At 40.0% G+C, this 72,089-nt stretch overlaps 2 protein-coding genes, 2 long non-coding RNA genes and 1 pseudogene across 4 annotated transcripts; 1 reads left to right on the top strand and 4 right to left on the bottom strand.

Annotated features, from left to right (window-relative positions):
- Positions 1-12,938: 12,938 nt before the first annotated feature.
- Positions 12,939-13,808, top strand: LOC112166506 (annotated as a pseudogene).
- A 5,006-nt stretch (positions 13,809-18,814) lies between these two features.
- On the bottom strand, positions 18,815-20,754 carry LOC112181978. Its single transcript, XM_024320389.2, has 6 exons — positions 20,659-20,754; positions 20,229-20,358; positions 19,980-20,143; positions 19,603-19,888; positions 19,335-19,501; positions 18,815-19,157 (listed from the first exon to the last, which is right to left on the bottom strand). The coding sequence occupies exons 1-6, from the start codon at positions 20,690-20,692 to the stop codon at positions 19,000-19,002; spliced, it is 939 nt and encodes a 312-aa protein (XP_024176157.1). The 5' UTR covers positions 20,693-20,754; the 3' UTR covers positions 18,815-18,999.
- A 4,341-nt stretch (positions 20,755-25,095) lies between these two features.
- Positions 25,096-25,552, bottom strand: LOC112188872. Its single transcript, XR_002931602.2, has 2 exons — positions 25,432-25,552; positions 25,096-25,203 (listed from the first exon to the last, which is right to left on the bottom strand). It is a non-coding gene; the product is annotated as an uncharacterized LOC112188872 (long non-coding RNA).
- A 16,527-nt stretch (positions 25,553-42,079) lies between these two features.
- Positions 42,080-43,096, bottom strand: LOC121051213. Its single transcript, XR_005805346.1, has 3 exons — positions 43,003-43,096; positions 42,708-42,776; positions 42,080-42,352 (listed from the first exon to the last, which is right to left on the bottom strand). It is a non-coding gene; the product is annotated as an uncharacterized LOC121051213 (long non-coding RNA).
- A 48-nt stretch (positions 43,097-43,144) lies between these two features.
- Positions 43,145-45,258, bottom strand: LOC112166497 (cancer-related nucleoside-triphosphatase). The gene is made up of 7 exons (XM_024303365.2): positions 45,221-45,258; positions 45,087-45,108; positions 44,899-44,986; positions 44,690-44,780; positions 44,507-44,591; positions 44,221-44,377; positions 43,145-43,161 (listed from the first exon to the last, which is right to left on the bottom strand). Exons 1-7 carry the CDS (start codon positions 45,256-45,258, stop codon positions 43,157-43,159), a joined length of 486 nt encoding a protein of 161 aa, XP_024159133.1. The 3' UTR covers positions 43,145-43,156.
- Between the last annotated feature and the right edge of the window lie 26,831 nt (positions 45,259-72,089).

Below are 72,089 nucleotides of genomic sequence, written 5' to 3'. Positions count from 1 at the left end.
TATCCATTGTCTTTGGAATTTCTTGGAATAAAAATTAAAAAAATTTATAGATGTTCTGTTTCGTTCAAATAAACTATATGCTTTTAATTCGGTACAAACCAACTATATTCTCAGTTCGGTAATTTTGTGACGGAGGAAATGGCTAATCCTACAACATGATGAGATATGAACTCTTTATTATAAACTCATCTAAATCTTGTTTGGACATAATTATGGAACTTATCCTTCATTTTCTCTATGCATACCAAACATGCATGCCATTGTATTATTTGATTATGATCCAACTTTTAAGAAAGGGGAGCTAGAATCTGATTCGAAACGACACTACATTTGTTGTGTGTCATTTTCAGTGCATCAATGCTGAACACATTGGAAAGACTTTATAGTCATCATATTATTATCATACAAGAAACTAACACAAAATAAAGTATTTCAAGGGGCGCGGCACAAGGACTTCTAGCAACGGTTTGATTAGGTTCTTACTTGTTCTTTTGTCAGTTTGTGTATCTCGTCATTATAACGCGGCGGCACATTTTACAAGTTTTTGTGAGAAGTTGTATCAACTATTTGTCATATGGGGCTAACCTGATTAATGAATCAGTTAATTTTCTGAGACCAAGTTAGTCGTTGCGATAATCAGTGGCTGAAATAGAAACTTTATTCTTGAAGGGACCGAATACACATGGGGATCGAGGCAATTAATATATATTTGTTTTAGGGAAACAGGAATTGAGAGAAAATCGCGTTATATTCTTATTGATAATAAGAGTCTCTTTATATAGAGGATTATAATGCATAGAATCCGAATCGTACAAGGAAATGTAATCATACATTGAATGGATATCTCTAAGATTTTCCGAGATTATCTATAGTTAATAACCCTATTACCACTAGGTCAAGTAACCTAGAGTTTGGGCCAGACACAATTTGGATTTACGTAAACACTCCCCCTTGTGTCGCCCAAACGTGGTGTTCCTCTCGTTGCCTCATTAAAAATCTTGCCGAGTAACAAAAACCCTATGGGACAAAAATAACCTCGGTCGAAGGGGAAAAGGAGCACAACACACCCTTCACGTTTCGAGATCATACATGTAGACATCTCCCCCTGGTGTCTGCATCTCCCCCTGATGACTACGGTCATGGGAGTTCGAATAACTTCCGCAAACGATGCTACCAACATGTTCCTAGAAAGTGGAATTTAGGCAATGACTTAATGAGCAAGCCTGCCACACTGTCCTCAGATTGAACCTAGTTCACTTTGATCTTGAGGAGAGTCTGTTGTTGCTGATTATCCTTGGTGTTGTCGCTTTTGATGTAGCCTTGCTTCATTTGTTCAAAACAAGCAGCATTATCCTAAATGCTCGTAGGCACATCTGTGGTAGACTTCAAACCACAATTTTTCGAACATGCGTAATTATGGATCCAATCCATATACATGCACGAGCCACTTCGTGAAGAGCAATGATCTCTGCATTGTTCAAGGATATAGCGACTAGGGTCTGTTCTGTAGACCTCCAAGATATCACGGTCTTTACCCATGGTGAACACTTAACCAGTTTGGGAATGATCTTTGTGTGGGTCAGAAAGATAACCAATATCAGCAAACCTTCCAAAACTCTTATCATTTTGGGATGGGGATAGTGGACGCAGGCCAGTGTTGGCGGTGTTCCTGGTGTGTGATGGGTCCGAATCCATCGTCTCTCTATAGGGATAGAACAAACCCATGTCAATCGTACATCTCAAGTACCGAAAGATATCTTTTACACCAATCCAATGGCGTCGCGTGGGCGCAAAGCTATATCTAGCTAACAAGTTCACTGCAAATGAGATGTCCTGTCTTGTGCATTGAGCTAAGTACAATAATGCGCCTATTATACTCGAGTAAGGCATTTCTGCCTTTAGCACATATTCGTCGTCATCCTTCAGACGAAGAGGATCCTTTTCAAGATCAAGACTACGGACGATCATGGGGTTACTTGAAGGCTTGACTTTGTCAAAATGCCTAAGCATCTATCAACACGATGCTCAAGTTCCAATCCGAGACATAATCGTGTTCTCCCAAAATCCTTCATCTCAAACTCAAATTTCAAGTGTTCAGCGGTTTCCCTCAACTCTTTAAGGGCTTCTAATGAAGATCATATTCAACATGAACCACGATAGAATCTGAAATTTGTTATGGAAACGCGCGGGCATATCCCTTCCCAATCAAGTAGTCACTTTAGTGAGCGTTTCAATCTTATTGCAAATGCGCTCCATGGTCTAGAGCCACTTTACTTGGGTAAATGAAGTTCACCATGAACCTTCATGTGCATTCCGTATCTAGATCCTGATAGAGATACGTAGTGACCACATTTGTAAGCTGCATGATCAGTTATTCGGAAACTACCAAATTGATAGGGTAGTGGAGTGCAGTGACTTCCATTACGAGAGAATATGCCTCATTGTAGTCGATTCCAGAGCGTTTTATGAGAAGTCTTACACCATAAGGTGAGATTACCATATCTTTTTCTAACTACACTTTCTAACGAAGACCCATTAGTCAACAGGTTTTATGTTAGGAGGTGTTGGCATTATTGGCTCAAAAACCTTCCTCTTCGTTAGAGAATCCAACTTAACCTGGATCGCATCTTTCCATTTAGGCCAAATTTCTCTACGTTGGCATTCATTCATCAACAAAGCGTAGTTCAATATCATCAGACTCAACAAACTCATGTGCAACGAAATGCGCAACTACATCATCAATTATGATGGAGTTTCTATCCCACGTCTCATGTACACTAGTGTAAGTTACTAAGTTTCATAGAGCTCTATATTCTCAAGAATAGGTTCTGACGTTGAGGCGTCCCCCAACGATAACAATAACTCCAAAGATACTCATGAGATGGATTTTGAGTGTTGATGATCCAAGGATTAGGTTGTGCCAAAGCATCCTTCGAACCCACAGGCCTCCCACGCATCCTAGCTGGGGCTATGGCCTATAACGCCAGAGTGCCACTCTCTTTGACTTTGGCCCTATGCCTACCTCCGTGTAGGGTGGCACTACGTCATCTCGTAGGGATGTCCATCCTTGCAGGCATGTTTGCAGCATATTTGTGTGTGATCTCGTCACTTTAATAGGGATCGAGATGAGACATAATAGGGCCAGACCACGACAATTCTTATCTTTCCTGCTGAACATATGTGTTCTTATCTCCCCCTAACCACAGGAAGACTGTCTCATCAAAGTGACAACCCGCAAATCTAGCGGTAATGAGATCGCCTTGCAAGGGTATTAAGTGGCGGACGATTGTTGGAGTCTCAAATCCAACGTAGTTGCCCATTCGTCTATAAAGACCCATCATAGAGCACTGTGGTGGTGCAATTGGCACATAAATGGCTCACTCAAATGTGCATAAGTACTATACTTGTACACAGTCACTAGCTGTAATGCCGAGGTAGATTGAGTGGCAGTAGGTCGTAGACGAATTAGCATAGCTGCATGCGATATTGCATCACCCCAAGCGGATATAAGAACAATTGTGCACATTACCAATGTCCTGACTACCATCGTAATCGTTTTCGCGAGACCATTTGGGTGTGTTCATGAGAATATGATGTCCAACATTAGTCCCATTGCAATATCCATCGAAAGTCTTCAATGTAAACTCTTTAGCATCATCAAGTCCAATTGACGGAATAGGATGATCCGGGGAGTGAGCCCATTGTCATATGATATGTGCTAGAAGTGTAGCATAAGCAGCATTATAAGTGGATAATGGCACAACACGTGACCAGCGTGTTTGCGTGTCAACCAACATCATGAAATATTTAAACGTCCGCAAGTTGGTTGAGTTAGTCCATAGAATCCCCATGGATTCTATGTAAGAACAGAATGAGTATTTTCATATCCTTTGCATAGGACGATCTCAGTCCTAATTTCCCTAGGGAACAGGCTTTGTAAAAAGAGTGAGAGGCCTTAGAAGCAACCAATGAGGATTTTGGTTGGACCTGAGCGTCTGAAACGCTATTTGAAGCAAGGTTGGTGATTGTAGCATCACTTAGGGCGCCATCACCATGATCGGCACCATCCATGGCGTCAAGGATAGGGACTGTGTCACCCCTAGGCTGGTGGTGGACTGCGGAGGGGCCAGAGGCAATAGTGGCAGTCACACTTAGTCCAGGAATCAACTTTTGATTCATGCTTCATTTCGCTCGAGAGAATGATGTCCATGTGAAGTCTTTGGTTGATGGATCATCATATCATGACCAGGATGACTTATCCTGTCGTGACAAAGCCAATATGTGTCTAAATCCAAGAGATCTTCTCTCATGACTTTATTGGATTTTATAGCTCGAATAGTGACATAGAGTCCACTAGAGAGATACATAAACTTCTCTAAGATGCACCTTTATTCGCAATCATTAGAGGTATTGCAAAGGAACTCATTTCAATTCTCTACATGCGTTTTTGCATGAAATCCATTGGCTATTTATAGGTGCGATTGCCCTTAGGAGCGTAGAGAGTTTCTGTGACAGTAATTAAGGTGCCATTTGGCAAGTGAAACTTGGGCTATTCCATGTCCTTGAATTAATACTGATGGCCCAGCCATCGTAGTCACAAAGTCATATGCTCAAAATCAAAATGGAGTCATAATGAAAAGAACTAGAAATTTTATTCATAAGTCAACAGAGTTACATCATTGTCTCTTTGACGAAAGAAAATCTAATCTAAAATGCTAGCTAATGCAGAACAATGGTAGTTGTCTAACTTCTTTTGGTAATTCCAAAATAAATGTGACCAGGTAAGTAAAGAGATGTCGATGGAGCAAGGCCCGCTTAAATACCACTAATCTCAGAACCTTCTTAGACATCACACTTACTTTGGGTGAGCCTACTTTGAAGAAAGACTCAACCATTGGCATTTACTACAAAAATATATGGCAATTGCCTATTACATCTCTTGGTAAAATGAAGACTTAAACAGAATTGGCGATCTATTAATCCCAACCAAATTTGTAGTCTTTAACCCCTTCACTCTAGATCATCTTCTTGATCTTCTTGTTCCATATAGTGAACTTCTCTTGCTTCATTGATTACACGCATTTTTATGCATGTTATCGTATCTAAAACACTAGAATTAAGCTAATCCTCATGTCAATTATTATGTAATTAATCCACTTTTATTTATTTTGTAGAAAATAAGTGGAGTTGCGGAAACCGGACAAAATGGTGTGGAATTGTGCAAATTCGGAGTTTTTGATAAAAGGACAAAAAGCCAACACTGAATCAACTGCAGTGGATGCCGTGAAAGAAGTGGAATCCCATTGTCTCCGAAAATATATGCGAAAGTGCATAGAGAAAAAGGAAGGAAGAAAAAAATAATAAAAAAATAAAGAAGAGGAGAAAAGATAACGTTGACTTAATCATTAATCAACTTGATTAATTAATCAAGTATTCAGCCATCACCACGTGCAAGCAGCAATTAAGCATTTGCTTTGCTTAATTGATTAGAGCCAAATGCTTAATTGATTAGAGCCAAATGCTTAATTGATTAGAGCCAATTAAATGCTGCCACGTGGCAGCTTATCATTTTCTTTATCTCAGAACACACCGAGACCATTGATTTCTATCATCTCTCTTCCTTTCTCTACCCTAGACACGGGCCACCATATATATCTTCACACTCTCATTCCTCCTAGAGGGGAAGAACACCAACAACAGTAGCCACACAGCATATATATTCATTCTTCCCCTTCTGCCGCACTCCCCAAATTTTTTTCATACCCCATTACCCTCTCTCTCTCTCTTCTTCTCCAACACACCACCTCTCCACACCATTTCTTCTCCTCACCAAGATTTCTCCTCACCTAGATTCCTCCTCACCGAGATCTATTTTCCTCCTCACCAAGATTCACCTCACCAAAATTCCATCAAATCCTCATCAATTTCTCAAAGGGATTTCAAGGAGCTTCAAGTGATCTCATCTACATCAAGACTTGAGATTGGGTATAGTGGGAAGCCATAAATCAAGGCTTGTCATAATTGCTCCATAGCAATTTGTGACTTGTTCTTGTTACTTTTCACTCTTCTTCACCTTTACCTCTTTAATTTATGAATATTGTTGTTGATTTGTGGATGGGTTGTGAGTAGTCTTTAGGAAGTTAGGGTTTGAGCCCTAGCATGGATTTAATGTAATAAATATGTTTTGATTTAATGGTTTTCAATTTCGTGTTTGGCATATGTTCTATTCTATAATATTTGGCTTAGATGCATGCTTAGGAGCTTGATTAACTCTTGAATGTGTAGATGAGCATGTCTAGAACAAATTAGGGGACCTAATCACTTCTCTAATTTATGGCTAGGACACTTGTTTAGAACATGATTAGCTACAATACCAATTCTGATTGCCGTATTGGCTAGCTTGGGAACCTTGATTCTAGGACTCTTCGCCTTTTGGTGCAACTAGAGGCCCTAACAAGGCTCTAGATTGTCCCAATTAAGTTTCTACGACCCTTGATCCGGAGTAGGAATACCCTTTAAGGAATCTAATGACCCATGAGCCTTGAAAAACCTTGGGTACGGTTCTTGATTCCATTATGAATTGAGTGACCATTGTAGGAGCATATTTGTGCATTAAATTTGGCTAGGAGGATACCCTAGTGACCTAATTTCCATATCTTGATTAGTTTCTATTATCTTTATTTTTAATTTTAATTATCAATTGTCATTTTTATTTTCATCGCAATTAAAAAAAAATCAAATTTCACAAACCACTTTCATTGTCCATACCATTTGGTTGTGAGCTTCCGTTTATTTGTGGTTCTCTTGACCCATTTTAGGCTTGGTTGTTCCGAGCCGGGCATGTAAATAGCTTGGTGCTATTTTTAGGTTTTGTTTGTTAAATTGTTGGTGACTTAGTAATCAGCATAACCAAGGATTGTAGTTAGCTTTTCAATCCCCGTGGTACGATAATTTCGGGTCCAAATATTTCCCACTTCTTTGATGACCGTGCCCTTATTGCGTTTAAGTTGCATTTAAGTACTCAAATCATTCACAATATGCTTTATAGGTGGTGACGATTTCTTTACGAGCTCTAAAAATGTGTGCCCAATAACCAGATACTCCACATCGAGAACATACATCTCTTTGCTCAGACTCCATTAATTGAGGCGCTTTGAAAGCGTCATTTAGATGGCTCTTAGTGTTGGTGGTGCCACCAACATGGCCAGAGGCGTTGCCTCCCTCTCTCTTTCCACGTTTACCTCTTCGATTCCGTGTTAACCTATTTTGGCGGTTATCTTCCCAAGTAGAATGATTATATGGACCAGAACGTCCAGAAATATCCCTAAGATTAGAGTTTCACTCTTGGTGCCCTCTCTTAGAGGCGCGACTATAATTGGATTCCAAAATATGCTCTGTTTCTACGGATCTCGAATTATAGTTCTTCACAAGGATGTTGTCATGCTTTTCAGCGACATTCATAGCTCCAATAAGCTCATGAAACCTTGTGATCCATCCTGCAGTAACATCGATTCGATAGTTCTTAACAACCATCAATGCAGATACGGGGGAGGTAGAGAGAGTCTTCTCAATCAACATCGCATCTGTGATCTCTTTACCACAGAATTCCATTAAGGATTTAATGCGAAGTGCTTCTGAGTTGTGGTTAAGAACTGACTTGAAATCACAGAAGCAGAGGTTATGCCATCTCACTTCTAGGTCAGGAAGCAGGGAGTCACGGACGTTGCCAAATCTTTCTTCGAGTGAGACCCACAGCCTTCTAGGGTCTTCTTCATTGATACACTCGTACTGGAGCAAATCATCCATATGACGAGTCATTAGGATGATGGCTTTCACCTTATTTGCCTCTAAGGCTGCTCTATTTGCTTCTAAAACTTGAGCTTGCTTAACAGTTAGCACGTCCTTGCTAGGCTCGAGAATCGTATTTAGGATTCCATCGGCCTTGAGATGCTGGCGGATATCACGAACCCACCTGTGATATTCAGAGCCAGTTGTTCCCAATAGAGCAAAGTCCAATTTGTTCAGGTTACTCATCCTGAAAGAGAACAAGAAATTAGGGTTAGTTTCGGAGCGAAAAAAGACTACCACGAAAACAAATAAAATTTCTTAGCTTAGTCGCTTCCAAGAAATTCAATTCCAAGAGGGGTTGGATTAGATCGAAACAATAATGTAACTGGTCGATCATAGATTCTCTACAAACTCTAAGTTTGGAGATCTCAACAAGCTCTAAGCTTGGAGTGAGCACGAACCCCCACAGTTCGACTTAATTATGTCTCCCATATGATTAAGAAGGGGGGGGGTAGGAGAAGGGAGTTTACAAGTCCCTGAGAAAAAGAATTAAAACTTCAAAAACGGGAAATTTTAGTAAAAATTACCTCAAAATAGGGCGCCGAAAATTTGGCCGGAAAAAGTTGCAGGAAAAATCTCACCGGAAATGGCCTGAAAAGTTGCCGGCGGTGGTTGACCAGAGGTGTTGACCGGAGATGTTGACCGTTGGGCTGGTTGACTTCTTCTGGGCCTGTTGACTTCCTCTGGGCCGATCCCCCTTTTTCTTTTTTCTTTTTTTCTTCTTCTTCTTCAGTGGGCCGCACAACCCTTCGCATGTTCTTCTGGGCTTGACGAGGCTTGGGCTATGGCTAGGGCTACGGCTTGGCCTGCAGCTTGTCCTCTTCCCTTTTCTTTTTTTTTTTAGAATAGGTTCTGCCAGTTCAAGGAGTGCATCAGTTTCCGAGACCGGTTCGGTCAATTTTTGGCCTTTTCCGGGGATGAGGATTCCGATTCCAGTATTCTGGGGTCAATGAGCTACTGGTGGAAAAGTTTGGTAGCAATTGGATCTTTGAAAGTTGGTGAACCGGTAGAATATTTGTTGCGGCTGGTTTAGAGCTTCCGGTGGCCAGTTAGGTAGGTTTCTGGCAGGTTCTGGTGGTTCTGCCACCGGTTCTGGATTCCTGAGTCGAGGGCTTCAGTTTATGTGGCGGAGACAGAAAATGGATCAAGGTTTTGTATTCGGATTTAAGGTTTTAGCTTCTTGAATCAGTGTTTAGCTATTTGTTTCAGGGTTAGGCTTTAGTGCTGATAACGTGTTTTAGGGAAACAGGAATTGAGAGAAAATTGCGGCTGTATTCTCATTGATAATAGGGGTCTCTTTATATAGAGGATTACAATGTATAGAATCCGAATCGTACAATGAAATGTAATCATACATTGAATGGATATCTCTAAGATTCTCCGAGATTATCTGTAGTTAATAACCCTATTACCACTAGGTCAAGTAACCTAGAGTTTGGGCCAGACACAATTTGGATTTACTTAAACAATATTAAATTTTTTTTTTCACAATTTGTTAATATATTACATCAAAATCGCCATGGCCATCTCTGAACCCAAAGAGATACGCCAATGGCGATAGGCGTGTTATATTCTCAAACGTCATATATGGTACTCGTTTTTCCTTCATCATCGATCGGAAGCTGGAGGACTTCTATAAAAATAGAAAACAAAACAAAACAATTTAGCTGGACTTTTCTATTGGCACAGTGGTCGACATACTCCACATATGCTAGGCTTGAGCTTGACGTATCAATGTGGATTCGGTAGAGTTGGCCTGCTACCAGACTTGGACATACGTACCTTCCTCTTCTTTCGTGGCTTTTGGTCTATTTTATTCCCTTTTCTGTAATTGATAGGAGGAGACCGAAGATTGACCTATCCATAATGAAATTGAGAGGAAATTTACCCAAAAATAAACTCTTTCAGGAAGTTCATACTTAAGCTGGCAATTTGCAATCCAATAGTACGTACGTACCAACTCAGTGCCTATCCTATGTACACTACACAAAATTATAAGATACTAGTTGCAATACTATTTGATCACACAAGATGTAATTTGTGGGTACGATAGGATATGAATAAGAAGGAAAGTTCATCCAAAGGGAATGAGTTCATACTTGTGGCACGTTTACTTACTTGAAATGGAAAATAATCATGAATCGGAGACAACTGGAATGGGAGAAGAAATGAATCGGTATTGATTCCGGATGAGTTGATTCCCAAACTCATCTCCCCCCTTCGTAATCAAATTCCTGAGTATTCAGGAATCGATTCCTTATAAGAAGGTGGGACCTACACCCATTCTGATTCCTTCATGTGTTAGTAAACGCAAGAATACTTTTATCCGAAATCATTCCGATTCCTTTATGTGTTAGTAAACGTAGGAATAGTTTTACCCCGTAATCATTCTCTCCCATTCAAAATAAGTAAACGTGCCCTTTAAGTTTATCCCATATAACATCTTGGATTCCTATATATGATCATATGTTAAGTTGAAAGCTTCATGAAAATCAATGTAAATTTTGGCCATGATCATTATTGTATTCATATGAATTATTAGACAATCACCGTGCCTCAAAAGTTTAAGGAAAGTTTCAAATCCCTCATCAATAGCCCCAACTATATATGCACTTACAAACACAATTTGAGGATGAAGGTTTCCAATCCAAGACCTCCTTCGAACAAGGGTCTACCACATAGTTAGAGAACCGTTGAGAGATGAGTCTACATGTCGAGGAATGAGTAATATATGTAATCAACGTACTTTGCTTCATTTGAATGTAATGAGTTTTTTTTTTTTTTTTGATGAACTTCCATGAAATTTATTGAAGAATAAAAGAAGAGATACAAAGAGATGACCAAATCAAACCTCTTAGAAAAACAACATTTACCAAAAGCAAAAATTAAGAAGACCTAAAAAGTCTCTATTATAAAGCCTATGAATAAAAGGTTGTACCAAATCCCACCAAACTAGACTATCTAATGAACAACCAAAATTAGCAAGAGCATTTGCAAGTTGATTTACCTTCTTGATAATATATGCGACAAACGGAATTGGACTTGAGAAATTTGGTGTAAACAATTGTTCCACTAGACTTGAATTTACATATTCAAAGAAATCATGCATACTAGAGATGCCATTCTATTATTTGATTAGGTTTAACTCTTTGGTAAAGAAAAAAGCTAGCTATAATCTGATTCAAAACGACACTAGATTAGTTGTCAGTCATTTTCAATTAATGCGTCAATGGTAAACACGATATGATATTGGAAAGACTTCATACTCATTGACATATCTTCTGTCAAACTAAATGATGTGCAACTGATCTAGCTAGCTAGTACCTTCTGTACGTGAAAGTGTGAAAATAAATGGTTCAAATATTCCAAGGAGCATTACCTAAGCGAGGAGAACAAGGACTTATAGCAACATTTTGGTCTATTAAATTGGTGGGAGCAGTTGAACGTAGATTCAAAAGAATGGACCTAACCCATAATGAAATTTAAAGGAAATTTCTTGTTGAGAAAGTTCATACTTTGTTTGCATTTTGCAATCTAATGTACCAACTTCTGTTCTTATCCTACAAACAAATTTTAAGATATTTGCAATAAGAGATGATTTACGAAGCGAGTCTTTTGTAGAATACGATATGTATAAGAGGAAGTTTATCCAAAGGAAATGTGTGGAATCTTACCCCGAAATGCATGCCACTTTCTTACAGAGTTCACACTTCGTTATGTAGCAAGTATTATGCAAGGAAAATTAGTAATTCAATTTGGTATCTGAGCAAGAGTTCTCGATTTCTTGTCATTCATAATCTAAAGCAAGACAAACCGCGTATCAATCTGATTGGAAAAAGAAAAAGAAAGAAAGAAAACTGATTATTTTGCTATGGTTTCATAAAGGAATGCATGTGAACCTCGTGGTTGAGTACCTGATGATTTGAATGGCTGCGGACCTTTCTAAACTTTATAATTTTAAATTTGGTAACAATATCCTTTAATACGAAGAGGTACTTGTCAAATCCACTTTAATACTAAAACACAGCTTTCCTACTATGTTGCCGCCGGAAAATAAATCCGACGACACTTAGTTTCATTCTGCCACTATGAGGTTGCGCCCATTTAGCAATATAACGTCACCTCGCTAGGGCAGATAAGGCACTTAGAGTGCACACATAGGCATGTAGCCCGACTCTCCCTACAAAATATATGTAGGTACTTATTACCCGTCGAAGGCGAGATAAAACTAACCAACTAAAATAAATAAAGATAAAAGCAAAAGAAACCCACCTGAGAATTGTTCCATTTGTTTGCAATTTTTATATATTTATAATTAAGTTTTTTAGTAATTCAAAAATGTTTTCACATTTTCTGAATGACGTCACTTAACTCAATCTAGGCCAACTAGGGAAAAAAATACAAACAGTACCCAACCTATTGCCGACTCCAAATTTCTGTATCCAAGTTTCTAAAACTATCACAATGGTACCCAGATTATCTAGCCCGACCCAACATATGTACCTACCGCCTATGACGGTGTTAATTGTTATGCTAGGTGACATAATTTCAGGGACATTTTAGTCCTTCCATACCTTAATCTTAGTTTTTAATTTTTATTAGTATTTTTTTTAATTGAAATTTTTTTATTAGTTATGTATTTACTTATAAAGGAATATCAGCCCTTCATTTCCACCCACTCTAAGATCCTACGGCTAGAAAAATAAAACCATAATTTTTGGCTTTCTAATCCATTTTCTCTTCATATTCTCTATCCCTTCTGAAACCAGAAGCCTACCTCTCCGTCATAACCACCGCCACCGCCATCGCCACCTTCATCAAAATCTCTTTACAACCCCAGAAGAAAAGAAGATGCATCCCCACAGATCCATTCATAATTCTATTGGAATTTTTATCTTGATTGAGAGAGAGAGAGGGAGAGAACAAATCGGAGAGAGAGTGAAAGAGAGGCAGAGATGCAGAGAGAGGAAGAGAGCAAAGGGACTTGCTATTGATCCCAGTAAATTATCATCTCTTGCTTTTGCAGTCTTAACTTCATTGTGCTTATTATTAGAGACTGCAATGTGCTCAGCCCTTTCAAAGAACTTTGTTGTCTACTTGATTCACCATTCAACTCAACTAAAGATTTATCCATAACAAAATCTATCGAACCAAACTGCAATACGTTTGTTTCCACTGGCATTTCACCCTTCACAGGCGACGGCTTCCCCGGTGATTGCTTTAGAAGCAATGACTTGGTCTCATCTTCAGAGAATGACCCAAATATGAATAGCTGCAACCAAGGAATAAACACTAAAGTAAAATTCCACAATGATCCCAACGATCCGAACCACATAACCAATATCAACTGTACAAAACATCCCAACAAGATTCTGCAACAGGTCCGGAAGAGAGAGAGAGAGAGAGAGAGAGAACAAATCAGAGAGATAGAGAAAGAGAGGCAGAGATGCAGAGAGAGGAAGAGAGCAAAGGGACTCAAGAATAGGGCTGGGTAAGCCTAGTTTTCACTGTATGGCTTGCACAATCGACTTCCGCTGCCTAGACAAAGGCTTCGGTGGCAAAACCTACAAGCGCAAGCGGAACCCCGAAGCCTCCGCCGACGACCAAGATGCCGCCATGGAAATCAACGCAACCTACCCACCTCCGGCGAAGCGATCTGTGGTGTCCTTCTCGGACAATCCGGGCAAACCAGTCGTGATCGCTGGGAAGGTCTCCGAGCGAAAGTGGAAGCAGTCGAGGAAGCAGAGGTTGTCGGTGGTTCAGGTGAGTTGGAATGGGACGACGTTCGAGGAGAGGGAGAAGAACAAGTCGGTAAGAAGGCGTACAAGGAGAGAATGGCGGAGCTGAAGGGGGAGATTAAGAAGAACAAGGAGGAGAAGAGGAGGAAGAGGGAAGAAAGGGAGAAGAAGAAGAAGGAGAATATTCTTCCGGAGGAGATGATCAAGAGGAAAAATAAGTAAATGATACAAATACCCATCAAATATGCCACGTGGCACACTGGTTAACGCCGTCATGGACGGCAGGTACATATGTTGGGTCGGGCTAGATAACCTGGGTACCATTGTGATAGTTTTGGAAATTTGGGTACAGAAATTCAGAGTCAGACATAGGTTGGGTACTGTTTGTATTTTTTCCCGGCCAACTATTTCAAAGGAAAGCACTATTGCTGCATTGACATGGTCTAAAGTCTAAACCTGATGTAGGTGGTGAAGCTTAATGTTGATGGTGGTAAATCTGGTAATGGCAATATTGGTGTCGGGGGTGTACTTTGAGATCAAATGGGACTTGGATAAGGGGGTTTTCTACCTACATGGGATATGGTCAAGTTCTTGAGGATGAGTCTTGGGGGATGCTCCTTAGATTGCAGATGGCTATTCAATTAAAAGTCTCCAAATTGCAGTTGATCGAATGTGACTATGAAATTCTAGTCCAAATGCTAACCATTGGTGTGGATAACTTACATCCTTTGAAGAGCATTATTAGTAGTTATTTGCTGATGAAGGCTGGTTTTGAGGAATACACAATTTCACAGTGTCTACAAGGAAGTTATTATGGCTACAGACATTCTATCCAAGTGTAATATGGACGCTGAGATAGGCACTGTCTAAATAGAGAACCTCCTCCTCAAGTTATCAATTTCCTTCTTGATGATTGAGTGTGTTTCTGTTGGCCTCTCTGGTGTAGCCTGACAGAATGCAGTACCTGCTGGCAGATAGAAGATAGACTCCGTGACCCTGTCAAAGGAAATACACGGCGTCAAAGGTACATACTGAGATAGTCGGTATATGCCCCTCCGATGCTTAAGTAAGGTTATGTATGTAATTTGACAGAGTGACAGTACAGGATAAGAAGTTATTACCTTCATGTAAGTGATTGAGCTAGCTTGGCTTATATACTCTCAACAAAGGAAAGAGGTTTCCCATTACTTCGATGTGGGATGTGTTTCCCTAGTTTGTGGGTTTTGACCGCAAGTTCTGGTGTATAATTTAGTGAGCCCTACCGGGCTGAGCTTTGGCCTGTGTCACCTAAGGTGCCGCTCGTTGTGGACACCGTCCAGCTAGGGTCCAGTTCCTGGCCATGACTTGGCACTTGGGTGGCCCTGCAGGGTTTGGCAGTGGGTATGAAACCTGTGTCAGACCCAATTATGCGCTAGTATGTACAAGTCCCCCAAGCTCCCATTCAAAATGTTTCTTGGGTGGGGACTTGAATAGGTGTGCTGGCACATAGGTTTCATACCTACTGTGCCCGTAGAGAGTCCCCCAAGTTTGGATACGAGAAATTTCTGGATCAGGTGGGGTCCATATTTGTTTGGAGCACTGTAGGTAGCTAAGCTACAGTGTGTTGTACCCGCTGGAGTACAATGAGGGCATGGGCCTCTTTTATCAGTGGGGTAGGATGAGGGCATGGGCCTCTTATGCCCCGTGGGGTAGAATGAGGATGTGGGCCTCCTTTACCCAGTGGGGTAGAATGAAGGCATGGGCCTCCAATACCCAATGGGGTGGTGCGGGGTCCGAACACTTTGAATTATTTGGGATGTGCATGGTAGCCAAGTGTCCTCGTTTATGTTTCCGACGTAGCAATAAATGCATGTCAATATGTCTGCACGCTAGTTGCATGTTTTGGAAGTGGAATGGTTAGTGGGACATGTGTTCGAATCGGATAGTGGGGATCGTCTAATCTTCAACTATCAAGATTGTGTTAGGCTTGAATTTAAGAGGGACAGTGGCACTCCCATTCAGTTTTCTAGATTTCATCTCTTTCAACACCTTTTCACTGTTTACTTGGTGCTGCCATCGAAATTGCTAGAAAGAAAAACTCGATCAAGCTGTGGAATTTGCTACTTGTAGGATTTGTGAGGAACGAGCGTTGCTGCTATAACCAGGTATGAATATTGTGCCTCATCCAAGTTTTTCAGATTCTCTGTAGGTTTACTCATTCTGGGTTATCGTTCTTTTGCTTGCTGTGTGTATTGATTTTTTGGAATGAATTAGATGGGTATAAGAGTTTGGAGAGGAAAAGAATACCAAAGTTTTGGGTAGTGTTAGTAGGGTAGAAGTATTGTTTTGTGGCGTTGGGTTTTATCTAAGAATTTTCTGGGTTTTGGGGTTTGAAGGTTGAAGTGGTGAGTGTTCTCAAACTTTAATCGAGCCCTAGATCCAAAGACTTAGGTTGACTCCCATGTCCCTTTGTTTCTGATTCTAGATAACGGTGCGGGTTTCAGAGGGACTAGCACATTCGTAGGATTAGAATGGAATCAGAAACATTAGCTGCTGCAGGGGCTGCTGAATCCTCTCACCAGGCCTCCGCAAGGCAGGCAGAGGTGGACATAGATCGGTACCTGGAGCGGACCGGTACTCGAGAGATGACCTCGTCATCCACGGGAACCAATGTAGAGGATTCAGAGAGGTCAGAGATCAAGGGGGAGCCTGAGGGTATCGTTGCCATGCTGCAGGTTATACCGCAGCCAAGATACACCCTGGTGGGCAGGACAGTTTGTGACGAACCAATGAGGAGTATGACCGTTAAGGAAATCAGTATGCTGAGGATGAAGTGGGAAATTCTTGATGAGGTGGAGCTAAGGCCTCTGTATCCTGGTAAGCTAGCGGCAAACTCTCCCTATGGGTGGGTGGCTTTGGGCTACTATTGCTGTGACCTTTCCTCCCGGTGATAAATATTGTTGGAATACTCACTGGCCCTACTTGATTATTCTTTACCTCATTTACTCCTGGGATAAGGTGATTTGTTACTGTCTTGAGTCCACTCTCTTTTCTTGGACTCATCCCTACCACCACGGCCGAATTTTGTACAGTTTCCTTCCTTTTCTCAGTCTTTGCCTGACTGACGCTATCGTATGTTTCAAATTTCGTCTGGGCATGTCTGATCTCGGTTGCCATTAGTTCATTATAGCTTACCAGAGAATGATGATTGTTCTCGTAAAGGAAGTTTTCAGGTCTATAGCCCTGCCTGAATGCCATCTCTGCCAGCTCTTTGCTGAGGTCCCGACATTTGGTTGTGGCCGATTGCCATCTGTTGGTAAAAGATTTCAATGTTTCACTCACTTCCTGTTGTATCTTCAATAACCCCGTGGTGTGTGGAACCCATCAGTACGTAGAATGAAATGAGCTATGAATTTATCTTTCAACTTTTTGAAAGATCCCATCGAGCCGGCTGGTAGCTCGTAGAAACCAACTTAAAGCCTGCCCAGAAAGCGTTTCTTGAAACATGTTGCAGCAGACTTCATTTGAATATCCCTTCACGCTCATTTGTAAGCGAAAAGCTTGCAAGTGTTGGTACGTGTCACTGGTTCCAGTATACTCCATTTTTAGCGATTTGGTGGAATCCATACGAACCGCGTTCCACACTACTCGTGTAAAGGGTCCGGGCCTATCCTCAAAGGTGGTTAGAGGACGCCATGCCTCATAGTTCTCGCTCGCTTCTACTTTCACTTGGAGGGCTGCTAGCGAGTGGCTTATTTGTACGAAGAGTGCAGTGTTGGGGTCAGTTACCGGTGGGTCCGCCTGTGCCTCCATTATCTACAGTGGGGGAGGCATCCCCCTTAGACTCTCTGGGTGGAGCTGGATGGGCATATGTATTATGGGTCGGCCAGCTGAGTTTTTGGGTGGTGGAGCTGTACCCATGCTCGTTCCAGGCACCGATGCTATCGTAGATGTTGTTGGAGCCAGGGCCAGTCCTTCATTTTGCTGTTGCCTCCTGTTTAACGCGCAGGCCAATGCGTTATTCTCATCCTCTAGCTCTTGTAGTCATTGTTGCGATAAGAGGGTTGTCTCCCGGTTGATTCTTTGTTCTTCCCTGTCCATTAGGCTCTACTCCCAAAAGGCTTCAATCTTAGTACGCATAGCCTCCATCTCCGTTACGGGACTGAGGGGGTCTCGTGGTGGAGATGAAGTGTTACCTCCCGTTGGGTTCAAGGCGCCCCACCTGTGGGTTTCAATTCTCCTACTGGTTACTTCGCTAGTCGAGGTACTACATGAAAAGACAAGTGCCCATGCTACATTCCTAACAGTATCAGTTGCTTCTTCTTGCTCGCCATCGTGGGTTAGTGGAGTTACACGAGTTTCCACAGGCGACGCCAATGTTTCTGCTGGCCTCTCCGGTATAGTCTGACAGAATGCAGTACCCACTGGTAGATAGAAGATAGACTCCATGACCCTGTCAAAGGAAATAAAAGGGGTGAGAGGTACAGACCGAGCTGGTCGGTCTATGCCCCTCCGATGCTTAAGTAAGACTATGTATGTAATTTGACAGAGTAACAATAAAGGATAAGAAGTTATTACCTTCATTTAAGTGGTTGAGCTTGGCTTATATACTCTCAACAAGGGAAAGAGGTTTCCCATTTCTTCAATGTGGGATGTGTTTCCCCAGTTTATGGGTTTTGACAACAAGTTCTGGTGTATAATTTGGTGAGCCCTATCGGGATGAGCTTTGGCCTGTGTCACCCAAGGTGCTGCTCGTTGTGGACACTGTCCAGCTGGGTACCAGTTCCTGGCCATGACCCGACACTTGGGTGGCCCTGCGGGGTTTGGCAGTGGGTATGAAACTTGTGTCAGGCCCAATTATGCGCAGATATGTACAGAGTGAAGTTCCTAGACTTGGGAAAATCTGTAATAGTGGTTTGAATTAGTTTTTCTTTGTTTTTGGGCCTGTTTGCAAACCAGACAAACCCTTATTGATAAGTTATTTGTGCATCCCGCCCAATACTGATTGATGATGTGCTAACAACAAGTAGATAAGGAAATGAAGAAAAAATTGGGCGGTTGAAGAAAAAACCTAACTCAGAATTCATTTAGTTGGATTTCAATCCAAAAAAAAATTCATTTAGTTGGAATTCGATTAGTTACTGATAAAGTTCACTCGCTACGAAAACACTGCAATCTAGTACTGCAGGCTCTGCAGCATATTCTTGGGACTTTTATTACAATTCAATGGTTGGAACCATTCGTACATATTAAATAATAAACGTACTTCTCCAACATGAGAAAGCATACGGTTTGTTATTAAATTGAAACTTGAAAAGTGCTGATGAACTTAAACCAATATGGCACACTCCCACTATCTGATTACAGCTAACATATTCATAGGGATTCCAATACAATTCAGATATTGGACCTTTTTGGTTATTGAGGTTCTCTCTCATGAGTAAACCTTAATCACAGAGATGGTGAGGAATTCAATTTCAGCAATCAATTTATCATCCTTAATGAACCCATTCGAGTCTTGATGGAGTTTATCCAACGTCAGAAAGATTGGAAAACCCCATTCGCTGCTTGAGGAAGAGAACCAGTGAGAACCTGAAAGAGAAAATTGAAATTTAGAGAACCATATAAAACATTACAATACGTAAGTTCATATAGAAATCAGTATTGTAATCTGATACCTAAGCAAGAGAATGAACCTTGTTCAACTTATTCCAAGCGAGGCCAATTTGACGAGTAAATAAAGAATATGTAAAAAATGAGGTGAAGTACCTGTGGTTTGTTCATGTTTACCACTAACTTGATCTAATATCCGGAGCTTGTATTTTGCATATAATGTTCTCTTAGGTGGAAGGCTCTTCCAGTCATCCAAAATCACGAATATAGATAATGCTTTGCCCCTCTGAGCACCGTTCCCTTTCGGCCAAACCTTTAATTTCCTATTCAGTAAGAGCGTAATTTCATTATATTGGATCAAGCATATATGCTTGTGCATGCCATGCCAGCAGAAAGAAGTGAAAAGGATGGAAGAAGTGCATACCAATTTCGCTCACCAACTGTGAACACTTTCGAGTAATAAGAAGGCTGAGCTTTTGCTGAGAAATTTTCCATCTCATAACGGAAAGTACCATCACTAGGTTCCTTAACCATGGCAAGAGATTCCCATTCGTTATTGCGACTATAAACAAAAACCTCTGCCCCAAACTCGCAGCAGTCATCAACAAGATATCCATTAGAAGAATTTTTGAAAGCTTCAAGGGTAAGTAACTTTGCAAATCCCCACTCAGTCTTTTCCTTATGAAACCTTTTCATATCTCCATCAGCATCTGTGCAAGTAGAAATTTGAGTACATACATTTTATTGGAAATTTTTATCATTATGCACTGCGTATTTAAACTTAAGCAGAGAGTTGTTCACCTTGGACAGTTAAGTACTTCTTCTGTAAATGATCAAGCACAAACAATTTGTAGTCGGCATAAACCTCCCACCCTTCAGGATAAGTATCTGTTTCCGCTATTGCCAAGTAGAGGGAGATGTAGCCAATCCCTTCTTCTGTTTCGTTTGGGTGAAGAGACAACCTCCTGCAACATATGGTTACAAGTATGTGACAATGTCTTATGTAAGGTGCAAAAAGTACAGAACCATAGATAGATAATTGAAACCCACCATTTGTGGCCTCCAGCTTCAAAAACACCAGAATCATACTTTTCAACTTCTGTCTTTGGTAGTAAGGAGTAGGTTTGTATTTTCAAAGAAAAATGAGCCGGTGGAAGGTCTCTTTTGGATCTTGTAACCCCTGCAATATATTTACAAAAGCGATAGGGAGAATGATGCAAAAAGCTAGTGCGCATAGGCATGTGACAACTTCCTCAATTCTTCAACATGCATTCTTTTTGAACAAATGGCATGGTTTCAGTGTAGCCAAAATGACGCAAACGGATAGGAAAAACGAAATTAATGATTCAGAGTCACAAATAAAACTGCAAGCCTAAAATGCGTTAATAATTACTTGTTACTTATGGGGGATACTAAAAGAAAAATGCTCACTATATGAAATGAAACAACTTTGAGAGGATGAGGAACTAGTAAAGCATACCAATATTCTGGTTCTCCATTGCAGAAAAAGGCATGATTACAGATACTTGCTGATGGATTAGTACAGGGGTAAGGCAGACCTATATATAGGAAACAAATGCCAAAACAAGTTGATTACTATCTATTATCGGCATGACCATAAGATTATTAAAGTAGCAATAAGGCATTTAAGAAAGACTTAAATTATTTATAGCTGACTTCAAAAAATAATATTATCTAACATTCTAACGTTCTCCGTAATGCCAATAACTGAAATAAAGGAAGACTATGGAATGCAAGCTGGCTCAGTTCAAGTCTATGATAAGTAGTTGGAATAGTAATGTTCACTTGATTAGTAACAACGAAGAATAATAGAACTTCTCTTGCTGCATAAGCAAATAAAACCAACGACTTCAGAGGTTTAAAAATGTCCAAATTAAACAACTTAATTAGCTTCCCACCTTTTGCGGATCAACATACCCATATCTGGAGGAGTACTTCACATGCGCAAAGTAGCTGGATATGAATAATATAGTTATCAGTCAAGTAGGTTAATCAATTAAAATGGAAACTCAACGTGAACCAAGCATGATGCTCAAACCTAAAAGAAAATGAATTAGAAGTCAAAACTCCAATTAATCCCTAGTTCTTAATTTTAAAACGCATAGGATCAATTAATCATCAAAAAAATAATGGGACGGGGGTGCTAACGATTTGAAGCAAAACTGTACAGCATATTTACCCTTTTAGCTTTTGATAAGCAAATAGGCCCTCATCTAAAGAGATGGGCTCTGTTATTAAAGACGTCAGCGACTTCATGATCGATCATATATCATCCACAATTTGAACGATAATCCAGATTCTTTGTATTAGCCAACCGTTCTCCAACTGTGTAAAATGGAAATTAAGTTATCCGACGATGCACACACGTCAATCTTGGCTTGGCCGGCATGGCGGCGATTCAGGACGACCATCATTATTTGGTTGGTCGTCTTCTATCACAAAAAACAAATCTGATGGGTTTTCCGGGGACTATTCCCACAATCGGGAGGTTGCGAAACAGCCTGACAGTACTAGAAGTTGGAGAAAGGTATGTTTTCCAATTTGATAGAGCTTTTGATCACAACCATCTCCTCCATGGTGAACCTTGATTTTATAGAAATACCATATCCTCCAATGACAGTCAAGGGTTTGCCGCTGGGCTGAGAAATCCAGTGGCTCTTTCACTGGTTGGATCAGCAATGGGGTGTGTAATCGCGTTTGATCAGATGGCTTTAACCAGAAAGAAGGAAGAACATATATAAGATTAGGCTGGAATTGGACACTCGACGATGAGTTAGGGTTTAGAGACAATTTACCATCTCCCCTATGACATGTGGACGTTGAAATAACTTTTGTTTTTGAGAGGCTGAAAAGGTTTTGCAGAGATTGCGGTCTCTTTGATAATGCTACAGAAGACTGTGATAGGGTATTATTGAAGGAGATGGAGACTGTGAAGGCCAAACCGCCGGTGTCAGCGTTTCCCAATTTATCTCTGTTTAACCCCTCTGCTAGGGTTGGGATCCTCTTATAGGGTTTCTGAATCTCTACCAGTTGTACTGGGTGTGTGGCTGCTGGACAGACCCAGGCGACTCCGGTGACTGTATTGAAGTGTTTGTACCCACATTTGCATGGCCACTTGGACGTAGCTAATGTGCATAGTTATTGAATGATTTCTAATTACAATGAGCCGCTCAACAAGTAATTTGGGCTGGTTGCCAGAAATGGTGGCCGATGAATAATTGGACACTTCGTCTGATCCAAGTCGAGTCAGACAAAGCTAGGCCTTTAGTTATCGGCCGGCCCGTAGTCATCAATTCGGAAAAGATATTTATTATCTTAAGCCCATCGGCCGATTGTTCAAGTCATTCTAGTCAGTTTCCAACTCGAACTCAACTTGGAAGGATAATAGCTAATCGATAAAGTAAGCTGATAAACGATAAAGATGAGGTGAGATCTAGTATTTCAGTCGAATTGAAGTTCATTAGCCGATAAGGAGAGTTCAATCCAAGATAGTCTATTTCAAGATTTATTATAGCCGTTGATGATGACCATCAGAGCCGATCAAGATAGAATCCAGCGTCAAGTCAGCTGACGATAAGTATTGAAGCCAAATCAAGATAGAGTCACGGAGCCAAGAGGAGGCTGAATTCCACTCAACTTCAAAGAATCAAGAGATCAGTTCAAGTCACAAAGCAGCCAATATAAATAGAAGCATCGACAGAAGACAACACACACACAACTCTAGAAACTCAAGCCATCAAGCTTTTCTTGTTTTTGTCTTATCTTTTGCATTAGGTAGAATTTCCGCTTGTTCCTTAGTTAGTTTGCTCTGCTAGTTACAATTTCAGTTACTTTACTTTCCTTGTAGCCTAGTATCGATTTTGAATTGTTCTCTTTGTTTTCTTTCAAACAATAGTTAATAATTTTCAGCCATTCCAGATTTCAGTTTCGTTGTTATTATCTTTTATTTGATCCTTATTGTCTTTATGCTTTACTCGTTTGATCGTACTATTTACTGTTCGTAGTCGCATAGTAGCTATTAATCTTGAAGATTTCATTCGTTATGAGTTCACCTTTTCAGTTACTTGTTATTACTTGGATCCAATTGACCTAAGCCCTGAGACCAGACAGTTCATATTTGCTCATACTCTCACGACCACATCTAACTTACCCGACCTTCAGCCATCAAGTCCTTAATCTAGAGGCATCGAACTATCAGCCGAGAATAAGTTCCTTCCTCGGCTAACAATTGCTTGATAAGTCAGATCTACATCCACTACATCTACAATTGCACACCTGGCCTCTCGGACGTGTACTGGCATGCTCCACAATCTATTCATTGAGAAGGACATTAATTTGTTCCTTGATCCATCAGCTGTATAGGCTGAGGTGATTTTCAGAGGCAACACGAACCAGGTCTGATCTGGCTTGTTGGCAGCGGGGTTACTAAAGAGCTGGGTAGAGTCTCTGTTGACCAAATCTATTTCTGGCAACGTTAAGCTTACTTCTGGGGTTCCAACGGTGATTTTGTGTAGGATGTTGTGGATCCAAATTCTAATTCTGAGGTGAAAGCAGCCCCAACACTGAGTGGGAAGAAAAGGAGAGTGGAGGAGGACTCATTTTGACCCGATAAGCATTTTCGAGCTTTACCTGCACTTTCACTGGAAGTCATTAAGGATTCACTACTATAAATTTCCCCAAAGCACACTGATTTGAATTAGTCCCTATTGGGACAAAGCACACTGATAATAATGGCTAATGGTTTTAGCCACTATGCAGCTACTAATGAGATATCAGTCCCCTCTATTGCAGGTGCTATTGGGACAATCCACACTGTTAAAACAACAGTGGCATACCAATGATTCTCTCCCACTGTTATTGTGTCAGTGTGTTTTCTCAATGCCACCAACATCAGTGGCAAAATTTGGTGAATATATAAAAAAAATAACAATTTGGCCCACCAAAATGTACTGTATAATTCTAAAATATACTGTACAATTCATATACAACTTCAAATAAAATACAACATAAAAAACATAAATCTCTTCATGTTCCTCCCCATAGCTGCATCTGCTACCTCTCCTCCAGCAACTTTTATATAATTTCTATCAAACAAATGAAAAGATCAATAAAATACTCGCAACATACACAAGAATGAAACTGAGATATAAAGCAGCCAACATAGCAAATTTATTCAATTCAATCAGTATCCAAAATTTAACATCTTAACAACACATAACAAAAATTTTCCAAGAAGGAAAATAATGAGTTCTTGTACACAAGGATTATAAAACTCCACATTGATAGCAAAACAAGATACTCATAATAATATACCAGCCCCAAACCAAACAATCAACAACTAATAGCCACTTTCAAGCAACACTCTAAATCACTATCCCAACACATATTTATATGTAGAAGTTAGTACGTTAAAGAAAACAAAGGTAGATGTATTCTTTTCTGCAATCATACCATATCTGCCAATGAATCTGCCAGTGATGTTCTGCATGCATAAAAACAACAACGCATTACTTTAAGTGGTGGTGTTCAATTACTTGCCTAAAAATAAGCTTCATATTAACCATGTCAGATACATTTTAAGCACAAATGCAATAGCAAATGCACTGCGCATGTTTACAAGTATTAACAACAATCATGCAGACAAATTGAAATTGACGGCATGCAGACAAAAAGGAAAATCAAAGTTAGTAGATGGAATATTTTATCATGCCGAGCCTCGAGCACAGTTAGAAAGCAGGTTCACGGCTACATGTTCCTCCGGCATCTTCTCTATCCTTTCTTATTCCACCGATCCCTTTGTTTCTGTTGACATTTACAATTATCCAAAACTTCAACTTCACCATAATGACATTTTTGTAAACACTTGTATTACGTGAAAGAAAAATCACCACATAACCAAAAACCAAATATTGTAGCTGAGAGTCATTATACTGTATACAAAAGATCCAGCTATTGAATCAGTAAGCCCTTCTATTGGTGCTTCATGGCCTTGAGCATCCTCAACCTGACAAATGAAATGCAGGAACTCTCTAATGAGTAAAGATGCTAACTAATTAAGATATCAAACATAAAACTTCCTGCATTGCAATCCCCTTCCCATGAAAAATAAACAAAAGAAAGAGATGTTCCTTGCACAGATACATAAATATCCTCAATGACTTGGTATTTTTGCACAAAAGAAAGGTTGCTCAAAACAATTGTTTGTGTCATGAGTAAAAGTAAGTTCACTAACCATTTGAACAATCTTGGAAATCATTGAACTGGAGCCAGTTGAGGTTGCTTCAATTATCTCTTCATATTTAACATCAACCCCTGCAAACTATAATTAATTAATTTAACTAGATCAACAAGGTCCTCACAACTTTGATGAAGAAGACTAAGATATGTTAAGCAAGGAGTACGCATGAAAGTAATTACCAATAGAGGCTGAGAGCTAGTGTATTAGAAATACCAAATATTACCAACTATCGTTGATACAAGAACACATCAATAAAGATCACAAGTATAGTAGAATAACAATGAAACTTTGAATTTTGATACTACTGAACTGAAATAAACCAAATCAAGACAAGTCAATCAGTAACCTAATATTTCAATCATGAATTTGGGAAAATAAAACAACTCAAACAATGTTGATCCTAAAGAAGCATTCAAAAAACTAAACTAGCCCCAAAATATTCAAATTTCACAATTCAGAACTTAATAAAACACCCAAATTGAAAATTAACAAAATCCCACCACATAAGACCCAGAAAAGCCATAAATTGATAGATCGGGTATGTTAGCGAGCGAGCTACTGATGTATGAATAGTCCTCAATCATTCACCTTAAGGCCTTAAAAGTAAAGGGGACGGTGACGCGTGTCATGTATCCGGCGATATCGAACCTGGGAAGTTGGGGGCTTTTGTAGATCTGACCCTTCCAGGTTCGAAGCGATGTCAAACAACCAAAAGCTATAAATCAAAAATGGGGAAAGTAAGTATCTCTACAATTACCTTACCCTAAGTATTCAGATGTCAAAACAAAATAAAAAAACTCAAAGTTAATACCTCCGCAATGGGTTCAGTACATGAATCTTACCATCGGACCGGAGCTATGTATTCAGGTCGTTGATAAACAGTGGTATCGGTCTAACCGCCAGTACATGGCTTCGGCGATTAGTCAAAGATTGGATCGATTCACATATCTCTTTCGTCGGTTCCAAATTGGAAAAGAGAAAGCGGTTGAAGATGGAAGAGATAGGAGAGAGCGGAGTGAACTGAGCTAAGGTGAGAGAGAGATAGAGGCTAGAGAGTTTGCGTAGTACGTATTATAGGGAAAAAATCAGAAAAATAATAAAATCGAATTAATAAATAATTAATATTAAATTATATTTGATGGGTTGGGCCACTAATGTTGGTGGCAATGTTTCAAAACCCACTGATGATTAGTGTGGTGCCCAAATGAGTCACTGATCCAAAAAAACAGTGGAAGACTATTCTTCATTCCCACTGATGATTTTGTCGTGCCTAAAAGAAAGGTGTTAATGGGGAGAATTGTTGTAGTGATTGTTCTATTGAATATCCCTCAAAAGAATGGGAAAATGTCTATTTCTTCGCACAAGAAGTTGGGCAGACCAAAAGGTATCAAAAATAAGAACAAAGCTCCCAAACCTAAATGGGAGGAAAGCTGAAGCCAAAAGAAAGAAGCTTGACATAGCAGAAGGAGGAGAATGAACAAGTTGTGGTGACTGAGGGACATCAAGCTATGAAGGAACCTGAGGTTGAAAATTTGGCTATGGATACTATTATTGAGTCTGAGTTATCGGAAAAAATTGCAGTAGAAGAAGTAGAGGAAGTTGTATGGAGTTGGAAAGGAAGAGGTCTCGATCTCTTCTTTCTTGAGATGGAAATATCGCAAAAAAAGAAAGAACATCGTTGTTTAATTTAGCCTTCTCCGAGCTGTTTTACTTTTTTTGTTTTTGAGCTTAATTTTGGAAAAGATGGGTGTACTAGGAGTTTTCTAGGTTGTTTTTGGGTTGGACAGGGTAGGTTACTCTGTGAAACGATTCTTATTGTCAATTCCTAAGAGGTGTTTTGTTATTGTTCTGCTTGTTGAAATTAATTAAACGGTTGACATTTTATTTCTTTTTATCCTTTTCCTTGACTTTGACTACTTTCAAGTCCAATTTATCTAAAAATAAACCCTAAAGCGCACACAGCCGCTCTCGAACCAAAAACCCTAAAGTGCATTGTTGCAATCCGATCCCATTACCCTTCCCGTCCTACGATCATGTTGTCCATCGACGATGTCACCGCGAGTTTTGCAACGTCCCTGGCCCTTGTCGAAAGTGACGTTGTTGATCTCTCTTGCATGGCAGGTGCCAACTTGAGAAGAGGATCCCAGGCTTACCTGCTAGCGCAGCCTCTGACAAAAAACCCTTTGGTGGAGCCTATCTCCAGAGGCATTTCCGGCCCATTTGGGTGTTAGAAAAGGGATTCAAGGTTCAAGACAGGTCCCATAACCGCTTTGTGATCTCGTTTGATCTCAGAAAGGAAAAGAACAAGGTAATCAAAGGAGGACCGTACCCTAGTTTTTCAACAAAGCTCCAGTCATATTGCACGATTACGACTGGATGTCCTCGCTGCAATCCATCAAACTGGATACGTTGTTTTTCTGGGTGAAGATAACCAACATCCCACCGGTGTTAGAGGTCAAAGAAACTATCACCAATGTTGCGTCCATTGCCTGGAGGTTTATGGAGTTTGATTAGAAGTTGTTTGACACAGCAGGTAAGATCCGTGTCCATGTTGCTCATGATATCACAAAACCTTCATCCTTAAGAAAACTCTGAAGTTGGTTCTGGGTGTGATTGAGGAAATTACATTCTTTTATGAAAATCTAATTGGAAGTGTCACAAATGCAATTTCATTTTCCATGACACGGGAACTTGCTTGGTAGCCACACTCTTCCCAAAATCAAACTGGTTGTAGCGGCTCCTCACCATTTGGATTCAAGGAGCCACTCTTCACTAATGGTATGTTTAAGTTTCAGGGTACACAATGCAGGTGCTCCCAGTTGCAAGGAATTGCTTGGCAACCCAGAAAGCTTGAAAGGTTGTAGACCTATTGTCGTCAAGCATGCACATTTGTATCAAGCAATGCAGCAAGAGGAAGAGGATGGGGGTCAGTCTCTTGCCCTAGTCCTAGTGGAGGACATGCAGCATAATGTGAAAAGAAGCAGACCCACGTCCCTTTTCACTTCCCCAAAAAAACTCAAATTCTTTTTTGATGAATTGAAAGACAAACAGGCAAGCGATAGTGCAGTCAAAAAGGTCAAGGTGCCCGAGTTCCCTTCAAAATTTACTGCCAAGTCTTTGGGCCTCATTGAAACCCATGGGTCCATGCTTGTCCCAAAAGAAGTGATGATGCCACTTGCTACAATGCAAAATGAAGCTGCAAGAATGGAGCAAAATAGTAACAAGAAGAAGAGGGGACGGCCTCTCGGCTCAAAAAACAAAAACTCATCTAAAGAAAAGAAGGTTCCTGCTGAAGAAGTTTTGAGTGTCTTGTACTCGAAGAAATCTCCTAGTTTTATTTTGAACTATGCCTATTACTATGTCCTAGTATTATCATAGTTAATAGGCTTACTTTAATAAGTGAGCATCGGATGTCTAATGAATGATTTAGCACTATATACCATGTGTCCACAACCTCTTATCTATCTTTGAATGGTAGCAGAGGGGTATGTAATGGTCATTCTGGCTTGAGCAATTAGTAATACAATTTTGTTTCTAGGTAAGAAATAGGGTTGTCATGAGATCTTCCACCTCCAAGATCCGTACCTATCAATCATGAACAGAGGTCAGAGGAAAGACCGGGCTAGCCGGCCTTCGACCCTCCGATGCCTAAGTCAGATACATGTAAGAATATAGAGTAGGTAGGAGTAAATGGAGAGTGGTGGCTTACCTTAAGTGAGTGGAGAGACATGTATTTATAGTGTGGGAATGAGCTTGTCACCCCTTTGTTTCCAATGTGGGATTAGCTGTGGTCCACTTGATACCACAAGTGTATGGTATCGGCATCATGTCTAGGCCTTATTGGCATTACTTTAAGTGTCTAATGAGCCTTGTGCTTCCGATACTTGTGCCTGAGAGGTATCTATACCAACAAGTCCCCCAAGTCCACGGTTAAGAGTTCTCTTGGATGGGGAGTTTGTCCATGGTAAAAGTATCGGAAGTGCAAGGCGAGTATCCTTGCCAAGTGGCTTCCGTACAACCAGTACCCCCAGTCCCCTGCTAAGAGGAGTCTTGACTGGGGTGATGATTTCATTTTCCAAGAAAAAAACCGCGAAGCATTCATTAGAGATTTGGCGAGAGTGTCTTCCTTAGGGTAACCAGTCCCCCAAGACCAAGTTCAGAGGGTTTAGACCAGGGTCTGCTAGCATATGGCATCCGGTATGCTTGATATAAGGTGTACTCGATACACTTGGTGTCTGCAAGGATAGCCTTGGCTAGGCCTCATCATGGGCCGGGCTAGGGCAAGCCCTACCTAAATTTTAGGGCTTAGGGTAGGGCCGGGCTGGGCTTTGACCAAGTCAACTGAACTTAAGGTCAGGCCGAGGCTTTAATACGTAAGCCCTTACCCGCCCTTAAGAACCATTCCGCAAGGGGCGGGCTAGGCCTTTGTTTAACTCACATAAAACACAATTATAAACTCAAACTGAACCGAAAAAAAAAAAAAAATCTCACATATGCCAGGAAAAGAACCTGAGTTAATTACAAAGATCTACAAATATCTACAAATCTCACATATGCCAGGAAAGAAATAAACATTTCCTCTAAAACTCAGAAAACTCAGCCTCCATGCTTCTTAATGCCTTCTTTGCACTAATATGATCTCCGCATTTCACATACGTCAATCAATGCACTTTGAACAAACACATTAGGCCCAAAACTACTCTGAATCATGCATCCATGCACCTGGGCGCCAAAACTAAGGGCTAGAACAGATGTAGAAGCAGTCAATACGCTAGGGAATGTAAACTTATTGGATTCAACCCCTTGTGCTCGCATGTCTCAAAAACTCTTCAATGGCTTCAAGCCATCCCCATTTTGAGAGTACCCGGTAAGCATGACAGTCCATACAACATGATTTTTCCCATCTCGCAAACTCTCCCAAAAAACCAACCATTTAGCCCTTCTCTCTCTCTCAACCCAACCAGAAAACCATAAACATCACTCAAAAACTCAAATTTGAACCATAAATAATGATAACAGATACTGATAATAGAGGAAGGTCAAAGAAAAAAATTCCTAGACGCCGTCGCCCGAGACGATTGTGGAAGTGAGGATTCGACGCTGGAGGAGGCGGCATCGATGTTGAAGGAGGCAGAGGCGGCATCGACGCTAGAGAATGGGGAAATGGAATAGAGAAGAAGAGAGCCCGGGCGGCTAAGATTTGGATTTGGCATTTAGGTGTCGAAGTTTGATGCCCTAGACGCCTTAAAGAGCCTTGGACTTGGACTGACTTGGGAAAAAATGGGCCATTAGGCCTCAGACATTAATTGGATATTTGGGTAATTGGGTTTATACCCATTTTCTAATATAACATATACAGATTTTTTATTTTTATTTTTATTTCTATGTTATAGAAAATAATATATAAATTTTAGGGTTGGGCCGAGTAGGGCTTTTAGGGCCGGGCCGGGCCGGGCTTGGCCCATACGGGCTCAATAGGGTCGGGCCGTAGGGTAGGGCTGGGCTTTATTTATATGACATTCACCCTACCCTATTTGAGAAAGGGTAGGGCCGGCCCGCCCTAATGCAAGGGTCGGGTCAGGCTTCGACCCTACTGGCCGGGCTGGCTTAGGGCCGAAGGGCTAAATGATTAGGCCTGGCCTTGGCTATGTCAGTCTATTTTTGCATATGGCGATAGTAATAATTTTGGCGTGAAGCCGATAATGGCTGGAATGAATGTAGCTGATAGTGGCTGGAATGTACATGGTGGTATCGTTGTTGTTAAACTTGGCACAACCTTTCATTTTGCATGTAGTGGCATGCAATCATATAATGGAGAAAGATGAGACATGGCGATATTGTATAATGGAGAGAAGCCATGGCGATATCGTATTATGTAATGGAGAAATAAAACATGACGATATCATGTAATGGAGATAAAAGACTGAAATGTCATATAATAGAGAGGAAACATGGCGATACCTCGGTTTGGAGAAAGGTAACTCATACCGATATCATATAATAGAGAGATGACATATATCAATATCGTGTGTTGGAGAGAACTCATGGCCATATCGTGTAATGGGGAGGTAAAACATAGCGGTATTATATAGTAGAGATAAAGCGTGGCGATATCGTGTAATAGAGAGATAAAACATGGCGATACCGAGTATTGGAGTAAGATAACTCATGCTGATATCAGATAATAGAGAGATAACACATGGCGATATCATATAAAGGAGAGCGTGTCGTAATTATGCTTGTGGTAATTTGGATGTTTTCTGCAATAGTGTTAGGCTATGTGATCACAACCATGCTTGTAGCGGTGTTTAGCGTTGGCTATTTCATCTTGATCACATTGAGCCATTTCACTTTGATCGCGTTTGGGCGTTTCGCCTTGATCGCATTTAGCCATTTCTCATTGATCGCTTTTAAGCATTTCGTATTGATCTCATTTCTTTTAGGAATTTTGCCTTGATCCCATTTAAGCATTTCACATTGATCGCATTTGAGCATTTTGCATTGATCGCATTTAAGCACTTCGCATTGGAGCGTTTCGCATTGAAGCATTTCGCATTGATCGCATTGGATCATTTCGCATTGTGATCACATTGAAGCATTTCACATTGATCACATTTAAGCATTTCGCATTGATCACATTGGAGTATTTTGCATTGTGATCGCATTGAAGTATTTCGCATTGATCACATTGGCAATACAAGAGTTTGTGAGTGATAGCACTTATAGTGTTATATCAACACAACCAGCCATTAGCGATTTTATTGATTTGAGCCATTACGGTTTGGTTATGGGTTACGCAATAGTTTGAGATTGCTATAAAGCGTGCCCATGCCTTTAGTGATATTTTGATGGAGAGAGATAAGAAATGGCGATATCGAGCCAATTTCATTGAAAACTGCCAAAGGCAGTGACAGAATACAAGGCGATCACGGGTGAATACATGGCGATTATTAGAGAAGACGTGGCGGTCATCCAAGAATACATGGCAATCATCGGAGACTATCATTAGAGAATATATGGCGATCATTGGAGAATGCATTGAGATCATTGGAGAATACATTGAAATCATTGGAGAATCCATTGAGATCATTGGAGAATCCATTGAGATCATTGGAGATCGCATTGAAATCGTTAGGGAACACATTGTGATCATTGGAGAATACATTGAGATCGCTGGAGAATTGGTAGAGTTCTAGAGGGGCAGGGTTGTACGGGTATAGTCCCTAGTACCGCTAAGGCACGAGCAGGGAGTGAAGAGAGTGCATGTTAGGGTATAAGCGTGAAGCTAAAGTATGGGCGAGTATATGGCGCGCTAAGGCATGGCGAGTACGTTAACTATGTCGCTGAGGCATGGCGAGTGTGCAGTTAAGGCATGGCGAGTGTATCGTTCGAAACATGGTCAGTATGCCTCGTTGAGATATAGCGGATATAGGTCATCACTGAAGCATGGAGAACATATCGGTGAAGCATGAAGGATATATCGCTGATGCATGGATAACGCTGAAGCATAGATAATATATCATTAAGGTCTAGAGAAGATATCGCTGAAGTGTAGAGAACATGTCGGTGAAGCATGAAGGATATATCGCTGATGCATAGATGACGCTAAAGCATAGATAATTACTGCTAAAAGATAGATAACATACAGCTGAAACATAGGGGAGTTACCGCTGAAGCATAAGTGAGATACCGTTGTAGCATAGATGAGATACTATTGAAGCATAGAGAAGAGATTGCCAAGGCCTGGATAATATACCGCTGAAGCACAGATAAGATATAGTTGAAATGTGGCGAGCATTGGATGTATGTCATTACAGCATGGCAACTGCATCGTTGAAGCATTGGGAGCATGTCATTACAACATTGCAAGTGTATCGTTGAAGCATTAGGGGTATGTCATTGAGTCATTGGGAGTATTTCATTGAAGCGTGGAGAATATGACGTATATAGGAGTATGTCATTGAATTGTATAGCCATTTCAGAGTGTTTGAGTTAGGCAATAGTTTGGGATTGCTATACAGCTTGTCCATGCCTTTAGCGATATTTTGGTGGAGAGGTAAATCATTGCGATATCGTTGAAGCATTGGAAGTATGTCATTATAACGTGGCGAGTGTATCATCGAAGCATTTGGAATACATCATTACAGCATGGCGAGTGTATCATCGAAGCATTTGGGATGTCATTATAACATTGGGAAGCATCGAGAATGTCATTGAAGCATTGCGAGGCATTGGGTGTTCATTAAAGTATTGTGAGTGTGTCATTGAAGTATTGCGAGTGTGTCGTTGAAACATGGCGAGGGGGATCGTTAGGGCATAGCGAGTATGCACTAAGCGAGTGTTTCGCTAAAGCATGGCTAGTATATCACTGAAGCGTGGAGAATATAACGTTGAGGCATAGATAAGATACTGCTGAAGCATATGGGAGATACTACCAAAATATAGAGAAGATATCGCTGATGTGTAGAGAATATACTGTTGAAGCATAGAGCATAGATGAGATACCGCTGATGTGTAGATAATATATTGCTGGAATGGGATACTGTTGAAGCATAGAGAAGATATCGCTGAGGCATGGATAATGTACTGCTGCAGCATAAATAAGATATTGTTGAAGTGTGGCGAGTACAGGTCTCTGAAGCATAGCTAGTGTACGCCACTGGAGCATGGCGAGTATGATGTACAAGTCCCCTAGTATTGAGAACATTTAGCATGTCGAGTGTATATATACCATTTAGGCATGGCAAGTGTATGCCATTCAAGCACGGCGAGTGTATACCATAAGTCCCCCTAGTATCGAGAACATTTATCATGGCAGGAGCGAAGACTGATCTCGCTAGTGAAATTTCATGTGTATATAAGCAACAGATGTGCTAAACATGTAGTAGTATGTGAACATAACTCTATAAGATTAGAGTGTGTAAATAAGAGTATTGAGTATAGCTCAATGGGCAATTTTGTGTGCATGACACTATGGACCATCAGGTCCATTAGAACATGCAGTGGGACTATGTGAGCGAGTTGGGTATGAGTGAGCCAATGAACATTGAGCATGTGGGCATAGCCCAAGCAAGTAGAGCTATGCCCGATACTCAAGTGAGTCATAATCCAAATAAGTGTAAGCTCATAATGATAACAAATATCTATGTATGTCACAGTTTGTGGAGCGAGTACAACATGTATATATGTGGCAATGTAATCAAGATAAAAGCATGGCTTGTGTTTAGTATGTATTCATAGTGGAGATGCTAATAATATTTTGCATCTTGTATGCTAGCTTAATAATCATGGAGACATTTAAAGCATGGTATTAACATTTAGGCATAATAAATATGCTACTAGAAGAATCAGATTTTGTAGATATGCTTGGATGTTAGATCAATGAAGCATGTGAAGTATAGCATTAGCTCAAATTAGAAGGGTGCATGTAGATGAGAACTTATTTGGAGCTATTCGCAGGTGGTGAAAATATTGTAGAAAGATTGGAGTTGTCCATATATAAGACTCCATGTCGGCTAGCAAGTACTGATAGTGCGCTTGCTTTGCTCATATAAGGGAGGTGCCCGATTAGGTAAATGTGTTTCCTCCAAACAAGAATGAGTAGCATGAGTTCATGATTTGCTATAAAATGTCATCAATTTGCTGATGTAGAGGACAGTAATTTTGTCATTATAATCAAGCTTAGCACACAAGCAATGGTGTAAAATTAAATGATATTTAACAAGAGAGTGCACCAAGCAAAATATTTCTCTCATATGTATGGGGAGGGAGTGTATTCCATGCACTGTCAGTGCATGAGTACTTGCAATATGAATGTATGTAATTTTTTTGATATTAAAATATATAAAGGAGTAGATTAGATGAGTGACTATTATTTTTTTAGAGATTAAAATAACCGTCAGTGCACTTGCACTGTCGGTGCATACAATCCTCTCCAGTATGGGGATGGTGAGAAACATATGTATACAATGATGGCCATGGTCAATTGTGGACTAGTCGTGCATTTACAATGATGATTCACAAAAGACGAGACGGGCTTCTAGCCAAACCCACCGTCATTTAAGATGTCAAGATGGTGCTTTGTTCAATGAATCAATAGAAGCTAGTGTTGCAGTCATGTGCAGCAAAAGGTTTAATTAATAAACAATGTTATTAGAACATTTGTGAAAATGCATGTAGCATGGTTTTCATAAGATTTTGCACGTTGCAGTGTGACACCATGAGCAAAAATTGATGATGTAAATTACACTTTGATTTTAGTGTGAAGCGATGCAAGGCCTAAACATGAAACCCGGTTTACCAAGTAGATATGGCATTATAAATTATAATACTGGGTATGTGCGTAATGTCTAGCCACTCATGCTATGAGGCGTACAAGCGCTGCTGCTAACAATGAACGATGCATGACCTCGTGTCCACTAAGTAACGTGGTGATGGCCAGTTGTCTAGTATATAAGGATCACACAAATTATAGCCGAGAGTTGCTGTTGCATGCTAATATTCAACAAGTGCATATTGTAGTGAACAATATATGGAGTGAGAAGGCATGGAGCTGAGAAGACTTGGATTTATTTAACTGCTAATTTCAGTGTCTGGGCTGTGGCTGAGTAGCACCGACTTACTACAGCTAATAGGTGGTAAAGCCTTCAGAACATCTACAACATTTTCTTTCTGATTACATAGTTATGATAAAGGTTATCCTTTCCCTTTGACCCAGTAGAAGAGTATTGGTTCTCACTGCCCAGAGTCAATACCAGAGTGAACAAGCGTGAAGGGGTACACATGGGTGTCCACAGTAGATCAGTGGGTGACCAAGCCTCCTTTTGGGTGCCCAGAGTTAGGTTTTTTTTGTTGGGTGCTGAGATTGTGCTAGTGTATCGAGACGAGAGGGAGATGCCGAGAGAGGAGTAAAGATAGTTTTTTCGACATGCCGAGAGAGGAGTGATACCGAGAAGGTGTTATGGTCACTGAGAATCTCAGCATCAGTTTCCAACTTTCCAATTTCCAGATTCTTGAATGCATAAGAAACATGAGCAAAGCCACAACTCTCGAATCCTCGGAAGCTGCCCTCAAATTCGAGAGCTACAAAGGCCACACATAATAGAAAGAACAGAAGCCATCGAGACTGAGCTGTTGCTCAGGCAGATTATTGACAACTGTACTCTCTTTTTTTCTTTCCTTTTTTTTTTAAACGATGAACATCACCGTGATACCTCGAGAGAGTAAGAACTTGCTTTGCTTGTGCCGGCGAGTGCAATGGATGCGATGCCGAGGTGTGACGAAGCGAGAAGCGCTTAGTGGTACAAGTCGCAATCTACGACCCAAGTTTAGGTGTCGAGGTCTCACATATCGAGAAGTTTCCGGATGCCGAGACGGAGTTCATGACCTCCAAAAAGACGATGTTGGTTTCTGGGTGCCAAGACCGATGTCGAGAGTTTAACACAAGATTGGTATCAAGGGGGACTCCGGATTCCGATACTGAGAAGAGAGGGCAGTGAGTACTCGAAATGGGCTTCCATTCGGACTGGGTTTCCGGGTTTGCACCGAGGTGAAGAAAGAGGTTGGACGGAGCATCTTGCCTTGCTTGGATGAAGCTTGGGTGCCCAAATCAATTATGGGCGCTGGCATCGGCGAGTGGTACTGCTCCAGCAGAGATGATAGCTATAGTTGTGACAGAAATTGATCTCTGATTAACCGAGAACAAAGGTTCCCTTCCCTTTTTGGTTTCTCTCTCATCAACTCGTTTCATTCTTCTTTGCCAACCCAGATTCGAGATGGCCCTTGTTGTTTATAGTTGAGAGATGTGTGACTGAGAGGATAAGCTACCGCTAAGAGAGTCACCGAGGAAGTCTCGAAGAGAGGAAACTAGATTAGTGTTTCTCACCTCCATTTTCTGATGAGTCACGAACTGAAGAGTCTCACAAGCAAGCCCTGAGCTACAAGTTGAGAGAGATGAAGGGGGTGTATTGTATTTGGATTTGTGCAGACTTTTTTTAAATGACAGACTTTTTGAAAATTCCACAGACTGTTTAAAAAGTTGATAGACTGTTATGGATTTTTTAAAACCATTGATTTTAGCAACAGATTTTTATTGATTCATGAAAATCTATATACTTTATTATGAATGACTTCTACAGATTTCCTAGGATGTACAAAATATAAAAAAAAAAAATTAAAGCAAATGCAGCCCAAACACAAAACAAAATAATAACTTGTTGTCTCTTCAATGCTCCAGTATCTTCTAATAGAAATTGACTCAAATAAATGATTGTTAGTCTGTCTAGCGAGTTTGTTCTCATTCCTAATCTCCCAACAACATAAATATACAATATAGATCACTTGATGTTTATGGTTAATTATTCTCATCAATTTTGTTTTCGCTGATTAACATATATTGTAGCAATATCGGTCAATGCCTTGATCTATAGTCAATCAATTGAAATTTAATTGTTCAACCTTTTTTTGAACCATAATATAAATTCAAATTAATGAGAATAATTAATTAATAAAATAAAATTTAGTATGGTTCAAGATCTTAGGGTTAGACCAAAATATTTGAGTTTTAGGGTTTCATAAATCATTTTTATTGCTATTAGGGTTCAAAGTATCATAATTGAAAAAACAATATATATATATATATATATATATATATATAATCACATTCAACAACTAAAATGAACATGTTGGGTATAAAAAAAGGTTGATATCATAAAAGATTAGAGAAAAGACAAAAAATTAAGAAAGAGAGATGATGAAGGATAAACTTCTTCGTGCGTAGAGAGAAGAACTTTGATAGACCTTTTTTTTTTTTTTTAAGAGGAAACTTTGATAGACTTTTTAAAATCTTTGGTCTGGAGGCTGGAAAATCATTGGAGTTTGGTATGTATAGTTAACACTACAAAGTCCATGATTATCAATGATTTTCTAATTCCATAAGTATGAATGATATTTTGAATACCTCTGTACTTTTATTCATTTTTAAAAGTCATAATTGAATGCCCCTAGATTTTGGTGGAATTCATGAAGTCTTTAAAAATCTTAATTGAATACCTCAAGACTTTCATAGACTGTTAAAAGTCTATATTGAATACACCCAGACTTTTAAATTCCATAGATTTCTTTAAAAGTTCCACTAATTCCATATACAATACACCCCTCGAAGGCTATAGCTGCGTGATTAATTAGAAGTTGCACCTGTGTTTGATTTACGAAGAGAGAGGAGGTCAGGTGTTGAGAGAGAATCTGGGTGTCCAGAACAGTTCTGGGCAACCATGGTGTCGGCCCGTGTAAGGCTTCCGGCCGTTGTTGGATGACGTAGAGACCGGGTTTGACTCGTCGGAGGTCAGCGGACACCGTGGTGGTGGAGGTGAGGCATGGTGGTGCCTAGATACTCACTGATAGAGGAGATAGAGAATCTCATATCTGGTTTATCTCTCCTCAAAACTTTCTGCAATTGAAACCCAGAAACCATATATGGTTTGATTTTGCTGTGAGGAAGATGAAATTCAAGAAGAATATGTGGAGGAGATGAGCCCTTGGTGTGTTAACATGGGGGGATCCAAGATGAGAGAGAAAATTTGTTGCTGGAGAAAAAAATTTAGTGAGATAATGAAATTGCTCATGGTGAGCTATGTGTGTTTTTCGGAGGTTCAACCATCTTCTAGCGCCAAATGTTTCTGGGTAAGAAATGGGGTTGTCGTGAGAGCTTATACCTTCGAGATCCGTACCTGTCATTCATGAACAGAGGTCAGAGGGAAGACCGGGCTAGCCAGCCTTCCACCCTTTGATGCCTAAGTCAGATACATGTAAGAATGTAGACTAGGTAGGAGTAAATGGAGAGTGGTGACTTACCTTAAGTGAGTGGAGAGATATGTATTTATAGTGTGGGGATGGGCTTGTCACCCCTTTGTTTCCAATGTGGGATTAGCTGTGGTCCACCTAATACCGCAAGTGTATGGTATCGGCAACATGTCTAGGCCTTATTGGCGTTACTTTAAGTGGCTAATGAGCCTTGTGCTTCCGATACTTGTGCATGAGAGGTATTTATACCAACACAATCATTGATGAAATGATTCAAAAAAAAAAATAAAAAAATCAAAATCAAAATCAAAATAAAAAAATAAACGGTTGACCTTTTTACCTTAAAAAAAAATTTAGGCTTTTAACGTACCATCCATGAAAGTCTTAAGGTATATATTCAATTAAGATTTTAAATTTTTTTTATGAATTGCACCAAATTCTAAGAGTATTCAATTAGGACTTTTATAAATAAATGACAGTATAAGGATATTTAAAAAATCATTCATATATACGAAATTAGAAAATCATGAAAAATTATGGAATTTGTAGTGTTAAGAATAAATACCAAACTCTAATATTTTTCCAACCACCAGACCAAAAATAATTGAGCGTGAAAAAGTCTATCAAAATTCTCTCTCTACGTGCAAAGATGTTAGTTCTCCGTCATCTCTCTTTCTTGGTTTTTTTTTTCTTATCTTTTCTCTAATATTTTGTGGTATCAGGATTTTTTCAATACCCAATATGTTCATTTTTATTACTGAATGTGGTTTTTTTTTTTTTTTTTTCCAGTTGTGATACTCAAAACTGTAATAGTAATAAAAATAAGGAAAAAATTCAGTTTGCTCTCCTAAACTTTGGGGTTAAAATCAGTTTGGTCCGTCTTTCTGAGAATTAATTACGTCGGTTCCTGCACTTCTAATTTCCATCACCCATGTCCAAATTTCAAAATTTGCTTCAATCATAACGTCACAAGCTGATGTGGCACCGACATGAGGTCCCACTTTTCAGACGTTAAGCTCCCAAGAAGGGCAAAAAGGACATTTCAAATTTAATATAATTTCTATTTTTTATTTTATTTTTTTATTTTTTATTTTTCTCTATACTCTCTCTCTCTCTCTCTCTCTCTCTCTCTCCAATGTCGAGTTCCACCCATAGACTTATGCTCCCAAACAACTGTCTCCCCTGACACCTCCATCTACGTTTGTCCAAAAGATGCTCAGGCGATTTAACATGGACAAAGCTCATCTTGCTAGCACTCCCATGGTCGGTCGAAGCTTGGATGCAAGTAAAGATCCATTTCGTCCAAAGGAAGATAACGAAGAGGTGTTGGGAGCTGAAATTCCCTATCTAAGTACAATAGGCGCATTATTGTACTTAGCCCAATGTACTCGTCCAGACATTGCATTCTCAGTGAACTTGTTAGCTAGATTTAGCTCAGCGCCAACGCAGAGTCACTGGAATGGTATCAAGAACATTTTCTGATACCTAAAAGGAACCATTGACTGGGGACTGTTCTTTCCATACAGAGAGACAAGAGGGACTGTAGATGGAACTGCAATCCCTAAAGGAAATGTTGATGGCGAAAGCGCCACTCACTACACCGAAACGCCAAATGACATTTTGGTTGGTTTTGCTGATGCTGGGTACCTCTCTGACCCACATAAAAGTCGTACCCAAACTGGTTATGTATTTACCATTGGGAACACAGCGATATCTTAGAGATAAACCAAGCAAACCCTTGTGACTACCCTCCTTGAACCACTCAGAGATCATTGCTTTATATGAGGCGGTTCGTGAGTGTATATGGTTAAGAGCTATCATTACACATATTCGAGGGACTAGTGGTTTGAGTTCTACCACTGAAGAGCCTACTTGCATTTATGAAGATAATGCAGCTTGCATCGAACAGATAAAGCTAGGATATATCAAGGGTGATAATATAAAACAAATATCGCCAAAGTTTTTCTACAATCAGCAATAACAGGCCTTCCTCAAGATTCAAGTGAATCAAGTAAGGTCTGAGGAGAATGTGGCAGATTTGTTCACCAAATCATTGTCTAAGACCATATTTGAGAAACATGTGAAAAGCATAGGAATGCGAAGACTTTCTAAGCTCCCTTGATTAATGTAAGGATTAGGGGAGGTGTAGACATCAGGAGGAGTCTAACACACACATGTCATCCTCAAATGTAAAAGGTGCGTTGTGCTCTTTTCCTTCGACCAAGGTGTATTTTTTGTCCCCCAAAGTTTTTATTGTTACTTGGCAAGGTTTTTAATGAGGCAATAACTCGTGCACTATTTCTCTTTGACTTGGCACAAGGGAGAGTGTTAAAGGAAAAACACATTATGTGCCTTCGTCAAAGTGACTGACGGAAAGGGAATCAAGGAATTAGCGATTACCATCTATCAGCAAAGATTACGGATCAATCAGCATTTAATGTCATTATTGTAATTGATATTTCCGTTGTAATTCTCTCCCTATACACTACTAAAAAAAACTTCAATTGCGACGACAGTTTGCGACGGTAAATAGTGATTTTGCCGTAGCAAATACTATTTGCGACGGCAAATTAAGCTTTTGCGACGGAAATTCCAGCGTTGCAATAGGTGGCGTCACAAGATCCAATTGCGACGGTAAATTTCCGTTGCAAAAAGTATTTGCGACGGAAATTATTGCCGTCGCAAAGGCTAATTTAGTTGCGACGGGTACTTTGCCGTCGCAAAAAGATATTTCATTTTTTTTATAAAAAAAAATCTGGTGTGAATTTCACACCAAAACTAATACTGTACTGCAAAAATTATAAATTGAAAAATGTTAAAATATCATATGAACTCATTTCAATTACAAATCAACAATTACAATTGTAAGACCAACCAAAGGTTTTGCAAAATTACAAGCATCAAAATACCTAAAACTACTAGCTTCTTGTTGAAATTAAGAGTTACACACGAAGCTAGTGACCAAAACTTCTTAACCATATTTATGACTAACATCCTCCTTGCTTGTAACATTCTTCACCCGAAACCCGAATACTATTGGAAGGAGACCTTCGGTTGCCCAGGAAGTTATACAATCCTATCAGCTTCTTCTTCATTTATTGATCCATGACTTGTGCTTTTGAAGAGCCCCACAAGCAAAATAGAGACATGTCCTTAATAATTTATCCCACAGATAGCAAATAGCAAGTACATACCAAAGAGATAAATTAACTTTTGTAACCATAGACAAAACTTATGATTGAGAAGCATACAGGTTTTAGAGTGAAATGGAAATGAGAAAGAGCATGATTCTTAAAGCAAAGTTTCTTGAACAACATTTCTGCATGATCAAAGATATAGACCACAACGCTAATAAATCAGCAGTTTTATGAACACAAAAGGATGCAGGCATGCAAAAGATCAAAAGATACTCATACAAGGAGACTAAAAGCATAGTAGAGATAGAAATAACAACAATAAAAAACATGCACCTTATTCTTATACTTGTCTTTGGATGACAATGAACCAGAATCTGCATTCATCTTTTGAAGATACTATTTCTGCAAAAAGTTGATAACAATAGCTACTCAATTAGAGAAAAGATTTACATATTTACATTTCAATACCAGACTATCAAAATCATCCTCTTACTAGTATGAATGAAAACAAAATGCCCTAATTCTAAATTATTGATACAAATATCATGCTATTCTTATATGAATATCCCAAAAACAACATTAACGAATTCAAACTCCAAATCCAATTGCAATGTCCTTATTGACTTACAAGAGTAAAGCTGGTGACAGTGTAGGTAGTATTGGCAACAAATCAGCAGTAGACCTTGTAGCATATTTATGCCCAGCAAAAGGAAGCCAATATTCAAAACCAATATTTATGCCCAGCAGTATTTATGCCCAGCAGTAGACCTTGTCCCTCATAATTATCCTGCAAATTCAAAAACACAAACCACACTAAATTGATTGAATTCAAAACAAGCCAATATTCAACACCCTTAATTAAAATCGCAATGTCCATTATCTTCACAACCTTAACTGAAATCTGATACTTTTAGTATAAGCAGGTATCAATCTTGCTAAACTACCAAAACTAAGACTAACATTATGCAATGATCAACCTCAACATCAACATTAACCTAAACCCTTCAAACCCTTGTAGCAATTCACAAAATAAAAGGAGCACCAAAACGAAATGGAACGGGAGAGAGATAATGAACTGGAACGAATGGGAAAAAGGACCTTACTATCAGTACAAAAGATAAAAACACAATATCAGACCATAATCTTAAAGGTAAGAGATTAGATATGCAGATCATGGAATCCAGACTACAAGATCCTAATCTTCAAAGGTAAAACAAAATATAATCAAACAATCTAAGGCTCCTTGATCCTTTTTAATTAGTGGAAGAAAGTTAAAATAAAGCAAAATAAATTTTTCCAACAGTGGACAGAATCAGCTCTCTGCTGCAAGTCATTACATCAACTGCTATCACTCTTTGATGAACTATCCTAATCATAGATAACTCATATACCTAGTCTTGGTATCTAGCTTTTCCTCTAACATAGATAGCTCATACCTAGCTCTTTGGTGGCTTTAAATAAATTTTAGGAAGAATGCCAAACATGTTACCCTTTTTCTATGAACAAGAAAGACAGAACAATGATTAGTTATCACAAAATTTTCAAATGACTTGGTGTTTTTTTAATTTTTTTTTTATGAACAGAAATAAAAAGAAACTGGAGTGGAAAACAACTTTTTAGAAAATCATCAAAACTGAAGCAAATGTTGAAATATATATATATATATATATATATATATTTCAACATTTGCACAAGGATTCGCCTTTTAATGCCTTTCCCCCCTCTATTACCAAAAGAAAATGCACAAGGATTTGCAAAGCGCATGAGTGATTTGAGTAAGCATCGCAAGCCAAAGTAAATCAAAAGATTAGATAAAGAAAGAATGGCATGTGTGAGGGTTATGTACCTGCTAGTATATCGCAGCCAACTTTTGGAATTGGAACTGACGCCAAAACTGGAACATTGGATTCCAGCACTCTTAAGACAGCAGGGAAGAAAGATGAACCGAACAACTCCATCTTACTGACTTCATCGATGATAAATAGGTCAGTATCTTCTCTTACCTGATAAGAATAGAATTCTTCAATTCAAAAACTCATGACATAGACATGATGCACTCGGCCGTCTAATCCATAAATAAGATCACTTTTAACTACATGTTTAACAATTAGCAGTGCAAAACAATATCCCACCTGCAATTCAGGAATTGCCATGGACTCAAACGACGCAACATCTACTTTGTACTTCCCCACATTGGGCCATCTCAAAGATTCAGGGCTGAAATATATAGCAATATTGATGCATTGAGCCTTAACTGGAACTAAATGAATGAATGATTGATCTGGACAATGAACAATTATGAAGATTGAGAAGACCTGGAAATGATGGATGAGGCAAGCGGAGCGGTACGGCCGTCTAATGTGACCACCTGGAACCCAACTCTCTCACCTCCTTGTCTAACCTCACCTATACAATTGAAATTGATAAAAGACAAATTAATATTCTAAACATCGAATCCAGAGTTGTATGTATATGAAAACAGTTTAAGAAATTGAGATTAAGAGTGAGAGTGAGAGGGGATTACTGGTGTAGAAACCCTGAATCTTTAAGTTAGGGTTTGAGGATTTCAGGGTTTCAAAGACTTTCACTATTAGAGTGGTTTTACCAACACCCTGCATTAGATTTAGAATCATATATAAATCTTGTCAAAAATTGGAAGTTTATAGAGATAGAAGATAGAGAGAGAGAGAGTGTGTGTGGTTGCAAACTAACCGGAGGTCCAGTCACCAGCAAGCTTCAACTGAATAAGCTTAAACCCTCATCCTCCTCTTCCTCCTTATCTGAATCGACCACCGCTTTGAGATTAAGAAAACCCATATCGGAGAGCCTCTTTTTTCTCCGCTTACACTCCCACCGCCGCCGCCACGATAGGGGTCGTATTCATCGTCCTCCTCCTCCTCCTCCTCGGCCAAGTCGTCAATGAAGCTCGATCTCCTTCGCTTGTCACCGAATCTCTCTCTTCAATGGCAGCCGAGGATCACTAGGTCAGGGTTTTGAGCTCGGTGAATGAAGCGTGAGAGAGAAAGAGGAGGAAGTGTCGCGTGAAAGAATTGATCTAGATCTAAAGGAATAGTCGTATTTGTTTCTTTTTTTTTTAATTATACAAGCGACGGCGTGACTATACCGTCGCAATTGATATATAATTATGCGACGGTAATGTTATGTCCGTCACAAAAACTCTTTAACATGCAACGGTAAAATAGTCGTAGCACATGCCATCACAAAAGCTGACTTTTTGCGACGGAAAAGTTTTCCGTCGCAAATTTTCGAAGCAATTGAAGTTTTTTTTAGTAGTGATATAAAGGGACTATGAAATGAAATGAGTAGACCAATTCCAATTCTGGATTTACTTTTACATAATAGGATATGTATAATAGGATTTGTTTTGTTCTCTCTCACCAATATGCTTTTTATTCTTATTAAATATATACAAATGCTTTAATGATGATGTAGTGAAATTGGAAAATGAAAATAGATAAAGAAAATAAAAAATATATAATATAATATTATCGAATTGGAAAGACCAGAGAAAATAAATATAATATATTTTTGGTATAATTATTGTCCTTAATAGTCATTTTATATATAGGAGGTTATATATGTCATTTAATAATTCATAATAGAGTAAGATTAAATGAGCAGATTTGGAGGTCCAAATAGAAACACTCATGTATGAACTGTTCTAAAACCTTTTAGACACTCGAATTAATATCTATGAAAATTTAGGGGTTGGGAGAAAAGAATTCAAAAGTAATTATTGTGAGATATTAATGAGGGCCATCCATTCTTACATCGCTTGATCTGGACCATTCATTTGGTTCCTTAAGGTTATATATACCATATGGATGAGAAACTAACGGAGAGAATGCTTACTTTCTGGATATTTCCTAAATCCACTATCTTTCTTGGCTTGCTAGCAAGCGACCTTTGTGGTAACATATATGTTGATGGTTTCAGTTTGGATCGCGATCCTTCCCTTCTTGTCTTTGCAACCCCGATGGTGACGATTCGAAAGGTTGTAAGATCGATCCAAGTAGCGATCTTGTAGATGGTGTGGTTTAGTTTCGTTTTCAATAGATGTTTAGATAATAAAAAGAATAAGAAGAAGAGACTCATCGAGAGGATTAGAGTTAGAGTGAAATTTTTAATTCACGCCGAAATCATACTATTTCCATTTAATCTAGATTCAAGGTGTTATAGTTCGTCTAGAGCTATCACTCAGTCAGTTTGAATCAGTTATAGGCATTACCAACTTCAAAATCAAAACTTTCGGTTTCAAAATTGAGCTAGCAATTACCAACAAAACTTTTTGATTTTTATATTCATATACCAAATTCGATATTACCAACTTTAAAATAACTAATTCTTTGTAATATAAATTAGAATGAACAATACTATGTTTTTCAATTTTATAGTCGTAAACTTTGTATCGATCTACTTATTATAGTTTTCTTTTGTACATATGACCAAGGTTTTAAATATCGGTATCTTCATATGTATCGGTACTTTGAAAAAGGGAGATATCGGAAATATCGGGGATACAAGGTAACAAAATGTCGTTTTTGAAAAAAGTCAATTTATTAGAAATTTAGAACTACATATAAATACATATGAATGTCAACTTCATCTACATCCAAAAAGAGACTCTAGGTAGTTGAAAAGCCGCTCGCTGGTATACGAAAATGCAATAATCAGACCAAGACATATGACCCATATAGTGCAAATTGTAGTGATGAACATGATAGTTATAGATCTCTTTAGAGCTGCCGACTGTTTCCCCTGTAAGAGGATAATAAGGATGAACCCAACTGGATGACTGATCATATACTTCTCCATATTGATTATGTCCATAAGCATCATAACCAAATTGATTGTTGCCTTCATGAGATTCATTTGAGATCCCACTGCGCTCTGTGCCTAAACTGATAGAGTCAAAACTTAAGGCAATTGAAGAACCATCAGATGAGGTACTTTAATCATCAGTTGCACCTCTAGTCCTCCTCCCATATCGGGTCTTCTCTTGAGCACCATGACCACCTGTTCTCACTCCGTGGTCTTCATCTTGGGTGGTATGATCAAAATTACCTTCACAGGTAAATTGGAATCCTCCATCCATAGAAAATTGTCCATATTTATATCTTTCACCTCCACCATCTGTTCCATTTCCACCCTCTCCACCATCATCAGAACTATCTAGAGTTGCTGTACCACCCCACGCATCATCACTATCTGAATTATCTTCTAGGTTTTTAACAACTTCTTCAGATAAGACTCTCTCTACGTTGATTCTAGCATTAGTTGCAGTTTCTACAACTTGTGGAAGAGATCTTCCAGCTTCATCATCGAGGTGTGCAGGCATAATCCAATCATGAAGTGGATCAATGCCATTATCAAGTGGCTCACTTGCAACATGAAGTAGATCTATATAGTTGTTTTCATTGACCACATTATTCTTTGCCTGTTTATCTCACAGCCGCAGCTTCATGATGTAGTAGCAGTATACAAGCTTTTCCAACTTTTGATATTCCAAACGGTTCCTTTGCTTGATATGAATAATAGCAAATGTACTCCAATTTCTCTCACACGCAGAAGAAGAAGCCGTTTGTGCCAAAATACGCATTGCAATTTTCTGCATGTTTGGTGCAGAATACCAACATTGTGCCCACCAATCAGCTGTAAAGCTACTACAATGAGTTACTGCTATAGTAGATAAACATTTCTATTAAAGAAATTATATGTGTGTGTGTGTGTGTTTTAATGTATACATATACCACAAACCTGTTTTTCTGGTTTCTCTTGTTTTTCTTGCTATGGTTGACCCAAATGATTCCTTTGCATTTCTAAAGCATACAATCTCCATTAACCATTTGAAAATTGGTCATTTATAATCCCAAACTTTTTTTAAGGTTGTCATCAATAAGAAGTTACCTCATCCACAAATGTATTCGCAATTTCTCCATTTATGTTAAATTTTCGACAACTGTTGCCAGAGAATTTGTGAAACGTGTGCTATAACCAACATTAGGTCGATAATGAAAATTTGTGTTTAAGAAATATGCTACAAACAATAAACCAAAAAGTTATATAGTATAGATCTTCATCTAACTAAGTAATTATCAAGAATTCAAGATACAAACGTATTTCGAGATAGAGAAATAATACCTGTGAGTCTCTCTTTGCCTTTAGGAGATCTCTCTTCACACAGATTTTCATTTAGAGAATTACTGAGTTTTTTTTTTTTACCTCAAATTTTATAGATATTTCTTCACTTTATCGGGGATATATCAAGAATATCTAATATATCGGGGATATTTGACGATGTCGGAGAAATTTCACAGAAACGGTAAAAGATAAGATATTTACCCCCCTAGATATATCGGTCCGTTGAAAAAAAAAGAGATATCGGGGGAGATATCGGAAATATCGCAAATATTTAAAACCTTGCATATGACATCAAGTTTTAGTCATTTTTAATAAATCTAGGTTATTTAACCATCTTCGACCAAATTACTTAAAATACATGTACTATTAATGTAGTAATGTTCATACTATTATGAAACTTGTTATGTTTATTTCTTTATATACATGTATGTATATTGAAAAGTATAGTATATAAAGCTAATATTTAGATAATCGGTAGATTCAATATTTACAAAATCAAAACAACTTTTTCAGTAATTTTCGGTTTCGGTTTTATCGGTCTCGTCGGTTTCAAGTAGAAGGAGATTCTTTTCTCATTATAAAGATGGTAAGAAGTGTTTTCAAGGTTTCTTGGAGGTTTTCTTCAATCTCTTACCGACATTCAACATTTTCATGATAGTTTTACAAGCATATTTTTCTAAATATCTCCTGAGAGGCCAATATCTTTCAACAATTTTTTCAAGAAAATTTGCAGCTTAATTTATGTCAAAATTATATAGATCATAATAGTGAAATGTAGATCTTCCAGCCTTGGTTTCACCTAACCAATTAATATTAGAAGTTATAAGAAATACTGACCAAAAGTTGGTCAAGTTATAACATGACCGAATCTGAAAGTTTGAGACTGAAGGCCAAAAAAATTAAAAAAATAAAAGAACCTACTATTTCAAAAAAGATTAAAAATTACTCAATTTTTCATGATCAAACTTGATCCACCATAAACAGCCATGTTCACCTGGTCAGTTTCTAACCAAAAAAACTATGCTAACTACATTTGGATGTAAATCTAATGGTGGAAAAAATTATTTTTAAGTTGAGTTGTTTTGTTTTCAACCCTTAGATATGTAAATCCAAGAGTGATTGATCATCAGACAAAAAAAAAAAAGTGATTGAACATAGTTTGTTTGGTCAGTTACTGACCAGGTGAACACTACTACCACCATAAATTTGGTTTCATGTAGCATAAAATCCATATTTTGTTTCCCATGAGAAGATAAATTTTTTTTCCCTAAATGGTTAGATTTTTTTCTAAATGACTATTAACTTCATTTACAGTTTGTTTTAAATCTGCCCTGGGGAAGAGAATATTTTTTCCCTAAATCGGCCCTGGGGAAGAGAAGAATTCTTCCTTAAACCTTGACAATACTCGACAATCCTGCATTCAAAATGATAGCCCAGGGCAGATTTTGTTTCTCTTGAGAAGAGAAGATTTCTTCCCCTGCCCAGAGTTTGTTTTATCAGTTATATCATACTCGACAACGCTGCAGTCAAAATCATACTCCTCTATTTATTAGTCATTAATTATTGAGAATTTCCTTTTTCTTTCTAATATGTTTCAAAAGGCATGATAGGATTAAGTTCTCTTTCATGGAGGATTTGGCAACTGCCAGCCTTTCATCTTTAAAATGAAACTCGAAGTTTTTTGCTTTGGCCTGTTTCATTACAACTGTACGTGTGTAACAGTAATTTGTATAAACATATCTAAATGGACTACGTACATGCAACTGCTCAAATCTATTTTATAACAATTTCATGAAGCAAATTTAATTTACAGTACTACAAGTTAAATCCTCAATACCATTCAGACAATCCATATCCACATAGAACTGATGACCAGAAAACTGGTCGTAAAAATCTGGGTATTCTAATATCAATCAATCCCACTAATTGGTCCTCTTTACAAAACTAGCCGGTTAACAATCAACATGATAAAATTAATTTTCAAAACTAACTAAGATTCTAATTGTCTACTTTGCTGAGCCTTCTCTCTGTCATATTTCTTGCACCACATCGGATTACCATCTACCAGATACTTTTGTAAATCCTTGCCCTGAAGGACCAGCGCCGGCATGAGTACTGATCGGAACACAACCTTTCCGAACAGTGGTGGCTGCCCAACTGGCCGGTGTACGTACACCCTCTCCACACAGTTAGGGCCAAATTTCCTGCCGAATATCAAACACAATTAGATCAAGAATATTACAAATTCCACTGAAACTACATGCATCGATGTTATTAACAGTTGCAAACATGATTTATAAAAACATACAGATATACAAATGGAATTAAAGATTTCATTTTCATATAAACACGAATACAAAAACTTACTCGTTGAAGAACGATATGATGCTGAGCTCCTCAATAGGATAACCGTTTGAGAATGTGAGGAAGCAGCACCTATCCTCTTCTGGTGCCCGGTTAATCCTGGGGTGAAATGCCGGTGCATCCGGGTTCAGTTGAAAACGACTTGCTGATGGTGCAGCCCCGAGTATGCCTGCACCCCCATGATTAGGCACCATGGTCGAAGAGAGAGAAACTGAGCAAGAGATCAGAAAGAAATAGTGAGAGAGAAAGTAGGGATCGAGCAAGATCTCAGGTATATGGAAAGAGATCTAGAGAGCGAAAGAGATAGATTGAGACTGGGCGTGTTTAAGTCTCCAAGGAGAGAGTGTTCTGAGTGCTTGTTGGGTGTGAGAGAAATGAGGAGGTGAAGATTAGCTTATATATCTTGTTCAGCCAATGACAGTTGAGGTTTTATATGGAAAGTAGTGAATGGTTTTGTACACTTAATATTCAAGCTGGAAATCTGAGATGGAAGGGGTGCGTTCCCACGCGGTTGGAGAATCAGAAAGGTACATTTCTTGTTTTGAATTGGTTGTACTAGACTTCAAAGGTTCTAATGTGTGTGGAAATGGAGTTTTTTTTTCTAAAATTAGGGTTAGAAAAAGTGACATTTTCATTAGTCTTCTTTAGAGAGAAATTTTGTGTGCTTGTATGTGGGTGTGACTGGAAACATATGTGGCTAGAAGTCCACTCTTCTTAATTTGATTCTCAATTTCCTCAACTCTGCCCGTTTGGTGTCTTGACAATTATGAGTTGAAAAGGGTAATTATTCGCACCGTATCTCTCAAATGCATATCCGCTCCTCACATATTTTTGGCGAAGGAAACTAAGTTGCATATACTTTTGATAATTTTGGTCTTTCTTCGACATGCTTGGTTTGGTGGAAATTGCCTCCTAATTGTTTGTTATCGTTGAGTAAAAGAGATTATTTGGTTCTTCCTAATTTTTGTTTTTGTTAGTTGGTGTTTGCATTATTCTTTAATTTTATTTTAATTTTTGGTTAAATTAGAGGACATCGTATATATATTGGTTATCAAGTCTTGGCTGAATATTTTCAATTCAGAGTAAGTCTGGACAAAATGGTAAATTAGGAGAGTAAAAAAAGATTAGGATTAGGATGTATTACCTATTTTTAAAGGGAATGATGTGTTAACTTAAATGTCATAAATAAAAAAATAATCCCTAATTCTCCTAAAAAATAAAAAGAAAATAAAATTTTGAATTGTTCAGACAAAAATCCTTGGATAAGGTGTAAATATCTAGCATTCAACGATGTCCTCGTTGCCATTAAACTAGTTACCAAATATGTAAGAAACTAACCTCATTAATTTTGATTTTAAAAAAGGCTTAAGTGAATTGAATTTGATATGTACAAATTCAATTAATCCTCATAATTGTCTCATTCCTATATAGAAATTACCATATCATTAATTTTCAATATGGGACCACATCCCAACAAATTAATGTTGGTAAATTGAAATTAATAAACAAATCCAACCACAATTGGAAATGCAGTTCTAAACCAAACATGGTATTCATAATTTTCTCTTGAAAAATTAAATTTAATAAACAAATCCAAAGCAACAACAATAAAAAAGAATAACACACATATCACGTACATGTACTCTTCTTTCTGAAACAGATATTGCCAAAAGGAAGTAAATGTCATTAACATTTTTAAGCAACTAACAATAAATTAGTTTCTAACGGATATTTTGCCACAAATAATACATGTATGCTCTTTATCTTATCTGACTTCTAAATTAAATAATCCTCAAAATTGGTAACAATTAACCAGTATCCAATAAATATAAGCGTTTTGAATATTTTTATTTTTTGGGTTTGAAGAGTTCTTAAATTTTGGTGAGGGACAAAAAAACTTTCAGTAGCATTTAGTGATTAATCATTAGTTATTGTTATTAATATTTTCACAACACCCATTTCCAAAAGAGCTCCTGATCAACATTTTATTCCTCTACGAGACCTTCATGTAACTTAAATAATATATAATACATATATCTAATATAAATAACGTATATTTGCGGGGACGCAATCACATAACAATAAGAAAAATAGACCCAAAATTTTTAATTTTTTCACATAAAAACTGCAAATACCCTTTATTGCAATTAAACTCATACACCCGTATATGCTATAATTGGCCAGTGACTTATTCAGTGGTCCGGCCGCCTGACCAAAGACCTTTAATTATGTGGAATAGTAGTAGTGTTAAATTATTAATTTTTCTAACCAGCTATGCTTTTAAAGTCTTTGTTTGATTCTACTATGTCGATATTAATATTGAAATTAATAAGAACAACAACAACAAAAAATAGATAAACAAAACGAAAGCTCATATGTACAGAAGAATACCGGGGGCAGTTACAGTACCACGCTGCCGAGTAGTTTCTGCTCTCCAATTTTTCCCATACCACCCGTTTCTATTTAGACAAAAGTTTCCTTGAATAATGTTAAGGAAGCAATCGCCATGACCCCATACGTGCTCAAGGAAGTGTTCAGAATTCCTGAATGGAGTGGAGATCGGTTTTGGAGAATAATGACTTGCGATGTCAAATTGTTTGAAAACCATGACTTAAGAGATATCTCTAAATGTAAGAGTTTGTGCATATCAGAAGAAGTTTAGGCGATATTTATATTGGGGGAAAAAATCAATATAGAGAATATTTGTTAAGTTACAAACAACACTCTGACTGATTTCACGTGAAAATGCACGCATTATTTAAGAAACATATTGACAAGTATTGACATTTAATTAGGTTCAATGAACTACGTAATATCCTTTCACCAATTTCACGCGAGTGTCAGAGTGACTTAATGAGTAGTTTACACTAATGAATAAATAGAGCAATATAATTTGTTTAACAATAAAGTTTTCACTTATTTCATGTGAATGTTAGAGAACCATCATAAATAAGTTATAAAAACTACAATTAAGAATATTATGATTTGTTGAGCTAACATCAACATTCCGCTAATTTCATGTCAATGATAGTGACAATGAACGTTTGAGTTGAAATAAGCAAATAAATAAATAAAAATCTAGCAACACTAGAATCTAAAATTGTCACTTAGTCGGTTCGAATCAGTAATAAGCCTTACCAACTTCAAAACCAAAGCTTTCGGTTTCAGAATGGAGCTACCAATTACCAACCAAAATTTTTGGTCTTTAATCATATCTACCAAATTCGGTATTTCAATTCAGTTTTCTATATTACCAACTTTACAACAAGTATTTCTTTGTAATATAAATTAGAATGAACAATACTATATTATTTAATTTGGTAAGTTGTCATAAAATTTGTATTCATCTGCTTATCTGATTATATCTCTCTTTATCTACATTTGACATCAAGTTTTAGTTATTTTTCAATAAAACTAGTCATTTGACGATCTTTTACCAGGTTACTTATAATACATATACTATTAATCTAGTATTACGTACTAATAATGTTAATACTATTATGTAAATAAACGGTGCACTAGTCCGTGCTAGTACTCCGATATATGACTGCATTTTCTTGGCTGCATCACCATAAGACTACCCCTTGTTTTTAAACATGACCTTTAGCTTTATTCCAAGAATTTTGCGTCTTACAATCCTATGCTTTTTACATAGCCACGCTTCAGCAACTTCAAGCCAGCTTGTGAGGGGTTAGCTGTCTTTGATGTTTTGTGCTTCTTCTTGGTCAATGACATTCTCACATTTAGCAACATTGCTTTCTTTGGGGATGGCTTACCTTCTGATGCATTCAACTTAGTAGGAGATGCTAGATCTGATGCATACCTCACTCTTGTCACTATCAGTGCCTTCAGAATATTTTCCCTTGCTTTAGAGGCAGCCCTTGTCTTTAAAGGAGTCACGATCTACAACCCATAACACATATAGGTTAGCTAACCATAATTAGGGTAGATTAAAGTATAGTAAAGCAAAACTGACCTTGAAATGAAAGCAGATTAAATTAAAAACATAAGAGGAAAAATTAACACAAATTATAGCTGTATACTTAAACAAACATTCACATTATACTTAAACAAAGATTCACAAAGTCTCACATCCAAATATAAATAATACAAGTCTTCCTAAATCAAATGGCTACAACAGTACTAAAAATGACTTTACACAATAAATCAATCAACCCATATTCCTTCATCACCATCTGTGCGAGTGGTCAAATTCTGCTGGGCCTGCAATTAAGGCGATTAACTCCGTAGTTAGTATGACGTTACATTTCAATCATGAATGTAGCGATTATTACGACAATAACTACGCACAATGATTATGATTATAAGTGCGCAATGAATGACTATCATAAATACGCAATGAATGATGGTAGTAAGTACGCAATGATTAACTGTTATTAGTGCAGCAATAATTGTCATTATAAGTGTGTAAATAAATGCAGCCATCAAAGCAGAAATAGTGGCGGCTTGTTCTCGAAGTAAGTCATCGCCTATATAAAGGAGGCTCGACGTCCAGGTAATCCATCGAATTCCAATTCTCTCTACTCCACTACTAAGAAACGTACTGACTTAGGCATCGGAGGGTTTTCTGCAGGTACCCCCCCTTTTCCTCGAGCTGACGGTCAAACTCCAGGTCAACGCTCGAGAGAAGCTTCTCGATTGTTCCCGGTCAGCTCCCGCTCCAGTCCGCATTCATTGGTGAGTCAAACTCCTCAACAGAATTTTTCACCTCCAACAAGTGGCGCCGTCTGTGGGAAACACTTTTCCCTCAAAAGTGATGGCAGGAGCTGCCCTGACGGGATTCCATTTCTGTCACTGAGGACTGGTAGTGACGAAATTCCTCCCCACCAGCCACCGAACGGGTCCATCCCGAGTGCCATCGTCGACCTGAACTTGCCTCCGGCTGACGAAATGCAAAGGCTAAGGCAGGAACTCGAGCAATTTCGGAGGGAAAAGCAGGACCGCGAGGCTCGTCGACAACGAAAGCTTGAAAGGTTCCTAAAACTTGACAGTGATTCGTCAGACAACGACGCCGTCGGCGATCTCCATCAAACTAACAACGGAGTGACAAACGCAGGCGCCAGAGGCATTATGGGAGGAAACTCTGGTGGACCCCTCGTCGAGGGGGTGGGAGGCATGGCAAATGGGGGGCAGAAAGGAGCCGGAGTAGGCCAATCCAAAAGGGCGCGTAATGAATCGTGGTGCGAGAAGATGGAAAAAATGATTGATGCATGCAAACGTGCCGGCCCACGAGAGTTGGCAACGGAAATCGCAAGGGACGTTGGTAAGTCCCCGTTTACGGACGACATTCTAAATGTGGCAAAGCCCCGCCGGTTTACCACGCCGGTATTCCACAAATACGACGGAACGACCGATCCGGTGGACCATATCAAGGGATACAAACAACAGATGTCCATCGAGACAACCGACGAGAAATTAATGTGCAAGATGTTCCCTTCTAGTCTCATGGGGCCGGCGTTGACATGGTTCCAAGACCTCAAGCCGCATTCCATATCGGATTTCGACACATTGAGCCACGCTTTCATTTCACAATACTTTTGCAATCGCAAACAAAAGAAGGACATGGCGACTCTTTTCAGTACCAAGCAGAAGCCGGGGGAAAAGGTAGGGAAATTTTTCGAAAGATTTACAGCTAAATGCGCCATGTTAATTGTGATCCCCAATTCGCCGCGATCACCTTCCGAGAAGCATTGCTTTTGGGGACGCCATTATGTGAAAGTTTGTTGCGTGATCCGCCAAAGGACATGGACGACATCATTACAAGGGTTCAGGGGGAGATCAGAATTGAAAAAGCCAAAGAAGCACGCGAAGCCCAACTCACTGCCGTTGTCACCTCGAGAGAAGTTGAATGGAATAACACAAAGAATGACATTCAGAGTGATAAAGGAGGGAAGCCTCAAGATAGGAGTCTATGTCGACGAGGTCGCCTCGAAATCGGGGTCTATTTCGAGGCACCCGCGTCGAATTGAACGTCGACGTCGACGCACCTTAGTAAAAATAGGCGCCGACGTCAAAATACCTTCGTCGAAGTAAATGCCTATATCGAGGCACCCTCGTCGAAGTAAAAACCGGCATTGGGATTGGCACTAAAGGCATTTGCCACCAATACCAAGGATAGAACCAAGGAGGAAGACGTCATCGCGTGTATGCCAACGTCGACAGGACGTCACGAGAAGGAGGCCCTACGTCGAACGATTTTGAGTGAATAAGAAGGTCAGGCTATAGCGTTGTTATAAATAAAATGTTTTTATTTAATCATCAACAAGGAACACTCAAGGCTGGAAATTGAAAAAGACATCGAAAGTAGCTAAAAACGGTCACTTCCCGCATGACCTTTATTACATGAACATAATGCTGAAGCAAATGAAAATTCGAGGGAAAACTTCAATTTCGGGAGGTGCTGTCAGAGCCCACATAGTATGGTAAAAAGGACTCATCTATCCCGGGAAAGTTCAGTATCATGCGTTGACGGTATTCGATAACGGCATCACGATATCCATCTTCACGACTTTGAACGCGGACCTCGTCCAGAAACCTTTCTCGTCGATAACATTCGCGGAGTTCTATTTTCAAGCACTCTGCATGGTCCCTCGAGCGTTGAAGCTCCAACGACAAGTTATGGACCTCAGCCTTCAGATTGCAGGCCTCTGACAGGGCATGCTTGAGCGAATCTTGTAGCACGAAAGATTCCTCTCTCAGATTATGGAGACGATGAGATTCCGGACTTGTTCCCCTGTCAGTACTCATGCTCCGACGACGAGGCCGACTGGGACCGGCACGAGCCTTCGGGGCGCAAGGAGCACTTGCTTGACCATCATCGGGGTAGTTCAACACATCCTCAAGTAATTGGCGAGTGTCGAAATCAGATGAGAATCCCCCTAAGTGTTTGTAGGACCTGGACAGAAGAAGAAAGTCTTAATAGACTACCCGTACCCATAATCAAAGACATGAAAGAGAAGTAAAGTAGGGAAAGAGAGGAACCTGTCAGAGGAACTGTCTGACGAAATCATAATAGGAGCCTGCCGGTCGGGAGTACGTTCATCAGAACCAAGGATCTGTTTGCCACATCCTATGGGAGAGTTGAAAACAATACGAATTTGTTTCTTTTGTGGAGCCATGGAGACTAGAGGAGGATTCTGAGAGAAAGGTGCGAGGAAGATGATGTGCAAATTAAGACAAACACATGGCTATTTATAAGCAGAATATGGAGGTTTGAAGATTCAGAATTTAAACGAGGATCCGCAAAGATGATAGCTGTGTTAAAAGAAGGATATTCGCTATTGAAAAGACAATATTTACATTTAAAGTGGGGGGAGGCGGATATCACGCAGGTAGATATCTCTCAGATATCGATACTAAATCAAGGGTATCATCATTTAAGACAAAGATTCTGCATTAACCATTACATCATGGGGGATAGCGTAAGCAATCGATGGGTGCAAGATTCAATAAAGGGAATTATGACGGTTTTATTGAAAGATTGCGACAATTTATTAGATGGAATCAGCTCAACAAGAAGGTAAAAACATACGTAAGGCCACATTTGGAAACTCATATGTAGGAAAAAAAAATATAATAATAAATGACGCCGCTATCTCCAACTGCTATTTGGAGCAAGGAAGAGAGGACACTTCATCTTCGCCACCGGGCCCCTCGGAAGCACTTGACGCCGACGAAGGAACATCCCCTGGTAGCATACCACGAATGGGAGAATAGTCCCTGGGGGCAAACCCATAGAAGCGATCGAATTCGTCGGACCCTATGTAGCATCTATCATCTTCTTTAGTCAAGGCCTAGTTCCATCCGAGTCGGAAATGTTTGGCGAACACACGCTTCATCTTGGCGACCCCCTTTTCGAACTCCTCGTCTTTACTTCGAGTTACCAAAGCCAAATCATTTTTTAACATCGCTACCTCGTGATTTCAGTCCTCGAGGATGAGGCTCAGCTGTGTCATTGACTCCATTTGGTCGTTGAGTTCCTTCTCCTTGGATTTTAGCTCTTGGTAGGCTTTCTCGAGGCGTTGTTGCTGCCTAGAATGAAGAGCGTCGAGACTGCGTAAAAAACGATGAGACGCCATGAGGGCCTGCACAAGTGGAGGGAAGATGGGTCAGTACATGCATATGTGAATAAAAATCGGAAATAAAGGAAAACGGTACTTACATCGAGCTGAGAGGAACATAGGTCGTCATAGAGCTCCATAGCACTCTTGGGGGGCCTACCCGATCTTGGATTCAATGTCGCCAAGGCACCGGCAATGGCTGACGCCGCCAAACCATTAGAGTCTAAGGACTCTACGGCCGTGACGAAAGAATTATCACGCTTCTTAAATTGCAATTCCAGAGCAGTGGGAGGAGGTGGTTGCATGGAAGAGGTCGGACCCGACGGAGGTGAAGGGGCCCTCTGGGCACCAAGCTCGGTGCTTGTCGGGGGCGCAAAGGTCCTCGAGGAAGCAACGTCAGCGGTACTATCCCTTAGGGATGTCGAGGAGGGTGAACCTCCATATGGAAAAGAATGTGGAACTAATTGAGTAGGCAGAACACGAGATGGGCCGTCATTGGCAGAGGGTTCCGCAACCTTTTGCTTCTTCTGAGGTGGAGGAATCATTTGAGGGAGCTCCCTCACGACGAGGAGCGACCTTCCCTCATCAATATCATCGCCCTCAGGGTCGTCCTCGAATCCCTCCGAATTCACGCTATCCTCATCTTCCTCCGCTATCTAAATCTCCGAGCAAGGAACAATTGATTTGAAGGTATCCTTAACCTCAAGGTATTCGGCAAACAAAGGCTCACTAAGGTCGGATCGGTAAAAGTGGCTTTCCATCTTCGTAATGGAGAAAGCAAGGGCTGGACCTGACGTTGCACCACCTACGCGGTTTTGATAACGACCGAACAAGGTCGAGGGGCTGTTGGATGTGATACCAAGGAGATTTCCGAGAGTCACGAACTGAGAAGGATACCATCCGCGTCCAACGAGGTGACGCTCCAACCACTCTATACGGCTCGGTGGAATTTTGGTCTTCGCTTGGGAAGGTTTGTAAGCTGTATGGCGAATGGTCAAAGTTAGTGCACGGATAAACGATGTGGTGAAAAGGAAATAAGACCTATACACTAACCGAGATCATCCGCAAAAACCTTCGGGGGAAGGAGGTCCAATTCGAGAGAGCGCCAACTGCCGGTAATCATCAGAGCCCTAGATTTCCACCCATGACAATTATTGGAAACTACCATGAAAGTCTTCATCCTCGGGAAGGGGGTGAAGTTAAAATATCGGAATTTAACAACCCTGGAGCAGTTATAGAGATAAAGAAAGTCGGATAATCCCAGTGAAACTTCCCATTTCCAACCCATAATCAGGAAGGCCGACAACAGAAGATAGGAATTTGGGGTAAGCTGAAACGGGTGTAATCCAAGCACGGCCCACATAAGTTGGTAAACGGGGTGAATAGGAAATCAAATGTACCGCAACTGCTCGGGGGCCAATATCAGGGCATCATCGGGGATGTTTCTGCCGGTGTAGATGTCCGCATCCTCAGGGACCGCCGAAATCTTAACTCCAGGCGGCACGGAAAACGCCTTGGCATACGTCTCCAGGACATGGTTTTCTGGTGCCAGGGCACGGGTTCAGTAGTTGACTCTACGTTAGTCCTTTGACTCTTCGATAAGTCGGTAGTTTTGCCTCAAGCCATGAGAGCACCAAGGGATGAACCTACGAAAGCATAAGTGAACAAGTAAAAACCCCAAATAAGCGATGAAATTCTTCTAACGGCGGACTTAGAAGATTGAATCCCCCGAACTAGAGAGGTCGTGGTCAACGGCACTAGAGAAAGAAAGGAAGGTCAACTAGGAAAAAAAAAAATATATATATATATATATATATATATTAGTAAGTGAAGTGAAAGAAAGGAAATAAAAAAAAAGAAAAGACAAAACGAAGAGGAAGAAGAGAAAGTACCTGGACGGTTCGAGCTAGGGGGCACGGATCGACGAGGCAGGCTGTCCGGCAGGGGAGACGCCGGTGCAACTCAAGGTCACCTACAAGGGCCTGGGACGACGGGGGACTGCTGTACACCGAGAATGGGTCGAACGGAGCTGGGGCCGTGACCAGATTGCGCCGAAGGTCGGGCAGCGTGGGACTGGATCCGAGCGGTGTAGCGCTGGGGGCTGGAGAGCAGCTGCGCGGTGGCGAGGCGAGGCCGCGCAGGTCTGGGATCGATCCGAATGCAGGCGAGCCGAGGGGTGCGACGGCACCGATGGCAGAATAAATCCAATTGCTTTGGTTCAAAGCCAAATTTGAGGCTCCATTTATAGGAATTTGATGACGGTAACTTTGATGCGAAGAGAACCCAGAAGAATTCGGACCAAATTGAGAAGAATCCGGGAAGAAATCAGACTGCAGGGGAATCCGGATAGCAAGGAAGAAATTGGGCATTTCGATCCGGGTCATACTCGATCCGTAAAAAAAAAAAAAAAAAAAAAATTCAGGCCCGAGGGAGTAACACCAGATTTGGCCTTACAAGCAGAGTTGGGCCCTGAAATAGTGCAGTAAGGGTTCGGTGTGGATTTAGGGGACCTCATCTTGGTTTCCTTTTCAAATGGGTGCCCAAAGGAAAAGTTCGGGTGGTCTATCTTCGAAGTTCAAGCTTTAGGAAATTTTCCCTTCGGATGGGTGTCCAAAGAGAAAATTTAGGGGCATTGTGGGGGTGGTCAACAAATTCGACCCTACAATCAAGGCAATTAAAGAGAAATAATAGCAGCAGTAAATGCAACAATCAATGTTGACCGTAAATGTGACGATTAATGCAGCATTCAGTATGGCAATCATGGCCGCCAATAAGTGACGGTTATTGCAGAAACGAATATGGCCTTGATGACGGAGTGCCACTCAAGTCGCTGCGACTTGCTATGCAAGTTTACTTGCAGCCCAAGCCGAGGTACACCTATAAATAGGTTGCTCGACATCAAGGTAAGGCATCTGATTCTGACTATCTCTACTCCACAATTAAGAAACGTATTGACTTAGGCATCAGAGAGTTTTCTGCAGGTACCCCCCTTCTCCTCGAGCTGACGGTCAAACTCCAGGTCAACTCTCGAGAGAAGCTTCTCGATTTTTCCCAGGTCAGCTCCCGCTCCAGTCCATATTAATTGTTGGGTCAAACTCCTCTACGGGATTTTTCACCTCCAACAAGTGGCGCCGTCTATGGGAAACACTTTTCCCTAAAAAGTGATGCCAGGAGCTGCCCCTGACGAGATTCCATTTCTGTCACTGAGGACTGGTAGTGACTAAATTCCTCCCCGCCAGCCTCCGAACGGGTCCATCCTGAGTCCCATCGGCGACCTGAACTTGCCTCCGGCTGATGAAATGCAAAGGCTAAGGCAGGAACTCGAGCAATTGAGGAGGGAAAAGCAGGACCGCGAGGCTCGTCGACGACGAAAACTTGAAAGGTTCCTACAACTTGACAGTGATTCGTCAGACGACGATGCCGTCAGCGACCTCCATCAAACTAACAATGGAGTAGCAAACGCAGGCGCCAACGGCGTTATGGGAGGAATCTCTGGTGGACCCCTCGTCGAGGGGGTGGAAGGCATGGCAAATGGGGGGCAGAACGGAGCTGGAGTAGGCCAATCCAAAAGGACGCGCAATGAATCGTGGCTCAAAAAGATGGAAAAAATGATTGATGCATGCAAACGTGCCGGCCCTCGAGAGCTGGCGGCAGAAATCGCAAGAGACGTTGGTAAGTCGCCGTTTACCGACGACATTTTAAACGCGGCAAAACCTCGCCGGTTTACCACGCCGTTATTCCACAAATACGACGGGAAAAGAGGAAGAGTTTCATACCTAAGGGAATCTAGTATAGTATCTTTTTCTATGCAATTATCAACACGCGCAAAAATCACTTAGTAATATTGTTGGAGTGAAGTTAAAATATCAGAATTTAACAACCCTGATTTAACGCCAGATAATTCCACCAAGCCTGATTCAACCCTGATTTATTGAAGTTAAAATATCGGGGTCACCCCCTTCCCGGCGTCAAGAAATATTGGGGGCAATCCTATCCCCAGATATTGTTAAAAAGCGATGCGTGGCGGATAGACCCGCCATCACGGTTTGATTTCCATTCTTCCATTGTTTTGCACAGCTCCATGCCTCGAATATTTTACTCTTGTTTTGTTTTTCTTTCTGAGCGTCTGCGAGCACAGCTAAGAAAAACAAGAGGGCTACTAGGAGAGTGGAATACAAGGGGGCACACAGGAAAGTCAATTTCGAGGCACCCTCGTCGAAATAGACTTCGATTTCGAGGCATCCTCGCCGAAATAGACTTCTATTTCGAGGCATCCTCGTCTAAAATACAAGGGGGCACACAGGAGAGTTGATTTCGAGGCACCCTCGTCGAAATAGACTTCGATTTCGAGGCATCCTCGCCGAAATAGACTTCGATTTCGAGGCATCCTCGTCGAAAATACAAGGGGGCACACATGAGAGTCGATTTCGAGGCACCCTCGTCGAAATAGACTTCGATTTTGAGGCATCCTCGCCGAAATAGACTTCAATTTCGAGGGATCCTCATCGAAATAGATGCCTATTTCGAGGCATCCTCGCCGAAGTGGACACCTACGCCGACGTCGAGACGCCCTTGCCTTCATCAAAGTGGACGCCTACGCCGACCCGAGGTTGACGCCCTCAACGTCAAGGCGCCCTTGTCGAAGTGAACACCGGTATAGAGATTGGCACTAAAGGCATTGAGAAAGATGTCAGCGACATCGAGATCGAGAAGCCAACTTCGAGGTCGACACTGACATCGAGGTCGAGGTCGGCGCTGAGGTGAGGTTATTAAGAAAAATGCCTACTCCGACGACGAGATGCCGACATCGAGGTTGACACCAAGGGCTGATGACGAGACGCCAATGTAGAAGTCGACACTGAGGTTATTGCGAAAGACGTCGCCGACGTCAAGGTTGACGTCGAGGTTATTGAGAAAAACGTCGCCGACGTCGAGGTTAGCGCCGAGGTTATTGAGAGCGACATCATCGACATCGAGGCTAGCATTGTAGTTATTGAGAAGGATGTCACCGACGTCGAGGCTGGTGTCGATGTTATTGAGGAAAAGTCACCACCGTCGAGGTTGACGCCGCAGACAATAAAGAAGACGTCATCAACGCCTACGTCGACGTCGACATCGTGGTCATTGTGAAGGAGACGTCATGACGTCAAGGCCGACGTCACAGAATGTTAGGTGACTACGAAGGGAAAAGAGGAAGAGTTTCATAGTATGGTACCTTAGGCTCGGAGTCTAGTTTGAGCTGCGCTGGGGGCATGGCTTAGGAACGAGGTAGCTCAGCGGGGGCATCGAGCGTAGGCGGGACTAGAAACTAGGCTTTAGCGCTATGGGCGAGGCACCAGAGACTCCACAAGAAGACGAGTCCGCGACGCAAAGACCCGACACTAGAATGGCTGCATGACAAAGGCAGATTTGAGTCCTGATTTGGGCACGTCGGCGTCATCGATGAGATGAGATGCCGACTCTAAACAAGGAACGAGGATCTTCTTATACGGGCATCTACATTTTCAACACAAGGAAGACCTAGATGAAATTCAAAGAAGGGTGCCCAAAGAGAAGTATAAAGATGTAGAGCCCAAAGGGAAATTTGAGCTTTGGAAATTTTCTCTTGGGATGAATTCCCAATGAGAAAATTTGGGGGCATTGTGGGGGTGGTCGACAAAATTGACCCTACAATCAAGGCAATTAAAGGGAAGTAATAGCAACAGTAAATGCAACGGTTAATGTAGCTATAAATGCGATGATAAATGCGACATTCAGTATGGCAATCATGGCCGCCAATAAGTGACGATTATTGCAGAAATAAATATGGCCTTGATGATGGTGTGCCGCTCAAGTCGCTGCGACTTGCTGTGCAAGTTTACTTGCAGCTCACGCCGAAGTACACCTATAAATAGGCTGCTCGACATCGAGGTAAGGCATCTGATTCTGATTCTTTCTACTCCACTATTAAGAATCGTACTGACTTTGGCATCGGAGAGTTTTCTATAGATACCCCCCCTATTCCTCGAGCTGACTGTCAAACTCCAGGTCAACGCTCGAGGGAAGCTTCTCCATTGTTCCCGGTCAGCTCCCGCTCCAGTCCGCATTCATTGGTGAGTCAAACTCCTCAACAGAATTTTTCACCTCCAACAAGTGGCGCCGTCTATGGGAAACACTTATCCCTAAAAAGTGATGGCGGGAGCTGCCCTTGACGGGATTCCATTTCTGTCACTAAGGACTGGGAGTGATGGAATACAAGCCCCAAAGTGACAAAAGTCTAGGTAACGTAGACTAGCGTTCTTTCCTTTAGTAATCATATTCTGACTTTTTCCTTTTATATTTGAAATATATTTGTGGTCAGTGTTGTTGAAATGTATGTGTAAGGCTGGTGGCCAGAGTAAATACCCAAGGCCGGTGGCCAAGGAGAATAAAATTTTGCTGATCAGATTCAAAGGGAAATGGGGGAAATTCCATGTCCCATGCTGAAAATGAATCTTCGCCTTGAGGAAAGAATCGAGGCGGCCAAGGCCCGAAGAAAGATTCAGGGTGGCCAGGGCCCGAGAAAAGATTCGGGGAGGCTAGGACGGCCAAAGCCCGAGGAAAGAATCGGGGCAGCCAGGGCCAGAGGAAAGAATCGGGGCAGCCAGGGCTCGAGGAAAGAATCGGGACGGCCAGGGCTCGAGGAAATATTCAAGGCAAGATTTGAAACAGCCAGAGAATGGAAATTTCCTCTTAGGACGAGTGTCCAAAGAGAAAATTTAGGGGCATTGTGGGAGTGGTCAAATTCTGCTGGGCCTGTAATTAAGGCGATTAACTCCGTAGTTAGTATGACGTTACATTTCAGTCATGAATGCGGCGATTATTACGACAATAACTACGCACAATGATTATGATTATAAGTGCGCAATGAATGACTATCATAAATACGCAATGAATGACGGTAGTAAGTACGCAATGATTAACTATTATTAGTGCAGCAATAATTGTCATTATAAGTGTGTAAATAAATGCAGCCATCAAAGCAGAAATAATGGTGGCTTGTTCCCGAAGTAAGTCATCGCCTATATAAAGGAGGCTCGACGTCCAGGTAATCCATCGAATTCCAATTCTCTCTACTCCACTACTAAGAAACTTACTGACTTAGGCATCGGAGAGTTTTCTGCAGGTATCCCCCTCCTCCTCGAGCTGACGGTCAAACTCCAGGTCAACGCTCGAGGGAAGCTTCTCGATTGTTCCCAGGTCAGCTCCCACCCCAGTCCGCATTAATTGTTGGGTCAAACTCCTCTATGGAATTTTTCACCTCCAACACCATCCCACATATAATTGATAGTTTAGTCACCACCTACATCTATATTATCAATTGTTAATTAGCGTTGTGGCATCAAATGGCTCCTGCTCAAGTTCAATGACTCCAACCTCTTCATCACCACCACCATGGTAATCCCTATCCAAACATCTTAAAACCATTGACCAATATTTCAAAATTTGAATAGGAGATTTACCACTTAGAACGGGCACATACGATTAATCAAATAACATCACTAAAGGGAACTATATCCGGTCAGACTATCACACACGAGAATCACATGGGCTCCCATATAGACCAACTAACTTCCCTCTCCTTAACATCTGGTACCATTGTCTAGCATTAAGAGGGTCATCTATGTAGCAAATCTACTTCACATATGTATCTTACAAGAAAGGATCATTGAAATGACCTAAAATATTCAAATTGACTAATGTATATCTTAGGTCATCTATCTTAATGCCTTGTCAATATCAGCCCAATCAAAGTGGAAGATAGGTACCCTAAAGCTATGATAGTCTAACTCCCAGATTTCTTTTATGATTCCATTAAAAGACATCATATCATCATTAACAAGGTTCTTATCCTTCGCACTAAAGACTAGCACTGCATTAGCGAAGAAGGAAACATCAGTGCATTAAACTTGACGATCATCGTCACTATCCTTGATGCCGAAGTTAACTCCATCTATCTTATAGTCACTGAATATAGGTACTTTAGGATTAGGACCATCATCAATCCACCTTAAATGTTCAGATACATTATTCTTGTCATCAATAAGTTTAGCTGCAACCTGCATGCAAAGCAATAACATTATTTATCATTTGAACATGAATTTATACTTAATATCTATCCAAACTACAGACAAAAGCTGGAATAAACAAATGATAGCCCTTACCTTGTCTTGTATCCATTTGGCAAATGTTTTATTCTGCTTCTCCTTTAGCCACTTCTCTTTTTTTTTTCTTTTCTTTTTTTTTTAAATTTGGAAAAACACGCTTCAGCAATACCACATGTTCACTGCATATGAGAGGAAAAATTACTAAATATTTGTACAGAAGCAAAACAGATTAAAAAAAAATAGGCTCACTTACTCAAAATATGGCCTTAGCAATGCAACCTTTTGGATGAATAATGTTTTTAACATAGCCCTTCAAAGTCTTACCTTTCGAAAGGATACATCCATCTAAAGAAAAATGGGCACAAAGCTCAACTTCTCTTACAAGATGCACCAAAAGATGAATCATAATATTGAAGAAGGAAGGTGGGAAGAATTTGTCAAGCTCACAAACTATTTCAATAAGGTCATTTTGCATTTTTTTTGAGCTTCTCGACATCTATGACTTTATTGCAGATGACCTTGAAGAAGAGATAGAATCTAATGATAACATATCTAACTAGTTTCTCTAATACTAAACAAATTGCATTGGGGAGTAAGTGATGAAGTAGCGAATGACAATCATGTGATTAGGAATCAACTAGGCGTAGATCATCCATGAACACTAAACTTTTCACATTAGAACATAGATCATCAACTAGCTTCACACCAAAAAAGAATTGCAAACTGTTTCTTTTCTGTCAGCATCAGATTCCAGCTCTCGGCCCCCTTTGTTTAGGCGTCAGACTGGTCTTTATACTCATTGCAGCCATATCTAAATGAGCAGCAACCCCATCTTTTGTTTTCCCAGGAATGTTCAATAATGTACCAATTAATGCATCGCAAACAATCTTCTCGATGTGCATGACATTTAGATAATGTTGAATGAGAAGAAACTTTCTGTACTCAAGTTTGAAGAAAACAAATTGCTTCTTCCAACAAGGTCTGTTCTCATCTTCAGCGCTTTTATATGAAAGATGAGGGTGCTTTCTACCAAAAAGCCGCTTCAAATCTTCTACTCTTTTCAACATCTCATGTCTACTTAATGGAATAGGAGAGAAATCAAGTTCTTCAGTGTTATCAAAAGTTGTTACCTGTCTTCAATAAGGATGATGACTTGGTAAGAATCTTCGATGCTGTTGATATGACATCTTTTGACCATGAGGCAGCCTATGAGGTTTGGTATACTCTATACAAACAGGACACGCATTGTAACCTCTCACAATGCTGCTTGACAACTTCCCATATGTAGGGAAGTTGTTAATTGTCTAATAAAGTACTGCTTTTAGTTTGAAGTACTCCATTCTATAACCATCATATACCCCTTTAACCCCATCCGACAAAGTTTTCAAATCATCTATCAATGGCTAGAGGTAGACATCAATGTCATTTTCAAGTTATAGAGGTTCAGAGATTAACAAATGAACATCATGTACTTTCTCTTCATGTAGAGCCATAGGAAAAGATTGTAGCTCACTAGTATGATAGTGTAACACTCGAGAACTTTGTAAAAGTACATATATAAATACATATGTTATCAAAATGCCTAAAAAAAATTGTTTTGATGAATTAATTCAAATCAAATGTCAATCTTTATGGATTTGGTGAAAACTCACATCATGGCGAGTACTTGAGTTTACTATGATTTAAAAAGATTAAAAAATAATAATAACAATAAATACATATATAAAATAAAATAATAATAAATAAATTAATTAAAAATTTAAGATGGTGCAATTTTGGTCGTTCATTGCAGCACCGCTTGATTTGGATCGTCCATTTTATTTCTGTGGGATATATATAAATACTCAGACAAGAGTAGAGAGAGAGGGAGAAGCTTCCTCACGCTTCTTGAAGACACGCATAGTCTCGTCTCTCTCCTCCTACCGACACACCACCCAAACCAATATTTTTATCTCTCTTTCCCCTATCGTGAGTGCGGGAACCATCATAATCGTCACCGTTGATCATCATCATAGGTTGAAGAAGGAGCATAGAATCTTTTCCCCTGCTCTCAAGTTCGACATCTGTTGACAGAGCTGGGGATCCCTCTGTAACAACTACTGTCTATTGATTCTCTTCCCTCAATCTTCTCAATAGAGTTATGATGTCACTCAATGGTGGTGATATGCGCATGCGATATGGTAAGGTTAGTTTTTTTTATTTAAATTAATATTTATAAAAGATAGATTGTGGTTAGCATAACTCTAGTAAATCCACACTAAATTTAGATTACGTACTTTCGAGTAATTCGGTTCGGGGTGTTACAAATGGTATCTTTTAGTGTGGATTTATGCTAAACAAAATCTATCTTTTAAAAAAAGTTAGACTATTATCTTATTGATGAATTATGTTATAATATTTAACTCCACATATGTTACTTCATTGGGTTGCAGCAGTTCAATCACTCCCCATGCATCCCACTCTACTTCAATACTAGGGCTGGGCATAGGCCGGGTCCGACCAAAATTTTATCGGGCCCGGGCCCAGTCCGTTTCTTACGGTTTGGGCCCAAAGCCCGTTTTGGCACAAACAGGGACTTGCCCGTTCATTTCGGGCTTTCGGGCCCAAATACCTATATTCTACCTTCGCTATATTTGTGTCACGCCCCTGATTTTACACACATGAAAATCGATATATATAATCCCATAATTATACATGCGTGAACGTTCAGTCATCAATACAAAATACCTGAAATCTTTTTCCCTTAAACTTACACACATATTAATGCCCTGAACCCTCAAAGTTAATATTCACTCGCCCCAAAGAGTTATATATTACACAAGCTTACGAATTAAATTGTCAACAACAAGATAAAACGTAAATGCTCCTAAGAGCTCACTACAACAGAAGTCCAAATAACGGTAAGGTCACAAAATTGGCTCGATGCCTCGGTTTCAACCACGATTACCCTGACCTGCAGGATTAACCCCTACACCGTTTGAATGGTGTACAGGGTTGCCACACAACAAACCCGGTAAGCTTTTGCAAGCCCGTATGAGTAACTCAAAACCACACATGCACAACTCGCCTAACGATGAAACCCTTTAACTCGTAAAAAGGAACACACACCCTGTTTTCCCAAAACAGCACATTCTTTTCCCAAAAGAAACGAATACAAGTCACCCCGTGACAAAGTCATATTAATTGAAAACTCTGACAATTCAATATGCATTTCCCAAAAATCACAATAAAGGTCACACCGTGATCAAATCATATAAATTGAAACTCTGACAATTAAATATGATAAACAAATCCTCCCAGGACATTTAAAAGAAAGAATCCCCGAAACTCCCTTTTAAAAACACATTCCCAAATCAACACAAGTCACCCCGTGACAAAATCATAATAATTGAAACTCTGACAATTAAATATGATAAACAAGTCCTCCCAGGACATTTAAAAGAAAGAATCCCCGAAACTCCCTTTTAAAAACACATTCCCAAATCAACACAAGTCACCCCGTGACAAAATCATAATAATTGAAACTCTGACAATTAAATATGATAAACAAGTCCTCCCAGGACATTTAAAAGAAAGAATCCCCGAAACTCTCTTTTAAATACACATTCCCAAATCAACACAAGTCACCCCGTGACAAAATCATAATAATTGAAACTCTGACAATTAAATATGATAAACAAGTCCTCCCAGGACATTTAAAAGAAAGAATCCCAGAAACTCCCTTTTAAAAACACGTACTCATGAGCATCAGATAGCTCCCCACTACCCCCCATGATGTACTATGGCAACAGACTAGAGCTCTAACTGATCGTATCCACAAGCCCGGCCAAAGGTGTGAAGTCCCGATATATATGCCTGAGGTCACTTCCAGCAACCCCAAATTGTGATGCCCCGGAAATTCGTAATTATTTTCCGAGGAATTTCTGGAATCTAAATTATGGTTGTTGGACGGTTTCGTGGCTCGTGGATGGAGCGGAAGTGTTTCGGACGAATTTCTATTCGGAAGTGTGACTTAAGGGGTGGCGCAAGGTTGACTTTTTATTTGTTGGGATTCTCCAAAAACTTCCTTCACGAAAGTTGTAGAGCGCGTCGATACGAGTTCGTGGACATGTGGAATGCGAAAATCGGAGTTCGTATGAGAAAGTTATGGCCATTGGAAGGAATTTCCATTTTGGTATAAATAGAAGTTTCCCGAAGGAGAAACTTACTATTTTCATTTGTTTCCTTTTCCGGAAACCATTTCTTTCTCTCTCTTCTCTCTCGGCTGCACCTTCAGAATCGAAATTATCCAGCTGACCCAACCCGAAGCCGGACGATCCGACCTGACTTTTCCTGCGAACTCCGGCGGTCTCCGGCGACAAAACTTTCCAGATCAGTTCATCTCCTTTGTCTGGTCGTCCCTGTGGTATCCTCTAGCATCGATTCTCGGGGGTGGTGGCGGTAGAAGGTGGTGCAGTTGGGCGATTTCGGACCTGGTCGGAAATCCTTGTTCTGACGTCGACGAGGCTTCAAGTCTTCTTGGTTGAGCTCAGAGCAGCCTCGTTGATCGATCCTTGGTGGTTGTTTGGATCGATTCACGTGAAACTTCAATCAACTCGGATTGGATTACTGTTCACGGCTTGTGAGGTAGTTTTCGACCCTTTATGCTTGTTTTCTGACTTCGAGCTAGTTAGGAAAGTTCACAAGCATGCTTAAATGAAGAACTTTGATGTTGGGAGTTTTGTGAAATATTGAGTTTTGGCTGGCGGTGGTGCGCCACCGCCTGTGGCGGCCTTCTAGCGGTGTTCCGGCCACTTAAGGAACTGTTTTTGGTATTATATATGTTCTACTCGTTGATACGAGCGTTTCGATATATAATATGCAAGTTTTGAAGTTCGTTTGGAATTGTTATGATTTTTACAGTTTCATACCGATCGATTTATTCTATCCGTGAGGATTTGAGCGTCCGATCGACTTGTGGTTTGGTCACATCGATCGTGGAC

This window comes from Rosa chinensis, chromosome 1, assembly GCF_002994745.2.
Source record: "Rosa chinensis cultivar Old Blush chromosome 1, RchiOBHm-V2, whole genome shotgun sequence".
NCBI lineage: Eukaryota > Viridiplantae > Streptophyta > Magnoliopsida > Rosales > Rosaceae > Rosa > Rosa chinensis.
The sequence above is the reverse complement of the archived record's forward strand: the minus strand, read 5'-3'. Positions and strand labels throughout refer to the sequence as shown.

Bases quoted from the DNA above. Each gene is read 5' to 3' on its own strand.
- LOC112181978 (XM_024320389.2), bottom strand. From the start codon at position 20,692: ATGCCTTTTTCTGCAATGGAGAACCAGAATATTG. The intron at 20,144-20,228 runs GTGGGTTTCAAT...CATATGTTGCAG, and splicing joins GAAGCTGGAGGCCACAAATG to GAGGTTGTCTCTTCACCCAA. The intron at 19,502-19,602 runs GTATGCACTTCT...CTTACTGAATAG, and splicing joins ACAGTTGGTGAGCGAAATTG to GAAATTAAAGGTTTGGCCGA.
- LOC112166497 (XM_024303365.2), bottom strand. From the start codon at position 45,258: ATGAATACGACCCCTATCGTGGCGGCGGCGGTGGGAGT. The intron at 45,109-45,220 runs GTAAGCGGAGAA...ATTCAGTTGAAG, and splicing joins GTGGCGGCGGCGGTGGGAGT to CTTGCTGGTGACTGGACCTC. The intron at 44,781-44,898 runs GTAATCCCCTCT...TCAATTGTATAG, and splicing joins GATTCAGGGTTTCTACACCA to GTGAGGTTAGACAAGGAGGT.